The sequence below is a fragment of the Stegodyphus dumicola genome, chromosome X2 (genome assembly GCF_044657685.1).
Source record: "Stegodyphus dumicola isolate Sdum_Otavi_A_Nest chromosome X2, ASM4465768v1".
Classification (NCBI taxonomy): Eukaryota; Metazoa; Arthropoda; class Arachnida; order Araneae; family Eresidae; genus Stegodyphus; species Stegodyphus dumicola.
In genome coordinates, this window is record NC_140781.1 from 187,126,281 (window position 1) to 187,198,369 (window position 72,089).

The following is a 72,089-nucleotide window of genomic DNA, read 5'->3' on the forward strand; positions in this document are numbered from 1 at the left end:
CAGCGACGCAAACCACTGTCCCGGTTCTTTGAGTCTCACATGCCTGTTCGTCAAAGTCATGGTTTCTCGGAGGCTTAATTTTTATATCTAGCTTTTTAAGGCCTGTGTTGTCCGTATTTTAGAGAGAGAGAGAGATCTTCTGGCACTCGCACAGATTCCTAGCCAGCTCTATCCTAAAGTGATTATTTCCACTTTCGCATTCCCTTTCTAACCGATGTTTAAGACATACGCCCGGTAAAATACTGAGCCAGCTTATAGCTTATATTGTTGAATTTGTAGTCAGACTACGTTACTCACATCTGAATTTATGTAACTGTTATTGCTTAATTTACATCGCCACAAGTGAAGGTTTGTCTGTAGCACATGTCATGTCCTTTATGCTCAAAGTTAAGACTAAATACTAAGTTTTTTTTTAAACCTCTATCTGTATTTGTGAGTTTATAGACATAGCTATATCTCGCTAACTTGTCCAGTAGGGTCTGCAAGATTTAAACTTAGTTTGCAAATCAGTATCAAAAGTACTGTCTAAAAATATATGATGAAGTTTTATTACTTTAGACTCGTAATCTGGTAATCGTACACAAAATACATTAATTTATTTTTCATTTTTAACTAATGCAAATAATGTTATGAGTTGGCTATGAGCCAATACTGAAGCCCGTTAGTGTTTTCTAGAACACAAATTCTATAAGATTCTGCAAATGAAATCTCCATTTGAAAAAAAATTTACAATGTGCAATATTTTATTCATTAATCTGCATAAAAATGCTCTTGACGTAATCTTTTAATATCAGAAACCTTTTTCAAAGCGATATTTTATTTTGAGTTACATATTAATGTAAACATTTCGCTCTTCAACTCGTGTGCAACTCCTAAATGTAATTCAATTTTTTATACAAAATATCAATTTTTATCGTACAGGAGTCAAACGTTTTGAGTTTTATATTTTATAACTAGTTCACAGTTTTCCTAACTATAAGTATAGGGATCGGAAGAACAGGCAAAAAGCTAGATTTCATATTTTATTAGCCCAAACGACTATTAATTTCGTTTTGGCATTTTGCGTCGATTCACTTTCTACCTTGATTCACTTTTCAAACTGTTGCCACCAATTATTACAGCCGTGTATTACATTTAAAGAAATTAAATAATGAAGAATCTACATAAATGTGTATATGTTTCTCGCATTGTGATAAAATAACTGTACCTAGAGCCATCAAATTTTGAATAACGTAATCCTCCAGCGAATATGGGCATCTGGAAGCCCTAATTTGAAATCTGGAATTGGTTTTATTATCTATTTTATATTTTATCACACATTAAAGAATTTTTTATTAAGAAACTCAACGATTTCAAAGCGAGAAATGGCAATATTGCACGGGAAAAAAAAATTATCTCCAACGCGCGAGACTCTGTATCGGAAATGTTAAAGATATGCTCATTTTAAAATTATTTTGCGATATTGCGGTTGAATTGAATTTTATGATTTAAGTGCGAAGAACATGATATTTAATAAATAAAGGTAACACATAAAACGTTAAAAAAGCCCTTTTGGACATAATGTAAAATCTGAAAGCTTTCAGATTTTTTATATTATTATTTTTTATTTTATGTTATTTTCTTATTTAAAAATATCAGAAGTATATGTCTACGACCAACGGCTGCAAATATAAAGGCCAGAAAAGGAGGTTTGTGGACACGTTGGTATATCAACATCAGTGCAGTACTAAAAGACTTTTATTCCCTTCCAATCGAAGAATCCATCACAGCTAACATGTAACAAATGCAAAAGGAGACTAGAAAACAAATCAAATTTAAATATGTTGTGTTCAGTACGAAGAAAAACTATGATTGTGGCTTCATAGAAACTGGAGTACAGTTTCTTTATTCTACCAACCGAACAGATTACAACTCGTATGGAACTTTATTAAAATAAAGTACTCGGATATACAAAATAATTTTATTTCTGCTTTTCTTTGACAAAAGCTGTTTACGAACACAATCCTACGTTAAAATCCAAAAACACAACTGAGAGAATTCAAGTAAATGTTCCATTGATTGAAATGAAAAAGAAAATGGAATAAAAAGATTGAGAAAACGTTTTATATTCAAATCTTCGTTTCTGCAATTGGATTAAAGGCATTTTCAATTTTGAAAGACAATTTTCTTTGCGGATTAGTTGGTTCAAGTCTCGCGGACTAAATGGAAAATACTCTCAAATAACTTATTTCCCGCTCCCCGCATTTAATTTGCATTTCAGTTTTTCTGCTACAGGAAATAGGTAAAAGTGCTTTAAACGACCCATGTACAGAGAATAAATTATGTCGGAACACACCCCATTTGAAAACTTTCACTGCTGCTGCTGAAATATTAATTCCATCATGCCCAGAAATCCTTTTCTCCACCCTCAGTGTAGAGGATTTCACTTATTGAGTTTGGGCAAAAAAATTTAAGAACAATTTGAAAATTTTGATGTATTTGCAAGATATGAAGAGAAATTGTTTTAAATCTTTACTTAAATTTTAAGAGTGATATACTATTCTATTGAAATGACTAAGATTTGTACAGTAAACTCTTTAAAATAAATATGTACGTAATTTTAGAAATATGAATCGCAATACCTCCATTTTTCAGACAAAAGCAGTTCGCATACAGGAGAGCTTCAGGAGCTAACGCTTAGGCAATGCAATTTCTTTTTATGGAAATAAATAATTAGAATTCCACGTGATTGTGAACTGAATTTTGTGCGATAACCATTCTTCTGCAATTGCAGATATGAGTCCAAGAGGCTGTGGATAGAATACTTATCCTTAGATACGCTACGAATATTAAACAAAATTGAGATCCAGAGAGCTGGTTTTCTTTTCGAGCGATACTCTCATTTCTTAGATATTCTTCCACCTTACAGGCTTGGTTGAAGACAGATATTATCATCTACTACAAGAGCATGTAAGACATTGTCTATGTACTAGGAGTTAATTAGAAAATTTCGACTCCAGATATGCAGATCAATGTGGCCATTTGCAATGATTTATCCCAGATAGTCAAATTGTCTTCGCGAAGTCTGGATCTTTCACAATCATTCAGGGGAAAACTTTTGTTCTATATTCTCTCTAGATAAAACAGTTTTGAAATTCAGTATTTAACGATGTAGGTCTACATCGAATTCTTAGAAAATAGAAAGCCGTGATTTTTCAGATCTCCATTTCCTTTGCGGTCATTCGGATTTTTCCAACTTTTGGAACACTTGGCGACTGTAAATTATTTTGTTGAATATTGCACTTACTTAACTAGTGCTGCCCCATTTATAACAGGTGCCCATGTGCAAAATTCTCTTTTGTTCTCCTCCCCTATGAAACCGAATTTTCAAATCAAACTTGAAAATAATTTTCGGAAAATTTTATATATACAGTACATACCGCTTATGAAAATTACTTTCGGTACAAACGTATTTGAATTTATTAAGCAGTTGTTTTTACCAAGCGACGATTTGTGCTTTGCAAATTGCGATATCAAAACGATACATTTGTTATTTACAAAACTTTTCAGTTCCTACTGTTGAAGCTGTTTACATGAACATTCTCTTTTTATTATAAGAAATTTTCAAATGAAAAATAAATACCTAAATAATATAAAAAATAAATATATTCTAAGATAAATACTTAATGGAAATAAACACAGTAATAGTCTTTTTCGAGCAACCTTTGTATAAAATTAGTTGATTGTTGCGCTTTCGCATCTTCATGCTGATTCCATCAGAAAATCTAAATTTAAAACTATTTTTCCATATCAGAAAATCACTCAACATTTAAGAGAAAAACATTATTGAAAAAGACTTTTGAGCAGTTCAGTCAAAAAATATTAGTTCCCAATTCACTTTTTCCGCAAAGGATTAAAAGATATTTAGGCAAATAATGATTGCTACTTTTCGTTACATACAAAATACTGTTATCAGGAACGTTTTTGTTTAAAACCGTTTTTTTTTTTTCCCAAGAAGAGTCTGTCTATAATGGGATCCAAATGACGGATGAATTCCCGAACTAGTGCTGCTTTCTGTGCACATTATTCATCATTTTGCAGGACATGATCTAGTTGTGATATTCTTTCGTAACTTTCCTGTCGCAAAATGCAATAGTAATCAATTCCCATAGAAAACGTTTCATAACAAGCATTTCTAAAGCGAAAAGCCTCATATGTTGTGCTGTAATTGCAATTAATTACAGCAATAAATTAATCAATTACTTAACTAACCAGCAGACTTCACTGAACTCCATATTGCAGTGATATAAGTAAACTGCAAATGCAGTTTCTTATAACTCCAAAATTCAATATTCAATTCGATGAGCCCCGCTATTATTTACATAACAGTAAAAAGCTTGGAAAGAAAAGTAAACGTAATGGCTTATAGTTAGGAAATGCCATCAGTTTAGGAATGATGCTGGTAAATGACATAACACATTTAACAGTGTATGCTTTTGATTCGGTACCCCAGTAAAGTGGATAAAAATATCGCCTTGGACACCATACTTGGAGTCGAAGACCCAGTCTCGTTAACTTCACTTATTCTTTACAATTGCGATATTTGATGATTCGGAAAAGTAAAATTGCTCACTTAATCATAAATCTCTTCTCCCCATTCTAACTATCTTTTATAAGTTTACTAAAATGTATTGCGGTACTTCAGGGTAAAACATTACATTCCGAGACTGTCGCAGGGCGGTAAAATGCGAATTATCTTGAATTCTTCGGTGATGAGCAATACTGATAAGATATTTCTGCTGTTGAAGTTCCATGCGCTCTTCCTGTCATTTTCATCACGCCAGAGCAATCTTCAATTAACTTCATTGACTGCGTCTTGGTATCACCCGCCTTATTGATAGCTCTAGACTCTGGAATAAAATTAATTTCCATACAAGATCTGAATGAACCATTAAATCCGCTATTGTGGCCTGTATCGTTTCAAATATGCAAAGATCTTCAAGCTCACTTGTCGATATTTAATGCATGGTTACATAAATTTTGGCTTAGTGCATGAATACTACAAGGAATTTTATAATAACCTGAAAATAAAATTTAACTGTAACACAGCTACTCTAATTACGAAATTCAATAATAGGTTAAAATATTGAACATACAAGTATTTTTCAGAAACTCTATAGAAATGTTATATGCAGGTAAGTATAAATGAAATATTAGATACAAGAGGAGCTCATAACGTGAACTGTAAAATCTGTCAAAACTCAACCTTAAACGGTCTATAATTTTAGAAAATTGCCATCTTTGCATGTATCAAAAGACTTTTCCTTGATAAAAATTCTGAAAATACTTTTGCTGTTTGAAGAAGATACATCTATAAGAAAATACCTCGAAATGCATACAGCATTTCTATAAAATTAAAATCGAGCTAAGATTGAAATGTTTATAATTTCAATGAAGTAGGTTTTGCCTTAAAAGAATTTCTTATTTAACTGAATACGGTTAACTCCTAATTTTGATTGGATTTCAAATCGCTTAATTAATTAACGTAACTTGCCACTGATAATATTCTCCAACAAAAACCATTCAAATGCATTGCAAGAAGCAGCGAAATAACAAAGTAAAATATTAGGTTTAAACATATTACTTGTAATAGAAGTTAGTTTCTGATCATTAAAATTAAACTTTACAACATTCATAAAATTACGGTTTAAAACTCTTTACAAGGAATAGTACCTTCAGGCCATAAAACATGTATTTTACTGTATGATCTTGGTTAGCTCAAAGCTCGTTGTCTGAATATACCAGAAAAGAAAATACTGTTTGTTATTTCTGAAAATAACTCGCACTTATTTGTAATTCGTAAATATTCAGCCCGTTGGACTCAGTTTTGTTCGTATATTTACATCTGATAGAATTAAAATTTACATATGTAACTCCTGTTAGCTGAGAATGCCTTCTGTGTTGTATTAACAGATTACTTATTACACCTAGAACAGCTGATGCAAATTATTTTCGAAAATAGATGTCTCGAACCGACCTATGAAAATGCAATATTAAATTTTATGAATGTTGTAAAGTTTAATTTTAATGATCAGAAACTAACTTCCATTACAAGTAATAGGTTTAAACCTAATATTTTAAACATATGTTTTAAGTTTTTCCGCGCTTCCTTATATAATATGTTTTGAGTTTTTCCGCGCTTCATTCATATGAAGATTCAATATAAACCACATACTGAATACACTAGAAAGGAAATAATAACTATTACTGATAAATCTCTTCTCACGAAAAAAAAAAAAAAAAAAAAAAAAAAATTCTAATGTACAATAACCACAAGCATTTATACTGAAGCTTTCATCATGCACTAAGAATTTCCAGGTTATGTCATGCAAGAGTAAAAGCGTTTTTCAATTAGCTAAAAGGCATTCGATTACACATTCGACATTAGATTAATATTTTCAAATTATACTCACCCTAAGTTATTGCAGGATGTTTGAAAAAGCAATGAAGAGCAATAATATCAATATAACCAACAAAGCTGAAAATATAACCATAAAAATAATCTAAGAAAAGCTGTGCATTTATGTTATTCGGTAGTGGAACAATAGTCTCCCTCCTGAGAGTTGTCTGATATACTTACTACGTAAGAAAAAACACAGCTCCTTTTACGTCAACAACCCTCGTTGTTCTCAGCAATCTTCCTCTCGGGTAAGTGCAAAATGTCAACTCTTAGGTTCGCCCAATGTTTTCCCTACTTAATGCTCGTTAATCGTGTTGGTGCACAAAAGGATATTTCCCCACTGGGAGTCCACGAATTCTGGGATAAAAAAAGGCTCATAACAAAACATTAAGTATCCGATACAAATTGTTCAACTATTTCCCTTTCGGTACTGTCTAGAAATTATCCATAACAATTTCATTTCTCTTACAATTATATATTATCCATTTAACACAAAACTATAAAGTGATTCTTGTAAATTTAGCACTCAAGTCATCACACGTAACACCAGATTGATTGTACTACCTGATTGGTTGTAAAACAAGAGCTAAGGAATGGAAGATTTTCATAGTAAAAAGTCTATGAAAGAGTTTCAAGCTGTAATGAAATCTCCAAATGCAGACAAATTCGCTTGCTATAGGCCTTGTGATTGATAAACGTATTCGATAACAGATTCCAGTTAATTTTGATACATACAAAACGTAATGCAACTTTATCACAATAAACGTTTTTGTCTCGATACCAAAATACATCTCAGAAGCTGTAATTTGCTTAGAAAGACAGATTACTAAATTCGCAATATCACATGGATTAGCTCACATATGCACATAATGAAAACATAATGCTTTTTAGTCTACTTTTAAAGAAAATATTAAATTTGAATATTCACCAGTGGCTGAGTGACTAAGAATTGTAAACCTTGGTAGTAGAGCCCGGATTTAAATTCTCGTAAAACGCGCTGCCAATAAGAGTATTTTCGTAGTTTTTTCATGAGTAACATAAATGCAAGCCAGTTTTGCAGGAAGTTTTCAGGGAAATACTTCAGGAAAAATCTATTCCCTTACAAAATTTCAAGAAAACATCTGTTCTCTTTGACAGATAGATTTGAATCTTACGTATTTGCTGTGTTAAAATGAAAATCAACAAGCCAGGTAAATGTTCATTCTGTAACTCAATATTCATCGCGACAAAAATTTTGAACTTCTTCCCCTCCCTTCTCTCTCTAATGGCCGAATACTTACTCCAAATAAACTCTTCAGGAATGGCCGAACTAATCGATCTTATATCCCTCTCAGCATGGAGAACGTTGTCAAGGGGTAGGCCGATATTATACCTGGGAGGAGGAGAGGAAGGACATACATATACAGTCAAGGCCCTAAAGCGGCAGTCGAACCTGCACCTTAGTCGAACCTTCAATTCGAACGAGCAATCAGTCTCCACTAACCACTATACTGCACATGTGCACTTAGTACTTCAAAACACAAAGAATTAAATGCATTTTAAAACTCAGAATAAGAAGTAATAAAGGCAAATAACAAAGAAAATTTTATAAACATATCCTTCCTAAGAGAGAAATCCCACTATATTCCATATTCAGTCAAACTTACAATTATAGGGCGTAATTACATTTTCCGCAAGTAAACCTTATCATTTTTATTATTTTATACCATTTCTTATCAACTAATTCAATAATTTAGCAACATTTCAAGACATATCTGTTTTGAAACTCTTCATTCATTTAACTGATTTTGAAAAAAAATTTTAAGAAAGGCGAAGCCCTTTCCCACGAATACCCATTGAGGTTGCATAGATTTCTAATTAAAACTGCTATACTACGAAGAAAAACAATTAATTATATTCATTTTACAAACACATTGGAATGGTGGTAGGGTTTCTTTGTACGTACTGGTTAGAAAAAATAAAATTACACCACGCTGAAATCAACTGTAATCCTTTTATTTCTGTTAGAAGACTCTAGGCTACACAGAGTTTCTTCCTCCAACTTTACATTCTTCGTAACAGCTACTTACCACAGAGGCAATTTCAAGTCACTCAGAGTTCCAAAACAGGAAGTATATTAGGCCTCTCGCTTCCTCTCCTTCACTACAAGCTTTGCCTGCCACACATACCTCAGCATTTCTTTGTAACCGTATATAATAGGAACTCTCCTGACGTCACTGCTTATGAGACACGACAGGTAAAATGAAGCGATTGAAAATTCAGATCATTTTGAGTTGCAGAAATCAATACCTCCAGCCTCTGCGTCTGGCAGCAGTCGCAGTTGTTATATGATTAGGCTTTTAGTGGAACGTACTTTAGATGACAGCTTCGTGTACTGCAGTCCCTACGGCTTCAATTCTATGCCTCAGTTCATCAATTATTGACCAGATTTTTTTAATTGGTCAGAGATCAGAAGAACTCGCTGGCTAAGGTTTTTATTTATTTTTTATGGCGGGCACTAGCTATTTTAGGCTTTGGTCATTATTAAGGTCAAAAGCGGTGGTCATTTTATTTATGGAGGCACCTAATAGACGGGCACCGTTACCTCCTGTAAAGGGACAGACAATTCACATTCATGCTTTCTCCGAGATTCGAACCCTGGTCTTTGGTATAACTGGCAAAGGTAGAAGTCAGAGCTTGTGCGTTAAAAATCCCACAGTCTTGAGCAACCTGCGTAATCGTATTATCCTGATGAAAGAAGAGGTGAACAGAGGCACGAATATAAGGCCCAGTTACGAGAAGTGAAACCTTGGTAATAGTGGCTGATCAAGGTACTGGATATGCGGATTAGAGTTGAAAGGAACGTGTACACAATAATACCCCATAAAATCCATCCAAATGTTGACCCGGCATGACGATGAAGAAAGGACGCTTCCAGTGTTAGTTGCCTGCGCTCATAGATACGGCCTAATGAATAAATGACGTTGCATGGAAAATTGGAATTCGTCAGAAGAAAAGATATCGCACCCTTTATGCAACTATATGAATCGATGAACGCACCACTGAAGGCGCTCATTCCTGTATTATAGTGTTAAAGGAAGTCGAAGCAATGATCGCCTAGCGCGGAATCCGTGATCTTGCAGAAGTCGTCTCAACGTACATTCTAATATTTGACATTGTGCAACACATCCACTTTTCTGACCCAGGGTACCGAATGTAACCAAGATGTTCAGGTACTGATGAATGAAGTTCCGGTTTAGAGCTTTCACGTCGCTCTGTGTAACCTTCCTGGACCCATCGACTGCAGATTTTCATAAAAGTCATCTGATCTCGAGCAGTGCTAAGAGCAGATGAGCGCTACTATAGATCGGGTAAGTCACAATCATCTCGCGATCGAATTATGAGAGGTGCTGGTATTAGTTCCTTCTTCATACACAAGACATCCCCCGGGAGGGTTGACGTAGAGAATTCTGCAAAGCTACTGGCTAGGATCTGTACCTAAGCAGTCTTGACCACGACGGGGGCATAAAATTTATGAACTTGGTGGTTCTGAAGGCCCTGAGAAAGGTCACTTATTAGCCGGCCTTGGGGTCTGACATGTCCTGAGCGGTACGACACTAGTAGCCGGGGGTAGTGCCTCCTGGTTCGCTGGGTAATGTCCCACTGCGACGGGTATGTATCAAATCAAACGACCAGTGCTGCCTGGGAAATCCCAGGTGGTGCGCCGCTCTCCTGGAATAGCAATAGCGGAGGTTGAACTTCTGCGACTTCTCCTAAGGGGGAGTGGACCTGAATGTGGTTAAGTCTCACGAGGCAGGGAAGCCAATATTATTGTTATTACACAAGACATAACTCCTCTCGGGCGTGTATACTGCCTCAGTACTATACTCTTGACAGTCTGGGCCCTGGGAGCATAAAATACGCACCCCAATTCTTACTATCCACAAGGGCATTCTGTTGTGCCGGAAGTTAGCGGCTTCGGCCATCTGATTGAGTAGCGTGACGACCAGTCTCTTCATCGGTTTCATAAGTTTCACATCTTTCGTGGTGTGTCAGAGAGACAAATACTAGACCCCCAGGGACTTAGTCGAGTAGGCTCTATAGTACCTGGAAATTTTAATCCGTACCCCTGAAAATGGGGCACCCGGGACGTGCCGTGTAGCTGAGTTTGTATAAATTATTCCTCTGAGAGGTTGCAAGCACGTTCTCCTGCCTAATGCGGAGAGCAAAATAAGGGTGAACTCTCGTACTTGCTTAAGCAGGTATAAAACTTTGTATATAAGGCATTGAATATTTATAAGCGGGTATAAAAACTTGATTGGTTATAGAAGTCATAACATGACCTGCAGCAAGTAAAATAGATTTTCGATTAAAAAATCAGCATTTCAATCTTTCTTTTTATACTTCTTCGAGATGTCATTAATCTTTCCCGTTTGTCCTCATGGCATGCAAGCTCACTGGCGAATAATTAGCATTTCATGACATAAGAGCATGCCATCACCATTTGCATATCCGAGCATGCTCTACCTTTCATATAAACTGTGGTTTATTCTGCACCTCCTCCATAGTGGTTCAGTTTAACAGCCAGGAATATATTATATAATATTTCATCATTTATCAATTTTCGTATTTGAACCTTTCTCAAGAACAGGAAATTTAACGGCATTTGCTTGTTTCATCCCTGCTTTATTTACACCGTTAAAAAATTATGATGAGAAGCCAATTTTCCACTTAAAAACTGGAAACACACAGTTTGAATATCTCGTATTACACAAAATATAGAGCTGCCGATACAGCTCGACTAAGATATAATGTTTCCTAAATGCAATTATAACACTTACACTGTATGTTTACAACTGTTTTTCATGAAAAATGATAGATCTTAGATGATTTTTCTCCTATCATGCTTGGCACTGTTGAATATTTTGAAGACAGATGGAGGTAGCAAATGAAATATTCATATGCCATCATAAACACTTACAAATGATTATTATGCATGCTAACTCCATTTTATTTCCAAAATATATGGCACTTCAAAGCTAATTCCTAACAAGGGAAAAAAATCACTTAAGTCTTTGTGAACGAAGAATTAAGATATAATCCATTCGTTTTCAAAACTTTATACTATATTCAAAAGTATTATACGCACAAATATACAAGTGTTGTTTGAAAATGATCGCAAATTCGTTTTTTCTGTGAGAAAACTGACAGGTGTAGGTTACCTGGATATGCTGCAGTTGTGGTTGTTTCTGCAACAGGCTGTTGATTCAGGGATTTTGTCCTCCAACAGGACTGCCACTCCCTCATTGGAACGTTGAAGTTCGTAGATGCCTGAAACATTGAAGTTCCACGTCGCTGGATTGGCAGTGTTGGTGAGGATGGCTTCGCTTTTCTCTTGGTCTCCTCCAGGTCACTTGATTTAACGCCTTGTGAATCCTTTCTTAAGGGAAATATTAAGGATTTTGTTTTATGTACCCCCCACACTACCCCAAAAAAACATTAGACCTGGGAAATGCCGCAGTGATGACCATTGATAGGATGATGCTACAAAATGTGTGGAAAGAGTTCAGCTACTGCCTGGGCATGTGATCCGGGGGGGGGTGCATTTTAGAGTGAATAGAAATAGAACACTCGCAGAGTGTACAGAAAACTTAGTGAGGTTTCGATTATTCTCACATCTCACTACTACTTGCAAGTTTCATACTTTTGAATACACAGCGTTTTGAAAATGAATGAATCTTTCAGCAGCCTGTAACAGCTTTTTCCTCTCTTTTGTCGAAGTCAATAAATGAATATGAAGCTAACTTATTATTTTAGTTAACTTCCATTTACTGCTTGCAAAAATCAGCATGAAATTAATACTGAATACTAATTTCTTTCTTGCTTAAATTATCTAACCCCCCCTTCCAATAGAGACGGTAAAAACTCGTTCAATTAAATGTGTTTCTAGCTTCAATTCCACGATTTTACGAACAGTTGTTATTACAGATTATTTAGTTATTGTTATGGATTAGTTTCAAATACAACCTGTTAATGTTTTGGATTAGTTTCAAATGGAAATACAATTCAAATTTTTATCGTGAATGAAATTTAATAATTTTAAATATTCTAGACTTCAAGTTTATAAAACTGCAGGAAAATTTGTTTCCCATCTAACATGATATGACAGACAAATAATTTTTTTCATTCATGACTTTTGATCTTCGAGTTCTTTTCGCGACTCCAGATCACTGTTATCAGAAATTTTTGAGCTAAAGTGGCAGAAGAATGAAAAAGTAGCACGTAACGTCAGAGATCACATGGTTTTTATAAAGTCATAAGTATATCAACTTACATAACCTCTGATGTCATCACAAACTCAGTCTCTGTTAGGTCGGTAACTTACCTGTAATTTGGTTCCTAGTGGTGTTATTATAATATTAGTTTTGACGAAAATATTAATACCATGCTGCTAATTTTCCATTGCTTAAATCTCTACTTCTGCTTTTAATTAATTCTCAGTTAAATTTAAGCTGTTATATTTATAGTTAATTTGATCACATTGTTAGGTTCTTCCTCACATTTGGATTGTTAATGCTGTTATACTAATGAATATACGGTTTATTTTTATTTATTAATTTATTTTAATTGTTAATAATTTTGAGTTCATTTTCTGTTCTGAATGTTAAACTTATTTCCTTTCATCAGATTCTCATTACTTTTAATATTTTAAATATTATTTAATCTGGTTTTATAATTAATTCTTCACTTTTGGGAGCTGTCATAATGCTAATGCGTTTTTTTTTTTTTTTTTTTTTTCTGATTAGAAATTTTACCTGTTCACTTTGCTATGAGATAATCCATTTTTCTTATAAAATCATATACAGCAAACCAAACTTTCAGTCCCTTGAAATTAGTTATGACAGTTTGACTATGGTAAAAATCTTATCCTAAAAAAAAGGTTCATTACTGCTTTTCTAAAAATTTACTACTGAATACTTTAATCAGTTTTATTACTTTCTAAGATATATAAACTATATATGATAATTCTTAAAAATTAATAAGAATTTTTATCATGATGGAAGACATATACTTCAATTTTTTTCTCAGGCCAAATGCATCATGATATTGTTTTGGATTCCTAAAGCACAATTCTGTCTAACAGTCTGAACAGAAAACTGTGCCCGACTTTTTCAAAGTGTATAGTAACTTCAAAACTGACATTCAGATTTTGCCTAAATTTAAACATATCACTTTTTAGTTTGGAGGAATTCTAACATTATAAATCCTCAAATTTTTATGACTTCTATCACCAGCAGATGTAACTACTATTGATAATTAATTATACAGTAAAGAGTACAAAATTAGTTTTTCACCATTTATTACAAAATTAATGAAAAACATGTTTATCACATGAAATATGTATACAGTACATGCTGAAGACTAGGTATGATTGGCAGACTTGATGCACAACAGTTGTCAGGACTCCTCTAAAACATGAAAAAGTACATTTAGTTCAAGAAAGCAAAACAAACAAAATTAATATTTTAATTCTTCCGTCAGCAGCTATATAAACTTAATATGGATAACAAACTCATTAACAAACAAAAAAATATAAATTATTTTTATACAGAAATAAAGAAACTTGGAGCAAAATACTGAATAAGTTTACTGCAATAATATTGTAACTGAAAATACTTAATTTTTCACATTTACTTTTCTCATACTTGGAATCACCTATTAAGGGAAGGCAAATGAGTAGGAAAAAATATTTGAGTCTATTTGTGTACAATATGCATATGTTAAGCACTCAATAATTTAGGAATAATGATCAAACTGAAGATTTCCATTTCGGCTGTATTGATATATCATGCTTGATTGAACAATAGATTTTTGTGGTGAAATCAGGCAAGTCACCTGAATATGAACCATTTCCTTATATGGCAGAATATGCAATGAATATCTTCTAAGAAAATGGACACATTTGTGATAGACTTTGTTTAGTGAAACTGGTTTGCAATTATGTTACATATGGGAAAAAAAAAATCACACAAATATCAATGCAACCAGCCCATTCAACAAGACTTAATAAGAGGTCAAACTTCCAGCCTTCTTCTCCATCATTCAATACTAGGTCTCAAACTGATCTGAGTTTTATTTTGACAATTTTTTTAAATACATACATTAATAATATAAATCTTGAGAATAAAATAAACAGTATTCCATCAAAAAAAACTAGTGGTGTGCTCTAGTTTACAATACATAACAATACAATACAATAAAAGCCGTGTAACAAAATTCAAAGATATGATTCACATACAAAATAATAAAGCAGCTACAAAGTATTTTACTTAACCAATCAACACACATACATTTATCATAACTTCAAGTCATATATTAACCCTCAGCGTACGGCACCCGTGATTTCCACGGCATACGAAATCCGTCTCAATACGGGTCGCATGAAAATAGCATGTGTAAATATGTATTTTAAAATTAAAAACTATTAAAATTTCTGCATTATACTATTGTTTTTATAAAGATGTAAATAGTAATATATGAAGATACAGAATATAAAAAAAAAAGGCACCCCATATTTAAGAATCAAAATCACACCATATGCGTAGGGTTAAAATAAGAACAATTTCAGCTGACAAAAGATATTCCCTGAAGTTTTCAGCAACATGGATATATTTCCACATGCTCAAACTCATTTCCATATTTCTGCAATCTAACTCTGTAGTATGCTAGATACTTTTGATTATTGAAAATTAATTATTGAGTAATAATGCTTTTCAGATTTGCTCAAGAAGTGTTGCATCTATGCAATATTTATTATTTAAATTTCTACAATTTTATTATTATTGTTGTTATTGTTTTTATAAATCCTCAGCCTTTAGATTATTAGAATTAGATGCAGATAATCATGTTAAACACTGACCTCAGACTGAAAAAAAAAAAAAACAAATTTGGTGGTTTACATGTTAAAGAATATAAAACAGTAAAATGTTTTTTACGTATACAGTTAATAATGACAGATCTCATAGCTAGATAATACCATTCAGAAGCTTAATTTATGAAAGTGAGAATTTTCTTGCATAAGCACAGTAATGAAATGATCTCTATATATATTCAAAGAAAATTAATCTGGTGATTTCTTTAATAACCAGCTTTCCCAATATATGAAATAAAATACACAGCAGTATAAAATTACACAAAATTTTATAATTATTACGCAAAATTAAAATGCAGTCTACAAAAGAAAGTAAAAAAAAAAAAAACAGGTGTATGCTAACAGCTATGCAGAAAACATACCTAGTTTATTTTTACATTTTATAAACAAATTTTTTAACTGATATAACACTTGAATTTTTATAAGAAACAATTCATCTTAGGAAAGTATTCTTAAAAATTTCTAGATAACTGATGTGTAGGCCAGGATCCTTATGTTTAAGACACCAACCATAAACACGATTTACTTTAACTGAAATCATATAATGCAACACTTTTGGAGGAAAATTTTGAGAAAAATACAGTAGAGTCCACGATCTCAAATCATCACTTCATAGGTGATTTCTGATATTTTCAGATTTCAAATCATTAATTTCAACTGAGCAAGATGACATGTAGAAATTATAGAATTAAAAATATAACATGGTTAACTGTGAAATAGATTTAAGACTTTTAACAAAAAAACAAAGAATAAGCTCAATTCTGACATCTGTCTTATGAAATGTTTCTTTTAACATAGGTTCTTTAACCCCTTCGAGCCGGGTAGCGAAAACGCGCGCTTATCGTGAAGGCCGGCAGTGTCTTCCGCAAGCGTCTCTCCAGGGCCGGCGGCTTTTTTGCTACTAAGCCTAAATCCATGAAATTTCCGAAGTATCAACGCTTTGTTTAATAATGCTCTATAGAGTATTTAAACGGCTTATGCTTTATAAATATTTATATACATATACTTTAATTACCTTATTTCTTGTTTAAATGCATATTTTACACATTTTATTTTAATTACTCACCATTTTATGACTTTTAACATTATACATCTGAAAACTAAATATATTACTTAAAATTCTCTTTTCGTATGAAAAATTTTAAAACAGGGATCTACACACAGTCCTATGTTACATTCCTTGAACTCGTAATAACTCATTTGCCGTTTTGGAGGATTTTTCTGGGAATGTGAACAAACAAACATTTATCATAACTTCAAGTCATATATTAACCCTCAGCGTACGGCACCCGTGATTTCCACGGCATACGAAATCCGTCTCAATACGGGTCGCATGAAAATAGCATGTGTAAATATGTATTTTAAAATTAAAAACTATTAAAATTTCTGCATTATACTATTGTTTTTATAAAGATGTAAATAGTAATATATGAAGATACAGAATATAAAAAAAAAAGGCACCCCATATTTAAGAATCAAAATCACACCATATGCGTAGGGTTAAAATAAGAACAATTTCAGCTGACAAAAGATATTCCCTGAAGTTTTCAGCAACATGGATATATTTCCACATGCTCAAACTCATTTCCATATTTCTGCAATCTAACTCTGTAGTATGCTAGATACTTTTGATTATTGAAAATTAATTATTGAGTAATAATGCTTTTCAGATTTGCTCAAGAAGTGTTGCATCTATGCAATATTTATTATTTAAATTTCTACAATTTTATTATTATTGTTGTTATTGTTTTTATAAATCCTCAGCCTTTAGATTATTAGAATTAGATGCAGATAATCATGTTAAACACTGACCTCAGACTGAAAAAAAAAAAAAAAACAAATTTGGTGGTTTACATGTTAAAGAATATAAAACAGTAAAATGTTTTTTACGTATACAGTTAATAATGACAGATCTCATAGCTAGATAATACCATTCAGAAGCTTAATTTATGAAAGTGAGAATTTTCTTGCATAAGCACAGTAATGAAATGATCTCTATATATATTCAAAGAAAATTAATCTGGTGATTTCTTTAATAACCAGCTTTCCCAATATATGAAATAAAATACACAGCAGTATAAAATTACACAAAATTTTATAATTATTACGCAAAATTAAAATGCAGTCTACAAAAGAAAGTAAAAAAAAAAAACAAAAAAAAAAAAACAGGTGTATGCTAACAGCTATGCAGAAAACATACCTAGTTTATTTTTACATTTTATAAACAAATTTTTTAACTGATATAACACTTGAATTTTTATAAGAAACAATTCATCTTAGGAAAGTATTCTTAAAAATTTCTAGATAACTGATGTGTAGGCCAGGATCCTTATGTTTAAGACACCAACCATAAACACGATTTACTTTAACTGAAATCATATAATGCAACACTTTTGGAGGAAAATTTTGAGAAAAATACAGTAGAGTCCACGATCTCAAATCATCACTTCATAGGTGATTTCTGATATTTTCAGATTTCAAATCATTAATTTCAACTGAGCAAGATGACATGTAGAAATTATAGAATTAAAAATATAACATGGTTAACTGTGAAATAGATTTAAGACTTTTAACAAAAAAACAAAGAATAAGCTCAATTCTGACATCTGTCTTATGAAATGTTTCTTTTAACATAGGTTCTTTAACCCCTTCGAGCCGGGTAGCGAAAACGCGCGCTTATCGTGAAGGCCGGCAGTGTCTTCCGCAAGCGTCTCTCCAGGGCCGGCGGCTTTTTTGCTACTAAGCCTAAATCCATGAAATTTCCGAAGTATCAACGCTTTGTTTAATAATGCTCTATAGAGTATTTAAACGGCTTATGCTTTATAAATATTTATATACATATACTTTAATTACCTTATTTCTTGTTTAAATGCATATTTTACACATTTTATTTTAATTACTCACCATTTTATGACTTTTAACATTATACATCTGAAAACTAAATATATTACTTAAAATTCTCTTTTCGTATGAAAAATTTTAAAACAGGGATCTACACACAGTCCTATGTTACATTCCTTGAACTCGTAATAACTCATTTGCCGTTTTGGAGGATTTTTCTGGGAATGTGAACAAACAAAGCATCGTCATCTCATTTTCTTATCAGTCTCTTCTGAACAAAGTTTTGGAAAATGTCTTTCAGTTAATCTTTCAGAATCAATATCAGAATTTCAGAATCAATATCTGAAATATTTTGCATCATTTCTGCTATTTTATGCTTTGTTAAACATGTTCGACACTTCGACATTGAAACGGTAAAAACAGAAAGAATTCACGTCTAACAAGATCTAATTATTTTCTAAAAACTGAACTGTAAACCGAAATACTCAACGCTTTAGCGCATATAAAACTTCTACTTACAATAAACAACTACCACGTGCGAATAATGTGCGATTTAAAGAGACGTCATAAATCACGCCATTCGGAAACATTTAGTTCCCCGTTTGTTTATATAATCAAAAACACTTGTATGTGAGTCATGCTTCTCTCATTTCGAGTAGAAGGTCTAATGTACATGTATCTGAAACTAAATGGGCATACAGTGCCATCTTGTGGCAGAAATTATAGTTTGAAAAACGTTCCAAGGTACTGGCACAAATACGTGACAGTCGGTAGAAAATGCAACAATGCTCTGGCATTGCGTGTCGGCCGGTAGATAAGTGTGTTCGTTTCTGGCACGTATACGTGACAGTCGACGCGAAGGGGTTAAGAAATTTCATTCATTCTGTCTCCTAGGTTTTTATAGAGCTATAATATCTTGTTCAATTACAAAGTTCAGTTGTTCAAGTCCTGCTACTCATACGCCGAGAATTCTCATTAAATAGTCAACTAAAATCTTTTTATTCTCAACAGCTTTATAACTTTCTTCACTATTTGTGCTAATATTTTCTAGATTTATAAACATACCACAGATTTCATAACTCATTCAATGACTGATGATTAAGAAACTGTCATCACAGTGGAAAACTTGAGTTATATGATCCTCAAATTGGATATTCTTTGCATTATTCCACAAATCAGAAAATTTTTAACTTGTAATATAAGATTTAAAATGTGTGGCTATCACTACGGTTTTAATTCAACTGCAGCCAAGCTCTAGCACATCTCAGGTTTTCAGTGAAAATGCAATTACAGCCAGTGCCCCAAATAAGAGGAGACTCAGTTTTTTAATTTATTACTTTACTATTTGTCAACCATTTAACTTGTACATATATTGTGAGATTTCTTTAATTTGAATAATCACTTATTTTATGTTTGGAATCTCTACTATCACTTTTCTCTTTCTAGTTTTCCGTCAGAATGCAAAGGAGTTCATGACTATTTATAGCGACATTTTGTGAAGATTGTTAGAGCGTTATTCTAGACATGAGTTACTGTCTTTACCCTTGTATTACAATTGCTGATAGTCTAATTCATGATGGTGAAGTTCTGAGCCACCTTAGCATTAAAATCTGTGTAGCCTTTGGCTATTATTTATTTCAGTTTAGCTTTAATATTTAACTTACTACTTTTAGTTTCTAACCATAAGTGCTGGCACACTTGTAAGCACCAGGAGTGCCTTCTGTTCATCCTATTTAATTTAAAATATAGGGTCTTTTACGGAATTTGCAAGTTTCTGTTTTTACTTCTATACTTAGTGATAAGTTGTTTAATGTCTACAAACACTTTGATGTTAGCAAAAAAAGTCAAATTCTAAAATATATTTCATCTTTACATTAAATTTTAATTATTAATTTATTTTTACACATTTCCTGTTGCCCTTCTTTAAGACTCTCATACTTTAATTTTACATTATGTTCTGGCTATGATCATCATGAAATATAAAAGCTGGCTATGCATTATGCTAAGCATTTTAAAAAATGTCTGCTGACATGTCCTCTCATGACTCTTTAATGTTTCACACTACACATTTTATATGAATGAAAATATTTGAATTCTATGATGGTCTTAATGTTGCACTGATTTTAATATAGTTACTTACATTTCAACATGTGAAAAGTTTATGTCTATTGGTTTAATGACAGATGGTCAGTCTCAAGGAAAGAGTGAAATGGAGATATTAAAACAATGATTTTGATATAACACCAGTAATAATGATAATATACTGAACAAAATAATAACCAGGATTAAGTCAGAAAGGTAAGGAAAACAGCTGATAATGCTAGCAGAGTTTACAGTCACTAGATATTGAAGTTTTGACTATAAGACGTAAATAGGATTTTCTATAATTACTTCTATTACAATCTCAGCGATTCCCATTATTCAAACTTACTCTAAATTTACATAAGTGACAGAAGGCACAAACAACATCACAATAGATTTCATATTTTATTTACAATAAAATATGAAATTTTGGTACTTTTCCGTTTCGCCGGCGCAAATCTCGCCAAGCAGACTTTATTGGCGACAACATACAGTATACACATAAAAAATATTTAAAAAAATTTAGTTCTAAGAATTCTTTTAATTTCTTCATAAACATTTTAATATCGCTTAAATCTTTATAAAAAGCCAATAAATAAAGACAATAAATTTGTAAAAAGACATTAATTTAAGAATTTACTATGCTTTCAAGGTTCAACATCCTAATTCGCCGGTTTATATCACGTGACCCCAAGCAGTCTCATCTCACGTAAACTACTCTACAAAAATCTAATGCTCTCAGTAATTATCTACATTAATTTCAAGTTAAATCTTAATTTGGAACACAAGTTTAAATGCAAGAAATATTTCAATGCGTACGAATAGCTTACTCAGAAATTATGTAAAACTGCAGTGCTTTACTTCGCTAATGTATCCTTATTAGAATTGATGAATTTAACCCTTGACTTTACCTTTTCTATATTTTCGGCTTCGGGTAAGAGCTGTGATTGCATCCTAATTGACTTAATTACCGAAAATGGCCTTAGACATAAAACTGAACTATCTGATCAAAATTCTATGTAATTATAGTATGCCAGTATTGACAGAAACAATCAATCTGATAAGAAAAAGCTGCAACTTGTTTTGAAAATGTGGCATAAAAGGTTACCAGCGAGAATATTCCGTTTGCATTGGTTGTACTATTATTGGCGACTTTATCGCTTGCGCCGGCAAAATGGAAAAGTACCGAAATTTTAACACAAATTCTAGACTTACAGAATTAAAAGAATTTACCTCACTAAAATGGAAAAAGACTTGAAAAACTTTGTACTGATCTATATGCTTCCATCAATGCAAATTCAACATGAGGACCATATAGATGAATAAACGGTTCTAAAAATAGTTTGTACAAGTAGTAAGCTCCATTTTTTCCAATAGGAGCAGAACACCAACCCAGGAACAAGAGCTAAAATAAGAAGTTGAAATAAACATAACAGAATAATAATTTACTAATAAATGTAGAAAGTTTAAGTATTAGCACATACCACCTTACTGCAATTTGGCAATGTTTTAAAGAAAGAACAAAGATGAAGACTTAAAACTGTGAACATTTATTACATTGCACATATATTATTACATGTTTCACAAGAATAAATTGAATAAATACAAATTTAATTAATTCTTTGCACCATTGCTGCAAGGAATGAAATTTAAATTTTAACAAAAATGGATATACGTAAAAAAGCAAATTTAAAGTTAAAATAATGTGCAAACATATAAAAGAATTAATTTTTGAACTAATTTACAATATCATTTAAATTCAGATTGCATAAGTAAATCAAGTGCAAAACCAAAACATGAAAATAAATTCACCAATTTAGCAAATTAAAATTAATCTAAAAAATTTTTTAAAATGCATAAGTGAATAAAAAAAAATTTTTTTTTAAGTTTAATTTAATACTAAACTTACTTCTCAAAATACTTCATTATTAATATTTTCCTTTATACATTTAATTTTAATTGCTAATTACTCAAGGTACCACTTAATTGGTATTTCTTTTTGGACTTTCTTCACTACTTTTGGTTTTGACTTTTACCCTTGCTTGCATGAATGACGAAACATGAATTGAATGATTGAAGAGTTAGTTAGGAAGCAACTTCCCCTTGATAAGTCTGTCTCTTGCCTGCTCAACAGTCATTCACTTATGAATTTTTAAAAATTTTTTAGATTAATTTTAAGTTACTAAATTGGTGAATTTATTTTCATGTTTTGGTTTTGCACTTGATTTACTTATGCAATCTGAATTTAAATGATATTGTAAATTAGTTCGAAAATTAATTCTTTTATATGTTTGCACATTATTTTAACTTTAAATTTGCTTTTTTATGTATATACATTTTTGTTAAAATCTATATTATTACATGTTTATTTTACATTTTACTAACATTTACATTAAACATAATCAGTAAGATTTCTTTTCAAGTAATGTTTTGTTGGACACTTTGGGATTATTGCTTTAAAATTAGGGATTTCACAGCAACTGTTTTCATGCAGAAATGTTACCACAATTTCTTTCACTGCATGGGAATCCTACAAATGAACATTTCAAAACTCAAATTTGAGATAATAAAATATAACAATTTCCCAGTCTGCCTTTAAAAACTATTGGGACTTGGAATTCAGCAAATATAACAATACAAAAATGATGACAGTTTTTGTAAAAACTAATAAATTGTTATGTGCATGGTTGCCAAAGTTTGAAGTATTCTGAAAATTTTAGCAAGGTGCCAGCACTAATATATAAGTACCATTTAAATCAGCTATATACACTTGACTAAATGGAATGCGCATAATTAACAGAATAAATTACTGATATACATGCAGCTTATTGTAACTAATATGAAAGATTTACACAATTTAGAGATGAATATATGCTTTAAAAGAATCAAATATGGAATATCTTTACCCAAAAAATTCTGAACAAGTATAGCTGCTGAGTTAATAATTTACTTAAGTAATTATTAATAATATGTACAAATAACTTTTTTTCACTAACAACTTCTGCACATAATATATTATCAAATGCTAGTTCACTGGAATTTGATGCATTTTTCAAGCAAAGTTTAATTAAAATTATGTAACTTGCCCAAGTTCTACCCAAATTTTTAACAAGGATATATCTTACAACAGAATTCAGAGCTCTTGTATCTTTTTCCTTAAAAGAGCTTTTAGAGTTCTTGTGTAGGCTTTTAAGCTGTCAGATCCATCCTTCAAGGTCATTGTATGTACAGTAGGGGATTTGAACCTGGTCCCAATATCATGAGTAGTCAGTTGCCTCCAGTAATGAACATAATTTCTGTGGCAATTTGTTACTCATTTTGAACACTTGCAAACCATAACATTAAGCATCAATCATGATCACTACATACTGCTATAAAAAAAACCCCATCTAGAAAAATTCAGGGCTTTATAATTTTCAATATTGTACTTTTAAGATGAACTGCAACTCTAAAAAAGTTACTCTTTTTAAAAGTCTTCATGCCATAAACTAGCACATGGAGCATAAATATCAAACAGAATAATGGCAGAACTTGAAGTTTTATTAGTTTGTAAAAGTACTTTCCAATTAACTGTGTGCGCAGGCACACCTCTCACTAGAAAGTCATGATCTTATTGGTGACCAATTTTTTAACAAGCTAACTTTTAAAACGAAACAGCAATTTTCAAAATGCTGCCATGCTAAGAATTCCATACAAGAGTTATAAATCAATAAAATTCAAAAACCAAGGAACATTAGCAATAACATTCCTAAGCTGTTATTCTCTCCATATACATAGTATTCTGTTTTCACTTAAAAAACATCAGGATTGCACAAAATCGGTTTTATGCTGCTTAAGCATCGTACACCAGTCAAAACAGAGGCATGCTATGCACATACCTGGGTTGACATAGAAATACTTTTTGACGACATCATAGGTTATCACAGAATCACTATTGCAACATAGAGAACAAACATGCATGTGCCATTTGGACCGATTTATTCTTAAAATGAGGTGGGTGGAATCATGTCGTAGGGATTTTTTCTGTTTTACGTTTTCCCTGTAATTTCCACAGCATTCAAAGGGCACAGACATAAGAAGACAAAATTACTTTTAAGTAATCCAAGCTGATATGCTGATCATCATTTATTATTAGCTATTTTATTAAATTGGGTTTAATATTAAGCATTTATATTTTTATATTCTTAAAGCATTTATTTATATATTCTTAAAAATACAAGTGTTTTCTAAAATTTGTTTTGCAGTATAACATTATTTTATAAAAAAAAAATAAGTAAATCTTAATTATAATTATTCAATTATTATTTTTTATTTATGATTTTCATTATTATATTATTATTACAATTAATTCTAATAATTTCATTATTAAAATTAATTATAATAATTATATGGCAATAATAATTATTATGTTGTAATTGATAATTAGTTTATCTTTTTTATCTTCGAGCTACGATCTATTTGCCTTATTACACACTGAAAAAAATTTCCTAATAATTAATTATAATGATTATACAGTGATAAATAATTATTATATTTATTGAGTGATTATAGTAATTATAATAACTATATTATAATAAATAAATATTACATCACTTCGATTTTTGCGCTGAAAGCTATATGCAGTATTACATGTACTGGGGAGCTAAAAAACGAAATTTCTTACCTCAGTACTTATTATTCTGTATCACAATCACTACACATATCCAAGTTGTCTTCCTCTTCATCGGAGGGAATAATCAAAGATTCGCATAAATCTTCAATCAAACCATCTTTTTCCCTGTAGTTATTTTATACACGAGTGCAGCACTTCTATTTTTCTATCGTTACGCTTTCAAGAGCTTCTTTTGCAATTTTTAATAATTTATTCATTTCAATGTCTCCAGTTGTGTTGCAGTTCTGAACAAATTGCTTTATTTCACCCCATACGAATTCAATTACACTAATGTCGCAGTGGTATGGGGGCACACGTAGAGCCATAAAACCATGTTTTTCGAGCATTGAATCAAATTTATGAGACTTTTCTTTAGGAGCATTTTATTTCACAAGCTCCATTAACTACACTTTCCTTCAAACTGGAGAGAATTGCACATTTTTGTTAAGTAACCAATGGATCATTTCTTCTTCTCAGCTTGCCATAGTTGGACATTTATTTACTTGAACAGTGTGGTAAGAGGCATTGTCTAGAATCAATACAGCATTTGGTGGAAGATTCAGAATGAGTTTTTCGGAAGTCCACTTTTCAAAAACAGTAGAATTCATTTATCCGAGATAGTGCCTAGTGCCCCAGATGTGGTATTTGCTTCATATACTAGAGACGTATCAGGTAAAAATCCCATATCTCCTTCAGCACATAAAACAATAATTCTTTTCAATGCATTGCCGCTCAGCACAACGTCAAAAACTGCTTCCGATTGCCAACACTTTGAAAATGTTATGTTACTATCCACCCAGGTTTCATCCAAGTAAATGAGAGGTCTTCTTTCACGACGAAATTACCTCACTTTTCTAAGATACTGCGTTTGTTTTAATACAATGTCACTTTATTCAATTAAAACTTTTCTCTTGCTTTGGCTTTTTCTCCATACAGATCCCATACTATGCAGTACATTTTTTAATGTTTCTCTTTTCCATTTAAAATCAATCTTTTCTTACAGCACAGAAGCAGCAACTTTGAAAGGGATGGAAATTTTTTTTCCCTTAATATAAAATTCATGAACAGTTCTTCGAGCACAGAAACTATTCAGCTCCCAGTTTCTTGTGTGCTTTTCCTTTACAGCTAATGAATTTAAAGATAATTGCTTTGGCAATAGGAAACACTGGCTGCTATTTTCACAGACATGCAATTCAGGATTACAGATGTTTAGCTTGAATTATGATTACATCCTTAAAAGGGATTCACACTCACTTTGTTTCACATAGCACAAATTTTTTACTTTTAATGCAGTCATAATTCGCTTTCTAAAACTAGATGAAAATTTTATTAAGTTTACAATAAAATCTTAAATATATATCAAAAACATATCACAGGACATACTTGCATATAAGTAGAAAACTGAAGACAGAAGATTAATTATTGAGAATGCACCTGAAGGGTAGCTACTAACATAAAAATGCCTTCAGTTTAGTTTATTAGATTACGGCGAAGCACTCGAGGGCTATCTGCCTTAAGGGAGAGATGCCTTCGTGGAGGACTTTTTAGGGGAAACTGGCTCGTATACATGTTACACATGGGGAAAACCACGATAACACCCATGCAGCCAGCCCGTTTGCGGGATTCGAACCTCGGACCAAACTACCAGTGTTCAGCGACATTACCGCTCAGCCGCTGATGGGCCAAAAAAAAATGCCTTCAGATGGAATTTATAGGAAACACAGACTCGTATTTAAACAGCACATGAAAAATGACACCAAAACTCCTTTGCAGTTGGCCTCAACAACTACATACTTTTGAATCAATGTTCATTATGAATTTGATTCCAACCAGTATTTCAAACAAGGCTTAATTCTAAAATTTAAGAGAATCAGATCTCAAATAAATTATGTCAGCAATAATGAAAAAATAAAATAATAAATTATTAATAATAATTAAATCAATGATAAACATTTAAAATAAAAACAATAATTAATGTATTGGTAAAATCTCAGTATCTCAAATCTCCAGTATGTCCAAAAAAAATTATTACGTATTAAATATATTTTCCCAGAGCTATCCTGAAGTAATTTCTTTGAAACCACTAATATCTTGAATTTCCATTTCAGATTTTCTAATTCAGCAGTTCAACCACTTCATTCCTGTAAAAAGAAATATTTGCAAGTGGTTCCTTCTATAATCTTCAGGTTTTAATACAATCTTAATTGTTCTTAACTTCTTTTTACATGTTCTAAGAGGTATAACACAGTACATGGAGAATTTTTAGCAACCTTTAGCCTCCAATAAAATACTGATCAATCAGAAAATTACTAATTTTTCACCAATTAATTCTCTATGAATCCTTAATTTTTTTGGGTGGAGATATACACTATGGTTACAATACATGAGAATTAACAAATATAGTCTAAGTCACCAGTTACAGGAAAACTATAAAAATGTGCTGGTTAAAGAAGCAGAGGAAACTGTTAACACACTGTATATCTTTCCATTTTATGACATTACTTTTTCTTACTTCTCAGCCTTTAAAACCCTTTTAACGAAATGAAAATTTTACCCTAAAACCAATCCAGGATCAGGTGAAGAGTCCAATCCGATACACAGCTAAGAAAAAATACTTTTCTTTTCAAAAGTCAGCAAGGTTTAAATTTTTTATTCTATATTTGACACAGAAAATAAGCCATACATTCCATTACTAATTAATACCTGTCTTACTAAAAGTAATGCTATACAAATAAGAACTTCTTACTGATAGAATGCAGTTTCATTAAAATGAAATGTCAAAGCTCAGTTCATTTACTGCCCGAGTATGGCAAGCTGAAAACCATTTCCGAAAGCCTATATTTTAGGGTGCCCCTTGGATTATTGCTAAGTTGTTGTTTCATTTATGGTAACCTGAGTAGTTGAATGTTATGGAAACCCTATTTTGACGTGATTAGTTGTGCGATTGCGATGAATTTGACTGATGGGAAAATATTTGTAAAGGTTTATTTTCTAAGTTAGATGTCAGTTAGGAAGTACATTGCTTTATTTTGTGCTGTACACCATAAAATGGCCGGTGCTGTACAGCGTATATGTGATGTGATTAATTTGAAGTTTCTATACAGTTTGGAATGAAAGGAGAAAAAAGCATTAATTGACTGGTGTGTAAGTGAAAGTTTACTTAGTAGTCATTATAAGCGTTCTGTTTGTATGAAGGAAATATGCATGGTCGAACATAAAGATAATTCAGATGGCTTTGAACGAGTTTGTCATAAGAAAGGTTCATGCAAGAAGTGCCATCAACAGTCTGGCACTATGGAGGATATTTTTGACTCTTATTTTTGTGAATTTATGTGGTGACCGCAGTATGCATATCCTAGTTCAGATAATTTTTGAAAGTTTTTGGATGCTGTTATGGAATTTTGTGTGCCACAGACTGAAGACGTACAAATTTCTAAATATGGCAAGTCGATATTTCCTTTTTGTAGTGTGTATATGTGATAATATGCATCTCCTTTTTTATGTTACTTCATTGTGCAATTTAAAATGCAGTTTATTGAGCTTCAATTAGCTATACATATTTTGTTCAATTTTGGTGATGATTAACTTTGTTTTAACATTATATGACATCATCATTCTCCTGATTCTTTCTTAAGTGAAAATAGATTGATGTGTACATGGACAAAGTCAAGGGAGAGAGAGCAATGCCGAATTTGTGCAATTCTCCGATTTCTTTTGAGTGAAAATAGATCGATGTGTACATGGACACAGAGTTTGCGCAATTCTTTAACTTGTTATTTTGGTTATTTTGGCTCTGCGCAGTGGCCATCCTTAAATTGTGCCTTGCTGGCCAATCGCCAAAAATGGACAATTTTCACCAAGGGGCACCCTGAAATATATTTTTACCCCATTTCAACAGCTGAGATGTAACAGGACGAGATCTGACTGAATTTAGGAACTAGTTTATTTAACAGATTACACAACCCACAGAAGGGCAATCTGCTTAATAGAAGGAAATTTTTAAGTACTGGATCTACAGCTTTAGCCACTCAGCCATAATGGAGCTTAACATTAATCATAACTAAGCTTAACACTGTAGTTTAATATTCCCTCCATAACAAATTCTGAAAATTAAAAAAATAAATAAAAATAAAAAATTAGAAATTACCTTACACACTGGATACAATGGAATCCAAAAAAACAGAAAATCTGTAATGATTTCTAAGACATTGAAAACAGCAAATACAATCCAATAAATTAACCAGACAGTATCATCATTTTGATTAGGTGTTGTAATTGCCAAGAACCTACAAGAATCAAAAATGCAAAGTCAAGAGTTACGATTACATTGTTTTAATAACAGTGCTTCCATTAATCATCCAAAAATATAACTTAATAACATTTAAAATTTTGCACACAAAATGAAAGCACCAATATAGACTCACTAAGCATTCTAAAGTATCATCGAATTTCCTTCATTAAGCAAGTACCTAAATAAGTTCTTCACAAAATACATTTAAAAACTTAATTATAAAATAATTATAAAGCACTTACGAGCAATATGCGGGATATATAATTCCTATGCTAAGATAAAGGACGTAGTAGAGCAGGGAACTACCTACAAAAACAAGGAGCATGCATGCACACTTTTAAATCATCATATACAGATAAAAAATATTCTTAAGCTGGACAGGGCATCAGAAGAATCTAAAGTTTCATTTCCCAATATCAGGAAATTTTAACACTTTACTGCTGGAAAGTATAATAATGCAATAAGAAGAATACTTCAAAAGCATAAAATTTAACAAGCTATTAAAAAAGCGCATGCGATTAATTAAATACTATCAAAACAAAAATAATTCCCACTAAAACAATATTACACAGTAATGACGCCAGCGAAGTACAACAAAATAATGCAAAAAAATAATAAATAAATACAACTTAAGACGTGCAGACGACGCAATATTACAGCGACTTATTTTAGACTGCAGAAAGCAATAAAACCGCGTTCCAAAAAAATAGAACACCTACAAATTTTAATTTTTCGATTATAACATCTAATCAATGGTATCTTACTTCGAGGCATGTTGACACGAGCGTACGTTAATGCGATCAAGACATTACAACGAAAGCCATCTCCAATAGGAAGGTTTTTCAACAATGGATATCGCAGTTCCTCCCTTTCAAAGTTGTCTCTTTAGAAGTCAGCGAATAGAAAGTTCAGATTTCCGCGAACTTGCCAGTCACGTGATCCACGGGACGCACGCAGGAGCTATTACGTAATGTACTTTCGATGCCTGGTGACTTTTTTAGTTGTATCGTTTCGTCAAATTCTTAACACCCTTCTTATAAACGCCAACGTAAAATCTTAGGATTAGTATCTGTTTATAATTCAAATAGGGGTAGGGAATATAACATTTTACGTCTCTTTTGCTTTGCTGATGATTATCTACAAATTCTTATGCTTCGAGATAGCCTAGAATAAAGGTTCTCAAACTTTTTTTTTCTCATGCACCCCTTTCTGCCCTCGTTTCTAAAAGTTGAAAAATATATCATACATTTATTTAGATTATTTTTAACGTGTTTTATCAATTATAGAACAAAAATGACTGAAAATATTCATAAATACCAAAACTTTTACAAACACAAATAAGTGGTTTTTTTTTTTAATTCATAAACAAAAACTAAATATTGAACAACAAGGGTCGATCGTATCCCCTCCTGAAACTATGAAATTCTCCCTTGGGGGACTTACTCCCTGGCTGAGAAACCCTGATCAAAAACTACACAGTTTCGACACTTTTCAGCTTTTGAGTACAATCGTAATTCAAGCCGAAGCTTCAGTTAAGATCAAATTTTGCAATTAAAGTGCGGCCGCCTGGAGTTAGTGTACAGCCGATGATGAAATTCTGGTGTCCTATCCATTTATACTTATACCTGTATTTTGATTTAATGATTAACTTTTTTTACCAATACCATAATTTATTGTTTGTTCTATCAATTTACTCTTTATTTATTTTCAAATAGTCATATTCTATTATTTTATTTCTTTGTTTTTATTTAACTTTCTTAATCATCTTTCATAGGGCTCTGACACTACTAACTTTCGAAATCTAAGAATAAAAATTCGTTTCTAGCATCGAGATAAACCGTAAACAAATATCAGTACACTAGCATGTGAAAAGTAAACTCTTTTATAAAAATGCATATAATTTGCGAAAATAAACATTACCCTTTTCTGCCTATTTCATAAAAATATGACAGCTAATATGCATACTTTAAAACAGCTTACAGTTTGGATTTTGTTTTAATCTAAATACAGCAAACGTGACCTCAAAATAATCACACTTCACCTTCAAAGAGGGGGGAAGGCGTTTTATTGCAGCCACAAAATGCACACAGTTTGAATATAACACTTTGACTTGACAGTTGTCTCTAAGATGAGGAACGAAATATTTTTAATTCCCCTGGGGCGCCGCACCTCCTGCATGCTTGCCACTGATGAATTTCTGCTTAACCTGCTGTAAAATAATATAAAGTTACATTATGAGAATAGCATAATATTTTCTGGCATCTTACTTCATTACTCCAAATAATGCGTCGGCCCCGCCAGTTGCCGAGATGGTTAGATTATTGAATGCTGGTAGTTCGGCCGGAGCTTGAGTCAGACAACTGGCTGCTTGTTTGGCTTTCGTGGTTTATCATGCTCTGTTTATAGGATTATAACATAAATAAGAAAGATTTTCCCTTAGAAAGTACGTGACGATTATCTTCCTTTCACTTAATCAGACAGTACTCGTGCACTTCTCGTCAGTTTTTATTTGATGGATGAATGTGATTATTACACACAAAACAAAACAGAAAACTGTATATAGCTGATTTTAGAGTGAAAAGGATGCTTGAGCTGTAGAGGTTTTCACTATAATTTCTTTACAAGATCACCCTCTATACTAATGTACTTATATATTCTGTGCTACGATTTGTTTACAACCATACAGTCATCTTGTGGAATGATTTGTCCTGAGTCTCTCGCTACTTACACTCATCTCTCCTTTTTCCATGGCTTCCCTTTTATAACATTTCTAAGGCCTTCAATTTTCAGTTTGGTCTGATATCTCCCTTTAATAGTGGAGCAGCTCCATACAAAATCAATCAAAATTAACTTATCTTCATCCCAAAACAATGTTGCCCTCAATTTTAATTTTTTTTTTTTTTTTTTTTCTGGATATTGGATATTTTAGAAAAAGTAGAAGCAAATGTTTCTTAAAAAAACGGTCCACAAAATTAGTCACTTTCGAAAGAAATTCCACCCTGAATCTTCTGCCATCAAATAAATTTCTAAAACACAAGTGATTTTGGGCATAAGCAACAGTCTTGATTTTCCGAATGAAAAACTGAGCATTTGAACCATCAGGAATGAGATTTAGATTTTGTGGATCAGAAAGGGTGATTTTAAAGTTTTTCGGTCCACCAAAAAAGAGTCCTAGCGCTTAGAAAAAAATTAGAACGAATAAAGCAACAACCTTTCCTAAATTTACAAAAAACAAAACAAACAAAACAAAGCACAAAAACCTATAGCATAAACTGATTTTTGCAAACATTTAGTTTTGCGGATGATAACTCGCTAACTGAATGCATGAACTGAGTGTAAATTCTCGTAACTTACTTATATGTAATTGTTCTAGGGAAGGCAAAAAACAGGGAGAGAAAGGAAAGTCTTGGAAGAAATATTAGAATTATGAAATAATAGTAAATAGGCATTATTATTAACAACGAGCTAATAGTTTAATTAAATTCATTTATAAGGTTATTATTTAAATTAACCAGTTATTTATAATTTCAGCATTTACTATAACTTCTCCTTTCTGTTTCCTCACTAAAATGTAAGTGAGTTAACAATCATTTAAACTGAGGTGTTTGGATTTTAAAACAGAGTGTTTCTGGCCTGCTCTATTCCTAACAGCTCTGATAAGTTGTAATTATTCGGCTTTGCGTTATATCGCTGCCGACACTTGATACGCCAGTAGAGTTACTCAGTTTAGAGTATATTTTAACTGTATAGTCTTTGGCTACTATTATACGTTTTAGCTTGACTGATTACTCTTTTTAGTTACTTCACCACGAACTGCGGTTGATACTGTTAGCACAAGAACGCGCATTTATGTTCTAAGTTCTTTTTAAATAAAAAGGTTTATTTAAAACTTTCCCTGACTTTATAATTACTTTCAGGCACAGCGATAAGTCTCTTCACGTCTGTTAGAGGTTCTGGACTAATGAAATTTTATCAGATCAAATAAAACCTCACAAATTAATTAATTACAAATTTAAATTAAAGGGGAAAAAAACGGCAAAATTCATAAGACTTGAACCTTGGGCTGTACTGTTGTAGATGTTGATTATGCTCATGCAGTTGTAGTTCTTATATCACACTACTGAGTAAAAAAGGAAATAAATGCTAATGTGATATCATTTGATCTTAAATAAATTTCATATTCGTTTTTAATTTGAATTCATCACATAATTACATTATGAAATAAAACATGTCATTAGGTTTATTTCAGAGCAAGAAACATGAAAAATTGGCAATACTTTTTTCAGGATTCGAACTGCGGCTTCCCGATTGCTAGATGGACGTGCTTCCATGTACGCCATGAAATCGTATGGTAAGGAACGAGAAAAATTCCTTTCATTCCTCCTCACATAAAAGGCGACTGGGTAGGAGACTCAGTGGTCAAATGCAAGTGGCGACAAACTGCAGTCCATCATATTTTACTTCGGGGGCCCCTTTACTGTCCTTCCAGGATTCGAACTCCGAATAGTTGCGTGTGCTTCAGATTACACCACAAAAGCAAGCGGTAAGCAAGCTGGTTTGGTTTATTAGATTACGGCAAAGCATTCGAGGGCTATCTGCCTTAAGGTAGGGATGCCTTCGTGGAGGACTTTTTAAGGGAAACTATCTCGTATACAAGTTACACATGGCGCGGTAAGCAAGCAGAAAATTCCTTACAGGTTTTATTCATTTATTACATTCATTTTTAACATTAATCTTTCAAAGATTTCTTTGTGCTGCACAGCGGCGCTGAAGAAGACAATAATGCTACTTTATCTTCATAGTAAACTCAAACTTTGCTTGTAAACTTTAATGTTCATCATTCAGTAGCGATGCTTTCAGCATTATTCTCCTCTCAGAGTCATGTACTAATATCGTTTCATGACAGCTGAATGTGCACAGTTTTTGTCAATGTAGAATTAGCCAAAGAAAAAGGGGGGAAAGGCTGTGGAGGAAGAGAATGAATTGTAAACGCTTATTTTTATTTCTTTGATATTTACTGATGCAGAAATATTGGACTTTTCTGGAAACTTTCAAAATAAGAAGATTATTTTATATCACAGTTTGCTTTGCGAACTTCTTTTAAGATTTTTTCCCTCCCGCCTTTAAATAATTTTTTTGGTTTGTCTATGCTACTTTTCTTTGCAAGTGAGTTTTTTTTCTTTCTTTCTTTCGTATTCCTCACCTCCTTGCTATCTTCTATTTGACGCAGGTGCTTTATAATGAATGTTGCTTCTCTTTCTGCTGTTAGAGCATATAAGACTAACTTAGCTAAATTTTCCTTCTTAAAAATGTTTCCCAAGGACTATTTCTATTCTATCGAACTGATGGAAACGGTTTACATCACTGTTTATGTACATTTTCTTATACTATTTACCTGATTTGTACTGTTAGATTGCAGGCTTAATGCCAGCATTTACAGCGTCATTTTATTAGGCCTCAATTAACTGATGAACTGAACTTTGCTGCCATTATCTAAATGGGTTTCGCATTAGAGCTTCGATTTACTTTATATACTTTTATTATTATTGTTCTTTATGTATTTTTATTATTATTTTTCTTTATGTATTTTTATTATTATTTTTCTTTATGTATTTTTATTATTATTTTTCTTTATGTACTTTTATGTTTAGAATTTTTACTTTATATACTTTTATTATTATTTTTCTTTATATACTTTTAAAATTTTTACTTTATATACTTTTATTATTATTTTTCTTTATATACTTTAGATTTTTTACTTTATATACTTTTATTATTATTACTTAATGTACTTTTATTACTTTACATACTTTTTATTATTTATTATTACTTTGTATACTTTTATTATTATTTTATTATTATTTATCGAGATATTACTTTATAAATGCATTCCTCATAACTTTAACCCTTTTGCTCCGACGTTCTTATGTATTTACGTTACGAGCGCCCATTTTTTATGGATCCAGTTACATTAGGTTACATCTGACGGGCATATTCACAAAGCTTACAGACCATTTCTCTACGGGCTGCTCTCATTGGAGGAAACATGTGCTTGGCGGTCATATTTGAAATGGCGAGTTATCGCCCTGTAGGTGTGGTAATTAACGCAAAACAAACGTTATTTCATTCGATATTTTTTTAGTTTATGAATGAAAGCTTAGAGGAATTGTGTGGAATATATTTTAAATAACCTACTGATCTTATTAATAGTTTACTTGTATTTGAATTTAAACTTTTAAAAGTACGTAATTGTTTTACTAGAAAAAGATGTTTACACGGAGATAGCATATGCACTTTTTCGTCATTTCTATTGTGTAAATTTTCGTAGCGCATTAATTTATACAAATAAAGGAATATTAAAAAATTAACCAAAGGAAAACATTCAGTAAACATTTAAGGGCGTCGGATACCTATTCTCTTTACCTAAATTATGAGTAAGTATAACTAAAATTATATTTCATTCCATTATGCGCTATTTCTATTGAAATGCTTTTCGGGATTTTAGATAGTAATCTTGCTACTAGTACCTACTACAAAGAGTACAATAATAATAAAATTAATAAAAATAAAAATAAGAAAAATTAAAATTAACAAAAATAGAAAAATAAAGGAGTTTAATTTTTAACACCACACGCGAAGGCGAAAAAGACAAAGTCATTCAATAAAGTTAAAATAAAAATAAATCTGTGCAAAGCAGAGTTTATGAAAGTTACGAGCGGCGGCAGAACCGGCGATCTAGAAGCCTGAGGTTTTTTTCCCGCTCTCGTTACCGCTGAACTGCGGTTTCTCCGCTGGATTATGCCCACTTTTTGGTACACGACGCTCAAATACAAATTGTGAAGGCGATGAACCAAAAGTCGCCAGCCAAGCACTAGATTCTGTAACCCTACGTTTCCTGTTTTAACCAATCGGAGGAAACAGCAGCAGAAACGGTCTGTAGGCTATGTGAATAAGCATCTGACGGCAGTAATCATCTATGCGGCCTGACTGGTGTTGCCATTCCGTGCGACACAAGATCTTTAACATCTACCCGACCTAAGCAGACTGTTATACGTCATAACTCTCATAAGTGTTGCTATTCTTCCCTTCACAGCTTCTTCACTTCATCTTTCAATTTTAAACAGTATTTACTTTGATTAAGACAACAAAAATCAGCGTTATATTTTCAAATTTTCACAGGACTAGTTCACAGGTTCTACCGAACCCTCATCCTGAGCTGCGATGATGCTTAGCCGTGATGGCAACTGAGCATGATGGCTCGCTAAAACCACGAAGTATAATGAGTCTTTATATTCCGTGGGTAAAACCATCGAAACCAGTCCTTACAAGACAGCCTGTAAAGTATTAAAAAGTATGCATAATGGCCAATGATTATGGAAATAAGTCAAAAGATGTTGTGTCGAAGTACATTTTGTAACTTCTCTGAATGTAATTTACATGCAGCAGAAATTTGCCTTTTGTAATCTAGTTCACATATTTAAAATATAGTTAGTCGCTTAGTAGCTACTTTGCTATATGTTTTTCTTTTTCTTATGTGTTAATCTCTGCCTCTCGAATAGAAGATAATATCAAATTCCTTTAATTTTTAAGTAAATTTTGGCCCAATATGTGAGTAAAAATAAAAAAAATGTTTCACTCTTAATGCAGCCCATAGATACGCGTAAAATGCTTGATGCTGAATAAAACATTTCCGTCCGCTGACCTTCGGTGTTCGTATTTAATTAACGAAGTAATTACGCTTTTTATTGATTAGAGAAAACTGCAGATCCGGAAGTCAGTGTCTAAGCGGAATAAATATTAAAACGTGCAATTTAAATAGACAAGGGGGAATAGCACTAAATTCCAATACACGAATAAAACCATTGACTCGGACAGAATGTTAGGAAAAAAATGCAAGAAATACTAAGTATATATAGTATAGTCATTTCTTGATTAGATAGAATTGACTATTTGATCGGATTGGTATTCGGCACATACATTTCACGTATTAGGGTATTATATAACTTTGGGCCTGATATTAATTCACGTATTTTATTTTTGGGCGTAATCCAGATGCTCAATTTACGGAAATCTCAGGATTAGTGTAAACAGCACATTAACATCTCCCAAACATGCCCGATTAGTTGATCGAACTTAAAGTAGGAGGATATCGATATTACTGAGCTAATCCTAAGAAAGGTGAGCCATACCTGACCAAACATAATATTGCTCAAAAATGGCCTGATTTTGTTGTAAAGTCCATTTGAGAGTTTTTTTTTTTTTTTTTTTCTTTCCATAGTAAAGATAGGTTCTGTGCGTTTGTGAATCGGCTCCAAACACCTGCTCGCTGGTTATCGGCAGGAAGTTCGAAGTATAACTCATGACTAGAGAATACAAAACTCTATTGGACGTTATCCCACGTTGATCGGGTGATACATCATTTCAGCTATGGAGCTAGGAATAGTTCTACCTCGATGACTAAATGGTACCTGCGATATCACTGTTAAGTGGTTAAGATAGATTGGCTTCCTGAAGTACAGTTATTTCGTAAGTCATCTAAAAATTATCGAATGTATCTTGTGGCATATAACCACGGGGGGCGTACATCCACATGAAAAGTGCTGTTCGTGAGTACAAGTGCTCCATTTTCTTATTCTGTGCTTTCCGAGGTGGTTCAGTTCCTTGAAAATCCTAATGTTCTGTGGCTGCCTTCGCAGATTAAAGCGAACATTCTGCTAAATTTTGCTGCACACTGCCATTAAGCTGCCAAGTTTTGCAAGACACATTTGCATCAGCGTCTTTGTACTGCTGATTCGCTTCGGGGCTAAGCCTAGATACTGTTAACTGGACCATCCATCCTATATTATCTCAGACTTACAGCCTCCTTTAATATCGTGCATAAAACAAAGATCCGACGCCGTAATCATCCATAAACCCAGCACCTTCATTACAATCCATAAAGAGTTTAATAGTTTGCTGTCGCAATCACCCTTTCATTTGAGTTTTGCTTTTAAAGAATTCTTATTGTTGTGCCTTTTTCATATGTGATGGGGCCAACCAGCGGCTGAGCAGTAAAGTCGCTGAACACTGGTAGTTCGGTCCGAGGTACGAATCCCGCGAACGGGCGGGCTGCATGGGCGTTTTCGTGGTTTTTCCCATGTGTAACGTGTATACGAGCCAGTTTCCCGTAGAAGGTCCTCCACGAAGGCATCCCTCCCTTTAGGCAGACAGCCCTCGAGGCTTTGCCATAATCAGATACAGACACACACAAGACAGTATTATCATATGCGATGGTCGACTCCTTTGTTAGTGGCGGGAATTTTTAACTGTTTTAAAATTCGTTTCTGGGGAGTTTGTATGTAGATTCTGCCAGTCCAAACAAATGCCAGTGCCTTGATATTTTTATTAAATAGTGTATATGAAATAAGATTAATGCCACATGTATAAGTATTAAATAAAATAAATGAGAGAATTTAAAGATATTAAATTTGGGACTTTTATGGTTATGTGAGATATTTTGGAGAGTGGAACAAACGTGAAATAAATTACTGCAGTAGCAAAGAAATAGCTGAAGTTTAGTAAAGACATTTTAGTGCTTGCTAGAAGTATGCATTTTTTTATTTCGCAATGTTTAACAAATTTAGGAAACTGCACTCCTGTTATCAATCATAAAAATGCCACGTAAAAGATTAACTGTTTATAAATAAGGTGCGAATAGAAGGAAAAAAAAATAGGAATTCGGCTTTATTTTTTACTTTATATCCCAATATACATATATACTTATAAATAGATTTGAACAAAGCTGTGTAGATACGGGAAGGGAAAGAGAAAAAACGAAAAATTTCTTTATCGAAGGTTAATATGAGATATTTTTACGATATGTAAATTTCGTTGCCTTCTTTCTTACACGCTTCACTTTTGAAACTTATCCATTTTATCTAGCAAATATTTGTCTCTCTTGTAAAATACAAAAACGATAAGAAATATGTCAATTGTTATGAACTGTCTCCTTTATTTTATCTGAGTATTGCGCGTCACATTGTGCGTCAATTTCTTATCATATACAGAAATAACCGTTTCAAGAGCCTGATGAATAGGGCACATATTATTTGCGTTTATTCAACTCGCAAATATTGGAAGCAATATGTGGAAAGATAGATGCTGAATAAAGTACAAAGCATAAGTTTTTAAAAGGAAATTATAAGAGTATAGTGTACTGTTTGGAAGATCTGAATTCACTGAAAGCTGCATCATAATAACAAATGCCTATCAAATATCATTCAGGAGAACTGAACAATGGAAAACTGAGAAATATGCAGCAGATTTCTATACTTAGACAGCGTGGGATGAGAACTTAATATATTATCCAAAGTTGGTATGACATATGTCTAATTTAAGGATATGGCAACTTTAATTAGCAACATTTAGATGCTGAAATCAAAATCAAAATTTAAAAACTTCTCAGAGGAAAGAATTGCTTCTGGAATCATCGCTTCATCATCCTGGATTTTAACTCCACAGAATAAACACCAAATTCGAAAACTGAATGCGTTACCGAACATCATTAAATATTTAAATATTCATTAAGGTTATGAAACTTGATATCATCTAAGAATTTAAAGGTTTTAAAGATCTAAGAATTTAAAGATTCTGTGTGACAAATTGTTAACGTCAAACATTCGTATATTTTTAATATAAGTGTACTATATTTAAATGCGTTTTTAATGCTTTACGAATCGAAAACATTCACCGGTAACCGGGCACTAAAGGTATTTTGCGCAAAAATTAATTATTTTTTCCCAGTAAATTGGCGGTGAATTTCCTCTTACTTTTAGAAAACATAAGTGAAGAATATGAGAGAAAAATAATCGAAATTATTTCAAAAAAATACCTATTTGTTAATATTTAAAAGATTTTTAATAAAGACTTCAAGTTAATTTTTCATTTGAGCAATAAGGCAATTAAAGAATCGCTTTCTGTGTTTGATTCGTCGATGCGATCCAGTAAGTCTTTTCACTTATAAAATCTTAACTTGTTTCTCATCTTCCTAGAATTTCCCTTATCTTTCCACAAAATCTAATTATTAAACAAAAAATACCCATATATTCTTAAGTTATAACACTTCCATTTAAGACGTATTCCTTTATCTTCTTTCTGATACTAAACAAGCAGTGGGTACCTGGAAAGCTAATTTCATACGAAAGTGATGTGAAATCTCAAATCACGAACAATTCGGTTCACAAATTATAAGAATAAAAAAGAGGTCTTGAGTGGCAAACGGTGTCTAGAGTTATGAATACTAAAGTAAGCAAAACATTATTTTCAGAAGGGTTTTCAGAAGCCCGACTGCAGCAGTTTAAGAACCTAATAATATACTGCGCGGCGTTCGCCAAAGAAAGTTCTTGCAGTCTTAAAAACGTCAAAGTCTACAATGGTACATGAAATGAATGTCTCCCCATGGAGGTAGGAAAGGGAGGAGGGGCCATTCCGCGCTAGAAGTGAAGCACTGCTTTGAAGCTTGGGTCACCAGACGGGGTGTTTCTTTGTTTACATTCAGAAGCTCGCTTGACAAGATTCTGATAGTATTTCGACACACGACAGTTCCATAGAAATCGAAAAAGGGACACTCTCGCATGAAAGAAACATTCATAGTGTGATGGATAATAGCAATTTGTATAGTTTACTGACATTTACGCAAAAATCACATCTTGGTCATTTTTCGATAACTAATAACAGCGATTTTGATTATGAATTTGTTTTATAAAATTCTAAGCTGTTGCACTACAAAAATATAGATTTTAAGAAAAATGTTATGCTTAAAGAATGAAAAATACCTTACGGTACATTTAAAATTGTATACGTCTTTCGATACCCTTGATAGAGTATTCGCTACTTTTATTTTATTTTCCAAACGTCAAAATGTTTTAAATAAAACAAATTTTTTTCACATCCATATATTATTGTAACATTTACCTTTTAAAATTTTTTAGAGAAGAGGCTTTACTGTTGCTCATTTTAAACCCATCGTTTTAATTTTATATATCTGAAAAATAATCACTTTGGGCTTACACGTTTTACTTATTTGGGTTAATTAAAAATAAAATTACCATCAAATGTTGCAATCCTCGTCAAAATTATATGTATGGGTATTCATGCATGTGCTTGCAAAAAGCATGTATCTGCCTTTGACAAAATACTTAAATATTCATTAAATTATTTATAAATGTATTTGAAATGAAGAATTTATTCACTTATAAACAACTGTGAAAGTACTGTGAAGAAATCTAATGATTAAATGTATCTAATTTATAATGATTATAAATGTTATCTAAATATATAATAACCTTAATATTGAGTTGTAAACATAAATTGAAATCCTGTTGACAAATACGTTATAAAACTATTTAAGCAAGAATTGTTCGTATTAGAAAGCAATCTGTTAAAAGGTATTGTAAAGCAAATGCCATGAGATGCGCACTTAAGAACGTAATAAAGAGTTTTGGAATATGTATTGTTGAAATGAAGGGTAAAAAAAAATCTGATAAGTATAATTAAAAGAATTATTCCCCTTACATTTTATAATAACTCAGTTACAAGTTTTAAATAATACTTAAAAAAAAAAAATTATTTTATTCCCTTTCAGAAATGTTCAGAGAAAGTCAAATACTATTTAATACCTATTTAATTATTAGGAATTAGCGAAATACTTATTTAAAGTATTTCGTTAATTCCTAATAATTCTCTAATTTAAAATGAACCGAATAGAGCATTAATTATAAATTGACTTACATTTTTCGATTTAAAAGATGCCTCAGAAGCCAAAAAATCATGTCATATTTAAGAAAGTATTTTAGGAAGAAGCTCTATAAATAGAAAAGAAATAATGCATAATTTTAATATTAATAATGCAATAAACTTTGATCTTAATTTTTGTACCTTAACCGAATAAAATCGAATTACCTTAATTTTTTTTCTAATGTAATTAACGAAAACTTATGAAAATATTTCATTGAAATTAAACCATTCTGAGAAAACTGTCCTGTGAAAAGTATAGCATTTAATTCCGTTCAGAATGAAATGTTGTTTAAAAATATGTTGTTTTCACATACTTAGGACTCTGAAGTGTTGTAGAAAAAGAAAATATATACATTTATATGTATATTTGCGACGTAATTACAAAATATTTACACCCGAACGCGTCAAATCCCATAGAACCCAATGGTAAATGACCCAATGTTTTGGTCACCACGTAGGGATCGCCGGTGCTTCAGAGCAGGGTACGGAGAAACTTGTTTAGGGCGACTCCTTCTTACTTCCTACCTCCATGTGTCTCCCAGACGTTGTATGTCATGGGGTTAATTGATGGATTATGGAGTAAGCATTTGTAAGAGGCTTCACAGGAATTCTGTTAATACTAATTATTATTATTATAAAATGTTACAAAATTAGCTTTATAATAAATTTTATCAAAATGTGCAATACCTATCTCTCTCTTTCTCTTTTTTTTTGGTTAACATTTTGTTGAGCTATAGAGCAAGTTAATAGTTCATAATAATGACAAAAAATAGAGTCAGGGAATTCATTTACTTGTAATGTTATCACATTGTGACGTGTGAGTTATAAAATAACTTTCTGATTTTTTCATTGCTACAACGTCAATAAAAGAAAGTAAGTAGCTTCCCAAGAAGGTCTGGTTTGTTTTTATTGGATTACGGCAAAGCACTCGAGTGCTATCTGCCTAAGGGAAGGCCTTCGTGGAGGACTTTCTAAGGGAAACCGGGTCGTATACACATTACACATGGGTAAAACCACGAAAACCCCCATGCAGTCAGCACATTCGCCAGTATTCGAGCCGCAGATCGAACTGTCACTGTTCAGTGACTTTACCTCTTAGCCGCTGGTGGGCCTGATTTGCCAACAAGAACCAATTATTTACGTAAATTTCAGAAAAAAACCTATTTTTATTATTCAAATTTCAGATTGCTCCAAACCGCTTTGTAGTGCATTGCTGGTGATTCAACTTTGTAGATCCTAAAATTTGTTCTTAGATATTAGAAGAGGTTTGCTGTACGATTTTTTTATTACTGCTTTTTGATAGGATTCCAGACTTTTCCTGCGTCAGGAGGCTCTCACCTTGACAGTTTTAAAACCGGTTCCTTTAGAAGAAGTCTTATGCAGAAGAAGTAATTCAATGAGTGGCTTTCTAATTAAAGACGCATACTGTATTTCTAATTAAAGACTGTCTCGGCATAGTACATAAATGGGGCCTGATTTCAACCATCAAATTAAGAAAGATCACTATTGATGAACAGAACGCTCTCTCTTAACACCTGGCGCAAACTGAAAAAGGTCAGTATAACTGAAGTATAACAGTCTCTGTAACTGAAGTATAACAGTCAATGTACGCGAGAGGGGGCTACAAAGGAATGCATCAGAGACACAGCTGCTATTTGTTAGCGAGGTACTATGTATCGCGAACGACGCACGCTCCGCTCTTGGGGAAGGATTGAGCCTCCAGACCGACGAGAATTGAAAAAGAAAGTTTGTTTTTTGAGAACTGGCAACGCTTTTAGATCAGTGACGCAGTAGAATAATGACGCTTTTAGATTATATATGAATAAGCATGATGCTAAGTAATTAGAAGTGTTTTTTGATGTTGTAATGATTTCGAAATTGTTTCTTTTTTGTGTGAAATGTCAAATAAAGTGATTCATACAAAATTAGTGCCAATTTTAGATGAGTTTCGAAATTGTTTCTCTTTTTTCTGAAATGTCAAATAAAGTGATTCATACAAATTAGTGCCAATTTTAGATGAGTTTGAAACCAAATCGGAGTCTACAAAAGCGGCGGACCAGAATCGAAGAACGCAGATCATAAAGGTAAGCAACCTTTCTTCATTTGCTTATCTAGAATTTTGAATGATCTGTTTTTTACTGAATTGAAATGGTACTATGCTCAAATTAATTGCCAGTGGTGCTTGTCGCGAAGAAGACGATTTTACAGTATTGGGGAACTGTCATAAATCAAAATATCATTTTTCGAAATGCACCAGTTTTTCAGCCCATGAGCAATATCTAGGCTGCTCGATAAAAGGAGCGACGAGCTTTATTTTTTTAATAGAGGACTGGTGAGCTGAATGGAAGGCCCGCGTTTATCCAGAGAAGTCGCAAGTTTTACTTATCAGAAAATTTAGCACCAAAGACAACATCACCCTCTTCGGACTTCAAGTTCCAAAGGTCATCCAAGCAGTATACCTTGGAGTCACATTAAATCGTTCATTCACATGGTCTTCTCACATCAAACGAATGCGCAGCAAGGCGTGGGGAGTAGCCTTGAGATTATATCTGTTACATAAAATAAATTGAATTATAATTTCATTGCAGGGATAACAGCTTTTATTAAGAGAATGGAAATGTAAGCAATCAGAATACAGCAGCGATCAACATTAATACAACTCTGTAACTGAAGTTCAGAACTTAAAGTTGGCAGATTGCCCAAAAACATAGATTACGTCATTTAACGCTCTGAGAGGCGAACACAAGCTAATAAAGGAAAAGGGAAATCATATTAATCATTGCATCTCTTAACATTCGGAGGTGTAAAATATACAACAATATCCACTTCTAAAGGATCAGCTCCTGTCACTTTATCGTAAAAGGCAAATTTACACCTCTCTCATCCGGCCTATTCTTACATACGCCTCGCATACCTTGGCAAGTGCGAGTAAAATTAACATCTATTTCCCTACAAAAAATTAAAAACAAGATTCTCAAGATAATCACCGGAGCTCCATACTACGTTAGAAACAAAAGTCTGCATGCTGACCTGAAAGTGGAACTTATTTCTGATTTTCTGCACAGAATAAATGCTAAATTTTATGATGAAGCTACGCAGAACACGTTCGCCGGCTTTGCTGATATTTTCGCCATTTGCAGCTTTTTCTTTTATATAGCGCAAAAACGCAGAAACAAGATCAACTTGTGTAACCTTCGTATTAATTTTATTGCAATTATTGGACTTAAAAACTTTCAGTAGCTCAGGAGTCATAGGACTGCCGCCACACCCCTGATAGGACAATGCTAGTCTTCTGTCATCGCATCCTCACCAGCCAGTGAGATTTCGGAGACAATGCGTCTCATAGTTTTCTTATTTTGACTATATTTTATCTTAAGGCACACACCTTTATGGTGGACCAATTTGATGAACTCTTACGTGTGAGGCCCCTCGTGGGATTCTCTGATAAGCTCTGGTAAGAGCGGAATTGATTCCCGCTGTAAACCAAAGCATTTTTTTAATATGCCCACCAGCGGTCAAGTGGTAAAAGCCACTGAGCACTTGTATTTCAGCCCGGGTTCGAGCCCCGAGGAACGGGCTGGGTGCAAGGGCAATTTCGTGGTTTTTCCCATGTGTAACGTGAATACGAGTTAGTTTCCCTTAAACGCCCTCCACGAGTCATCCCTCCCTCTCCTTGTAGTTTCAAATGGTTACTTTATTCAGGATTCAACCCGGACCCTTCCTTACCGCAGTAGGCTTCCATAACCGCTGTACCGTCTGGACAGCTTTTAAATTTCCTTATATAAAAGCAGAGAATTTTATGAAAATTGTTCCAGACCCGTGTGGTGGAAGAAATTCGGAAAAATAAAATTCAGTTTCTTTCAGTCTTCACAGAGTTAAAATTTGCTGTACTTTAATGAGTTAAAGAACAAAAATTTGCATGAAAAATTTGTGGAGATTACGTTTTATCTTGTCGTTAGTGAAGGTGTCGCCAAGCAGCATGATTTAGCGCCAGTTATGGATAAACGTAACGTAATAACACACTCATAATATCTGCGGTTTCGTTTGATGCAACCCTGACTGATTCTCGGTAAGCCGTAGGATATAAATTAACTGCTATTGCTGCATATTTTCTTGCATTTTGAAAAAAAAGAGATATTAAAATTTGAGATCTGCCTTTTACAGAGCAACAAGATGTGGATTATTTTCAAGGTTATGGGATCCTACCGTCAGAAAAGTGTGTGTAATGGTCACGATATGGCTAACTAAATATGGCCGACAGAACAGTCATAGATTGGAGAAATTTGCGGAGAGTTGCACATAGCTTTCTAAACAGAGCTTCCGGTAAAATCGAAGGACTTAAGAAAATAGCAGAAATAGACGAAAGTCTTTTTACAAAGCGCAAAAACGAAGTGGTTCGAAAATTGATTATTTACTATATAAAGAGGAGTTAATTCCTTCAGAATTCCACTGGAATAATTAGCGTAACTTAGGCAGGATCTCCGCCAAATTTCCTGGTTCGATGACAGCTAACTTTCACTGTCGACAGGATAATACATAGGTACCCAACTTTCTTTATATTAACATATCGCCAACCATTAACACGTAAGATTAAGTTTTCCTCATATTAATGCTATTGGACCAAATAGGCGAAATGTTTTATCAGAATTTGTTACTAATAGACATCAGAAAAAAATGTTTTCAAGAGGTGATATCTACAAATAACTGTGAAAGGTAAAGGGATAAAGGGTACAAAAATAAAAGAAAGAAATCCTCCGAGACAGTATGGTGTTTATAGTTTTCAATAAACTTGGGGTTTTAAAGAAAAGGCAAAAATGTAACTGTTTTTGCATTAATATTTACAAGCTACGTACTTGTCTATTACTGGAAGTCGATGCAACATTTGTACGAGTTTCTGTAAATTAGTTTAATAAATTCTTAAAAATATGTTCTGCGCTATTTTATGTTTTTTACGTTAGTTAAAATCGATGAAAAGAGTAAAAACAAATAAATTAAAAGTTAGCTTAACTTTATTTGACCTAGAGACAACAAACGACTGGATCATTGGAGTTCCGAATATCTAAAATCTGAATAATTTGAAGCTGTATTGTATTTAATATCGAGACAATGAGATCACGGTTTAAATCAGAAAGTCTTGAGTTTCGAATTTCTCGAGTGCAGTTTCTGCGAATAGAAAAAGCTTTCAAAATACTCGAAATCGCCGCACAATAAGGGAAGTTAAAATGCGAAATTTTCGTAGCAAGCGCTCACAAAACGAAGTCTTTTAAATGGATTTCGTTCAAATTACAATCACAAAAACAGGGAAACAGAAGTAAAACGTGCAAGAAAAGGATAAATTTCAATAGGAATTCAGATTCTCTTTTGAAGGTTTTCACCTGATAGTCAAGGATATTTTCGGAAACGCGTTAGTATTGGTTTTCTTATGAACTTGGTTCCAGTTATAAAAGTTCTTTATATCTAATGAAATTGATGCACGAATTTTCACAAGAGAGAAATGTTTTAGGAGCGTTTTTAAGAAATGAAAAGATTCGAGGAATAAAATACCAGAGATTTCGAGAAATGAAAATATCACATCACTTCGCGTATTTTTTGTAGCAATCTCTTGCTAAAACAAAGTATATACTTAGCTATTCGTAAATACAGTAAGCTTTAATATTTCTCTCTTTTTAAAATTGGTGTAACTAGTTATAGATGTGGAAATGAAAGTTTTGTCTCAATAACATTCTCAACTTTATATTGTGTCATCGGGCTGATAAGACCTGTTAACAGAAAAAATGTAGGCGTTGTTAACTGAAAGCACGTAGGTTTGTGTATGTTGTTCAGTAATGGGTGTAAATCGAAAGCTGGTAAATTTTAATTATAATTAAACGATTAAAAATGGTTTAAGTTAAATATATATATATTGGAATTGAAAGGGACAAAATATTTGTCGACAGGAATAAACACTAAGTCTAGGAACTCGAACAAGTCAAATTCTCATTTAAACGTATTAATTAAAATTTTAACGAAAAAAATTGTTTAAAATATATAAAAAAAACTATGGTCGCTTTATTAGGAGGAATAATGATTAAGAATAATAGATATGTTCTAAAATTCAAATGAAAATTAAAGGGACCAAAAGTATCCCCAAATGTGTTAAACTATCGTAAAACTTTATCAATTCAAACATACAAATTTGTGGAAAATTAAAAACGAGTTTAAAATAATTTGAATTGGTCACGGTCTTATAAATATCAAGCTGCAGGCGGCTTTTACATTTCAATAAAAAGAAGTTGGATACAGTCGAGGAACTATCGACCGATGTTCGATGACTTTAGCAATTCTTAAAAATTATATTATATTGTAAGCCTGCTTTTCAAGAGTGTAGTATCCTTACTTGCCAAAGCTTTCCTGTCTTTTCTAAAGATATGCTTTTCGCTTTCAATTGCAGCGTTCTTTACAAAGCCTACTGGAATCTTCATTCCAGCCTTTTTTGCATATAAATCGTATATTGAAAAGAAAATTTCTCAATGCTTCAGGGCGTCCTTTCACACAGTTAAATGAATGTCTTCTCTCTGTTATTTTCTCATATTCATTTTTGGTTTCTATACGGTTGGTAGACTTTTTTTTGTAAAACTTTTTTACATTGTCAAATTTTAAATTATTCTGTCGTCTGTAAAATTCAGCGTAGAGAGTTCTTTAATTTTTTGAAGGTAGCTATTCCAAATGAATTACTTCTAATCATGAGACGATAGAAATTAGATAAAAGAGCTCGATCTTTGCATTTTAGAAAGGTCAATAAATGTAGATAGTTACTTATTTCTAATTAAAAAGGTATTGCAGAAACTTAAAGCACTCTTTCGATCGTACAAAAACATAAAAAACGGTCATCTTTAATTTTTGCTTTAATATTCTGAAATGTACAAAACAATAAAACCTAACTTCTTTTAATTAAAATAAGCGAAAGATGTTACTGATATTTGTTTATCCAATTTACGTAAAATGAGGACATTCTTAAACTATGAGGTTTGACAAATTGTAGCAAAATAAAATTTTACATTGAAAAGAAAAAAAAAGTTGGGGAATGAATTTTCTGAATGTAACGATGCACTGAAATCCATACCTCAGTGGTCCAGTGAATAAGACCGGTGAATGTTGGTAGTTAGATCCGATATCCTTTTCCAGCTAACAAACACATTGCTTTGTTTTGGTTTTATGAAATTACGACAAAGCCTCGAGGGCTAAGGGGAGGGATGCCTTCATAGAGGAATTTCTAAGGGAAACTGGCTCGTATACACGTTACACATGGAGAAACTACGAAAACTATCACTCAACCAGCCTGTTCGCGAGATTTGAACCTCAGACAGAACTACCAGTGTTCAGCGAGTTTATCGCTTGGCCGCTGGTGGGCCAACAGGTGGATTCTAAAAGTTTCTCGGGGTTTTTGTATGCATAACATTAACTTAAGTCAGTTTTCTTCAGAAAGTCTTAGGTTAGATGAATATGGAAAAGCTTACGAAAGCTTTCTGCCAAAGGGGAATGAGGGCTTTCCTGAAGGACTCTCTAAGAGAAACTGGTTAGTATTCATGTTACATATCGGGGAAAACTCGAAAATTAACCATGCAGCCATCTCCATTCTCTTGGACTTATTTGGTTTATCAGACTATTTGCCTAAGAAGAGAAATGCTTTCGTGGAGGACTTTCTAAGGGAAACTGGCACACGTTACACATGGGTAAAACACGAAAACGCTTGTCAGAAGTTCGCCAGCCCGTTCACCTGGATTAGAACCCATGTCGGAACTACTAGAGTTCATCGATTTTACCGCTCTGCCGCTGGTCTTCGTGGAAGATTTTCTGAGGGAAACTCCCTCATACTCACATTACACACGAAAACGTCCGTGCAGCCAGCCCATTTGCCATGAGTCGAACTCTACCATTGTTCAGCGACTTTACCATTAGGCAGTTGGTGGGCCGCTTGAGCTTATACCCAGGACGACCTGCCAGCATTCAACAGTTTTTAACCACTCGACCGCTAGTGGGCCGCAAACGCAAAGGATCATATAGTCTACCTGTCTAGGGTTGTTATACCAAATAGCGTTCCAAGTAGAATCAGCGTCAAGTGTTTGTTGGAAATAAAATGAAAATATTGCACAGAATTCGTCAAGGATTAAAAAGAGAACTATTATATGACTGAAACAGCAGTATTATAGTTAGGTATTAGTCCTAACTGGTGGGCTACAGCTTATTTTAAGATAACTCAGAAAAAAGAGTTATGGTTAGAGTGATAAGTAGCATAAGAGTTGTGCACCAAAAAGCAGAAATGTTGAATAAATGATAACGAACTAGTAAATGTGTTTACTATGTTTGATCAAGAGTACTGAGCGGTAAAAACGTAGTTAGAAAAATATAAATTAAATATTTCTTTCAGTATCGTCCTCTTCATCAGTTACACAATGCTGCCAAAGGCCTTTTACAGTTGGAAATACTCCTAGCACTACATACACTTAGAATTCATAGACAGACCTCTAAATCTTTACATTTCTTTGTTTAAAAAAGTGTAAAAGTTCTTTGCCGCGGGTGCTGGGGGTAGATCTATTTACATTATTATTATTATTATCTGCTTGTTCCGCCATAAGGTACTACGCGGAAGGGAGGAAAGTCTTTCTGGAGGACTTCTACTTTGATACTTTTGTAACATGCTGGTTCACAGCAGGAGATTTCTTTTCCTGCTCTTGCCAGTTCCTTACGGAGTACCAAACGGGCCTGGCGGAGGGGGAAAACATCAGCGGCATTTTCTCCAGGGAAAGCAGAAATAGACGAAGAAAAGAGTGTGAAGCATCTTGCTTCCTTTAGAGAAGATGCCTATCTGGAGTGTCAAGGAAGGAGCGGTCCAGAAAGCAATCTGCTATTCACGCGAGGAGGAGTGACAAATCCGGAACATTTGATCATAAAATTAGAGTATGTGTGTTGAAGTACTGAATGAATTACTAGAATGAGTAGAAAATGAGATCTACGACTGAGGGAAGTCATTTCGTGAGGTTCCGCTTTCTGATTGGTTGGCCTGGTCACGGAGGTCATAGCGAACGGTCTGATTTTCTTATCCTCTTGTAAAATTTCGTAGGCTAGAACATTCGCAAAATTTGCAGGGTTACTACCCATGATCCTAATGTAACACTTTTCATTCAGTCTATTGATGAAATCTTGTATTGTTTCCATTTTAAGGTCCGAGTGAAGACTTCTATTCCTGACAAAGTAGAGAGCATTGGTGATGAAAAGTAAAATCTTGTTTTGAAGAGTCTGAAGTCGTTTTAATTTCGTTTACACTGGCGTTTACCCATTCGGGGGAACGCGTAATTAATAATCGGCCGGGAGATGGAAGTATACAGTCTCCTTTTTCAAACTGAGAGAAAGATCTTCACTTTTTAGTAGTGAGAATGTACATATGGTCAGACGAGGTGAAATTTCTGTTGAAGGTGATACCCAGATAGTTAGCAGACTTGTGCTCCGAAAAGCTTAACTTCTGGCGTGATAGTGCCCCTTTTTCTTATACTTCCTGTATTTCCTTATTAGCATTATTTTTCTGGTTGAATGCACGTCTTCCATCTGCTGCACCCTTTTTCGATTTCTGGAATTTCCTCCTGCATTTTTTTCAAAGCATGGTTTGGTCTTCTCGATTTAGCATCTCCACTAAAATCAGGAAAGTCACTTGAGGAAATAATATAGAAAAACTGTTCTAAATTTGAACTGTCCTTACCCTGGTGAATTCCCGCATGAATGCGCTTGACACTAGAGATTTCTTTCCCGTATTTAACCGTAAAAGTCATGATTTCTAGAAATGATTTGATCCCCTAGGGAATTTGAGATGAATCAGTTTGTAAGTAAGTCCTGGATGCCAGACGTGGTAGAAAGCTTTCGCCACGTCTAGGATCAGGATTGCAGCACTCATTTTGTTGTGCAGAGCGGAACCGATGAATTCCGTGAAGAGAACCAACTGAGTGGAAGTGGAGAGACCTTTTTTAAAACCGTGTTGATGATCAGCTAGAATGTCCGGATTTTCTTGCATTAGCCGCTCGAAAATTTTGCTTAATGAAGATAGCAAACTAGCTGGCCTGTAGTTAGCTGGTATATTTTGCGATTTTCCTGGTTTAGGAATGATAAAGATGTTAGATTGCTTCCAGGCTGACGGAAAATAATGATTGTGGAGACAAACATTGAAAATGCCCTCAAGTTTGCAAATGAGCTTGAACGGCATAGGTTTTAGCATTTTATTAGTGATTTCATAATTTCCTGGGGCCTTATTGGGTTTCAAAGATTTAATTGTAGTATTAACTTCATGCGGAGTGGGGAAATTACTGCTGTTATGTGCACTGAACGAGCTGAACCAGCTTTGGACGAAATCCAGGAGTTCTGTGTCCGACTCGTTATCCGTGGGAAAAGAGTTCGGAATAAATTGTCCTGAGAGGTGATCGGCGAAGGGTTCAGCCTTTTCTCTGTCGAAATAAACGAGGCCCGTGACGCCTTTGAGCGGGTTTATGCATGCGCTTGGCTGTTTTAGTGACTTTTCCAGCCGCCAAATGGCGCCAGCGTCATAGTTCAACGTCTCAATTTTATTTTGCCACATACTGCTTCTGTGAGCTTGAAGTTGCTATTTAATCTTGCGATTAAGCCAGTTGATCTCCGTCTTGATATTGAGGTCCCAAGTGCGACTAAAGTTTTCACGGAGACGGTTACGAAAAGAGATAGTTTCCCTGATGTTAGGCAGGAGTTTGTGCTCGTGCTGCGGTTGATCAACTTCTTTTGTGGCTTGAGATTTAACATTATGGATGAATTTAGAAAACATAACGGTATTATCAGTGTCTATATTGGTTTTTAGGGAGCCAATATCCAATGGAGTAGTCATCAGGATATTATAAAATAAAGTCCAGTCCGTGATTTTTATTGACGGTAAATCCTTGGGCTTAGTGACGCCGAGGAAAGCGACCATTGATACGTGATCTGACGTCATGTCACATATTACTGGGAGAGACATAAAATGTTTATATTCGCGATGAACAAGTCCAGAATATCTTGCGTCGGTTAATAACATTAGGTCTGACCCCCGAATGAACTACCAGTGTTTAGCGACTTTACCGCTCTGCCGCTGGTGAGCCCCTGTCCTATATGGGAAAAAAATCCGAAATAGTTCATTTAAGAGAAGCATTTATTATGTTTATAAAACATTTTAAATGAGCTAATGAACGAAAGTATATTTTTCTGTAGGAAATACTTATTTTCTGGAAAAACATTTTGGCACGTGTTGTCCTGCAATGGTAAAGTTTTGTTTTGTTGAGGTAGCATTTATGATCAATTCTTAATCCTTCAGGCTTGTATAATTGCTTCAGTACCTCAGTCGAAAAGGTGTCTGATTATTTTCTGTTCAGCCAGCTCTTATCCACACTGCACAATAATTAGGTAATCGAAAAATGTAATAATAATAACTCTTTTACTCGGGTTTTAAGTTTTTAATTTCAAAATTTCTGTAGTTTAAAATACTCATGACTACCCGTCGATGCAATGTCTTGAATTATTTTCTTCACAATAACACTAAGTTCAAATTACATCACACGCTTATTTAAGAATAGAGGAAGTCTTGAAAGAAGAGTAAATCTTTTTCTCCATTTTTTCCACAACTTTTCTATGATTTAACTCTGTTCTTCGTAAATGAATTTCATCGGCTTAGAGAATTCAATGTACTATTTTTCCTAATTCTTTTTACTGAAGTTTTCACTCTTTATTTGAGCCTGAATCTTTTAGAATTCGTAGACGGAATCGAATTTCTCTCCCAGAGATCTTTTATAAAGATAAAATGATTATTTTACCAGCTTTCACTATTTAAAACGAGTTCTCTTCTTACTGTACAGATTTTCGATCAAGCCCATCATTAATGGAGTTATTATAAAAACATCGAATTAAAAAACTAATTCAAAATTCGAAGGAAATAATCTATTCATACATATTTAACGACAGCCAGGACATAAAAAAACCACATCGTGTCTCTAATTTCGTCGTGTCCATCCACTGTCTAGATACGAAGCTATGAGAGCAGTTCAGATATTTTTCTATCAAATATTTTATTTATACAACCGAAAACCAATTTAGCAAACACGAATTAAAAAAAAAAGTAATAAATTTTATCTCCGCTTTCAACGTAATTTATATTAAAAAATCTCGAGTTAATGACTATTTTATTTAATTTAACGAGCTGAAAAAATGTTAATTTTTTTTTCGCTTTTGAATATATCATATACTAGTGTGCAAAACTTAAGCACCTTTTCCGATTTTGGCCGTAATTTCGCAGACAGATCAAACCAGAGACATGAAATTCATATTACAGAGGCAAAATAGTACTTAAAGGAAGAGGATAGTAGACGAAAAACGAATGAGGGCCCATACAGTACGGAACGAATAAAAAAATACTATTGACAGGTGACATGTGACAGCAGGACAGGGCAACCGAACGGATTTGTATGACTACTCGGGTATTACCCTGGCCCTGCAACCATCTAGAGACTTCACAGTTGTAAGACGCTTAACAGATGTGTGCTCAATACATGCCACGTTACATCTACAGTATTATATGTGCACTGTCCATTACTGTGCTAATAGCCTTTAACGATACGTCGGCTCGTGGATAACTAAAAACAGTTACATTTCCATACTATGGATACACATACCATTGCTGTCCTAGCTACTTTAACTATTGACAGGTGACAGCAGGGCCGGACACCCGGACGGCTTACAATGACTACTCGGGTGCTGTCCGGACCCTGCAACTATCTGTAGCTGAAACTTTAAATAGACATAAATATAGTAGTTTACAAATAGACCTGATCGTGTAATCGCACAATGCGTCAATGGACATAATGCAACACACTAAGATACTGTAAACTCAAAGATAGACACAATACACCAATACACATAATTGTGACACACTAATACGCTATACACCAGTATTCTATACACTAATATACTATACACCAGTATACTATACAATAATTCACTAATATACTATACACTAAAAGATAGACACAATACACCATGCGTAAATTCTATATATTTTAAAATACACTTTTGTGTAAATATTAATAATACACAGTACTACTACAGGTGTTACTCTGTATGTTCTTAGATCTTGAAACATGACAACATGATGCTAGAATATATTTATAGACACAATAAACCAATGACACGATGCGTCAATATACATAAATGTTTCACACTAATATACTATACACTAAAAGATAGATACAATACACCAATGCGCATAGATGCGACACACTAATATACTATACACGTATATACTAAACACTAATACACGATACACTAAAATATAGGCACAATACACCAATGCACATTAATGCGACACACTAATATACTTTACACTGATATACATTGACACTGATACGTAAGTACCATGTACGCAAAAATACACGTGAATTAGATTATAAAACTATTCAATTATACTATTGTAACATACACGTGGATACAATACACTGATAATATGTGAATACAGTACACGTAAATAATATTAAACAATTATACTATACTACTGTTACACACAGGTGAATGCAATACACTGAAATATGCAGGCATATACGCATATGAGAACACTAAATACTACGTGGATTCGACATATTATGAAGTGCACATTAATTTGAATATTTAATACATGCCTACTACAGGGGCTGAGCCTCTTAAAAACTTGACAACATGATATTAGAAATTTACACTTTGGCTGGTAGAGATGTACATAAGAAACAGGCGGACATAAACTGTAAGAGAATTCTAGACTGCACTATACACTTGTCTATGCATTATTCTCTTGGTGCCTGTACGATGGGTACAGTGCATGCTGAGGTACGTTGTTAATGCGTCTGTGGCACGCTGAGCATATATGCTAGCGAGGTACTCACTTTGCCACGTATGTTACAGAAACTGGCATGTGCGGCACCTATGCAGGGCTGCAGAGCTCCTGCCCCAGTACTTCTAAGTGATCCATGATCTTTTTGATTTTGTCCATAAGTCGTGGTTGTTTCAGCACGAATCTTTTAAAGGCGGCCACATTATTCGACGGGAGTTTAACGTGCCATTGTGTGGTGAGTTGACACTCCGTCAGGTAGTGGTCGGGGGACCCGATTTTTCCGCAGACACATAGGTCTGTGGAGGATATATTTCTCTCTGCGAAGTAGGTCGGAAACGGCCCATGTCCTGTGATGAATCTTGTTAAGAAGGGCGCAGATATGAGTCGTTCCGTGTCCACTTTTCGTATGAATTCGAAAGTTCGCCGACTCTGTGGCGACGTGTTCCATTCCTGCTGCCACTGCGACAGAGCTGACTGCCAAGTCTTCCGCTTGAGAAGTGACTTTGGTAAAGGTGGGTCTATTTGCACCGCATCCCGGTCCTGTGCTGCCTCTTTTGCCAGGGTATCTGCGCGTTCGTTGCCCTGGGCACCAACGTGCGCTTTTACCCAAGAGATTTCAATTTTTTGGACCGGACTCGTATTTCTTAGTGTCTCCTGAATTTGGGACACGAGTGGGGAGGTGTGGCGTGGGTCGTTGATGGCGTACAGTACCGATAGGCTATCAGTATAGATTGTAAAATCTTCCGCTGTGGTAGTTTGTGCCCATTCTATTGCTTTCAGCAAAGCAAGGGCTTCCGCCTGGAAGACCGAATTGTTCGGAGACATATGGCACTTCCAGGTTTGCACTTCAGTGCCATTATGGAAAACTGTATATGCGCTGCCGACTGCATTGTCCATCTTCGACCCATCCGTGTAAATCATGAAGCCCGGGCCCTCTATGGATGGTGGTAATTCAGGGGCGAAGTGAGTCACAACACCTTTCCCGTAATCTGAAGGGTGCGTTTTAAGTTTTGAACTTTTAAACTCGAAGTCTGCAGGGTCATAGCTGAGCTCCCCAAATCGTGCTTTTCTATGCAGTTGGGAAAACATTGTAATTGCGGCCTCCTGCTGTGCTTTTATTGGTAACGGGATTAGTCCCGCCAGAACTGCTGCGGCTGCTGTCGACGTTGTTTGATATGCCTTTGTAAAAACACTCTCTGTAACTAAGATGGAGAACAAAAAACTGAAGAGCCAGAGTAAGGGATGCCCACTAGCGGCGGAGCGGTAAAGTCGCTGGATATTGGTAGCTCGGTTCCGATGTTCATATCCCGCGAATGGGCTGGCTGCATGGGCGTTTTCGTAGTTTCCCCCATGTGTAACGTGTATAAGTTTCCCTCATAAAGTCTTCCACGATGACATCCCTCCCGTTAGGCAGATAGCCCTTGTGGCTTTGCCGTAATCATATAATCCAAAGCAAAACTTAGTAACGGATATAACCTGAACTAACTACAATGGTTGCTTTGCACCATCTGTGGATACTCATCACCGGATTATCTAAGAGTTACTGGGTTAAGAGTTCACATTTTTTAAGGAGTATCTGTTTTACTTGTGTGGTGTTCTGCGGATGGTAAGATCATGCAACTGGGCATCTACTTAAAGTATTCCACACATGTCCAATGCGATTTAAAATGAAAGGAAAACGCTGGCCACTCCATTCTGTGGATATCTTCACTTTCCAAGAGCTTCTCAAAAGCATAAATCCTGTGTGACGGTACGCGTAAAAGCGTCCTGATGTTTTCTTGCAGCCCTACTTTTTGAACATACAATTTCACTTTCACTTGTAGAAGAATGCCCGGATGCTTTGATACTTTGGTTGCATATTCTGATTTACAGCTGGAATTAATTCCGCTCTTACCAGAGCTTATCACGGAATCCCACGAGGGGCCTCACACATAAGGGCTCATCAAATTGGTCCACCATAAAGGTGTGTACCTTAAGATTAAATACAGTAAAACTAAGAAAACATTGAGACGCATTATCTCTAAACTCTCACTGTTGGGCGAGGATGCGATGACAGAAGTCTAGCATTGTCCTATCAGAGTTGTGGCGGTAATCCTGTGACTAGAATGCCTGAAAATGCGCCTTTCTTTTTTATAAGTTGCCTTGCCCTGTGCGCGCTGACTCCTCGCGTTTTGCTTGCCCTGACATACCCTCTGACATCATGTTACTGATCTTTGCATATGCATCACCTTCCTACTGAGCTGGCTTTTCATTTTACTCGTAATCCCACAAAGTCCCGAGTTTCCAAAAGTCCAAGTTTTTCATCATGCATCTAAAACGTCCTTTTCAACAATTTCATGGCTGTATGTTGAAAAATGAATTTGTTGCTAAAGTTTCTCGCACTGGTATAGCTTATTTCCTGAAACACTAATAATTTAGTAATCATCTTCAAACTATACGTAGTAAATATGGGCTCTATTCGAATGAAAGTAAAGTTATTTTAGTGTTTAAACTATGAGAGAAGAATTCCCCCCCCCTACCAAACTGTACAAATGATTTACTGCTTCTAGATATGGGAGTAATTCTGCCGTTGAAAATATGGCCAATTATACGGAATAAAATATAATCCAAAATCCTGCATTACAGTAAAGCACAGAATTGGTGAGAAGTCATGTGCTGGCCACGACAGATTTTTTATTTATTTTTTAATGCAATCTACATTCGATCTACTGGTTAGAAAAATAATTGTTAAGAAGGTTTCTTCTCTTTTAAGACCTACGGTTTCACTTGGTGTCCCTCAAACTACTGGTTGCTACTATGTGGAGATTTTTCTAGATATATGTACAAGCCTGGTTCCCCTTACAAAGTAACAGGGAACGCATAAAAGTATTATTCCTCTCAAGCAAATAGTTCTTGAGTGCGTTGCCGAATTTAAACATCTCTAGATTATTTACGTGAGAGTGAAAATGTAAGTTGTTGTGACTAATATCGTTTATCTGATATCAGAGCAAGCTCACGAAATTCATCGTGGCAAGGAGGCAAGATTGCACCTGTCGTTACCAAAGAGCCTTTGGTGACAAGTGACAGTACAACAAAACCATTTGGGCCTTCCCTGTTCCGTGAAACGTAATCACACTACAGGTCCACTCCGCCCTTTGGGACACGTCGTAGAGGTTCAACCTCCACTATTACCCCACTGGTCGTCGATTGCTACCTGCCAGTCGCATGAACGAGCTCGTCGCAGAAGGCCGTTACCCAGGAAACCGGGCTGGGTAACGGCCTTCTGCGACGTGATGAATTTCGGATCCGACCGCTCAGAACATGCCAGACCACGAGGCCAGCCAATGAGTGACCTCTCTCAGGGCCTTCAGAACCACTAAGTTCATAAATTTTATACCTCCGTGGCCGAGACTGCCTAGGTACAGATCCTAGCAAGTAGCTTAGCAGAGTTCTCTACGTCGACCCCGGGGGGGGAAGTGACAGTACGACATACAAGTGACAAGTTCGACTTTACTTAGTTCCACCCCCCATTTTGAAGAAGGGCATCCCGAGGGGACGGGTCCAGGTATCTTATCTTGTACCCCTCTTATCCTGCGACCAACCTCTTGAGAGGACTTTTGGTTAGCCGCATATTTAGAGTGTCTTCATGCCGCACAAACACTATACATTTACAAACGTCCATGTCTTTCCGGGGATTCTAACCCGGGCTCTTTGGTGCAGTATTCAGAGTCACTAACCACTAACCTGGTTGGGCAGCGAAAATGTAAGTAAATGTGGTTTCTTTTATTTGTACATAGCAAAAAACATGAAGTTTACCTCTCTGGGGAAAGGGGCACTTTTGCAGAGGGTTTTTCTGAAGAGCTATCAGAATCTACTTCGTTTTTATGTTACACACTGGAGAAATCCCGAAAACAACCATGCAGATAGCCCGTCGTTGGAGTTTGAACCTAGATTAAACTAACAGTATTTAGTAACTTATCGCTCTACCATTGGTAAGCTAAACCTATTATGGATGCTTAATAGCTCGGTTGCATCTTAGATGGCCAGCAGTGTAGCAAAGCTCATGAGGGTTTATCTACATAAGAAAAGAGGTACTTTTTTAAGGGCGTAAGGTATTTCTACCACCCTCTTAGCATGCCTTCGTGGTGTAGTGGTCAGCACGCTTGACGCGTATTTGAGAGGTTCGTAGTTCGAGCCCCGGCGAGGCACTCCTGCTTCCAAATAACCTAATGTCTCTACAAGGGTTTTTCAAGTCTCCTGCTTCCAAATAACTTAATTTATGTACAAGGGAACCTGACTGTTTTCACTTTACACATCAGAAAACCTGTTAATTGGAATTTAAACGCCTACTGAATTCCATTATTGTATGGTTTTCTGTCTCGTAACAGGTGGCCCAATACAGATAAAGTGCACAGACTGAAACTGGACTAAGTTGAAGTTATCGAAAAGGTGTTCTCATAGAATTTTATCATTGAAGAGCAAATTTAATTGAATAAGAAACATATTACAAAGAGGAATTTTCTTAATTTGTCAAAAGATGCACACAGTATGAGAAACTTATTTTTAACATTAAGAAATTTATTTTTGTGAATAACACTCAAACATCAATAAATTGGAATGTCCGTCCGTATTTTATTTCATTTTTGTATAACTATCGCAATGCAAAGCGTATTTAAAAGTTATTTTGTAATGAAATACACTGTTTTAATCCTTGTTACGAAGCCTTGAAGACAGGTAAAATCTAGCATGATACTGAAAATTAATTTTTGTAATTAAAATTTACTTGTTTCTCAAAAATAATATATGTCTTAAAGCTGGGGTTTAAGATTATGGTTAAATTTAAAATTTTATTTCTTTGAAATAAAAAACATTTCAGAAGGAAATTTTGTATCTGATAGCGTTATATTTAAATAGTTATTTATGTAAATTTTTATCAAAATATAGTTTGATTTCGTACATTTGTTTACCTCTAAAATAATTCCCTATTGTGAATTTTTCTGCTTCTCTCTGCTTGCATTTCCAAGACAAAAACATTTGCCATCGTATTTCACATTCAGGTTCATAAAAAGTTTTGTAATATGTATTTCTAAACATTCTAACAAGTAAATAAATAAATAAAAATAATAAGAAAAGCATGTTTTGGCAATGTTTCTACAATTTTTATTCTTTTGTAGAATTTTAAGAAGAAACTTGTAAGAGAAAACTTATGAAAATGTAATGCTTGTAAATATTCATTTTCAATTACTAAACACGCTATTATCTTACATATCTAACTAAGAAGAAACAAGAAATTTCCTGACTAACGATTTTAACCTGAAATACAATATTTAAATGTCAGGGAATCGAGCAAAAGAAAACTTGTACAAAACGATTCTAAGCATTTCATCTTAAAATATTAAGATTTGATATAATGTTATAATGTGAAGCAACTGCAGATTTATCATATCCTTCTTGCAAGGCACTTTGTTCTAAATCAACTTATACTGAATGTCATTACCAAGTACATCTAAACAAATAACGTATTGGCTTCTCCATGCGCTCGAGTAATTGCAGCTACTTACTCATCATGATATTGAGTCAATAAAGAATCGAAGTCGTTGCGATAGTGCATCAAGGAAGGTGCCCTCTAAGGCTGTCAATAATGCATCCCTCTATGTTGGACTTCTCTGTAAGGTATTCAATGACGTCGTCTGTGTAATGACTCGTAAGAATCCAACAAAGTTTTGATTTTAGTGATTTGAGGATCTAATGCAGTGCTAGGAAGCCAGCAGAGTGTTGATTGATCGAATGCTGTGTCGCCTATACATCATGCATTTCTGTGTCATTCTCCATACACTCCAATGATATGTTGCATTTCTTTTTACTACTCCTAGAAATCACCATCTGCAAACACGGCATTGATACTTAATAATAAATAATGCACAATGAAATCGGTTACGTCATTTGACTAAAGCTGCGTTAATAGCCCTTGCCTCTTCTAAAGGAATACACAAATCAAGACATCACTTTGCAAACGCTTTTCTATTAGAATTCATTCTAGCTTCATGGGATTTTTTTTAACATACGAATGTGTCATAAGTCTGAAACGCTGGAACATTCTGCGATTCTTTGGATCAAGCCATATGGAGCCAATAATTTTCAGTGAGCCAATTGCACGACTAAATACCTTTTGAAGGCAACTGATCGTAGACCTGCGGTAAAGTAGGCTTCCAGACAACAACAGGTTTGGTCTTTCAGACTTCTCAGTCAAATGTAGTATACAAATGTAAACTTTCATACCATCTTTTGCAAAGAAAGTCGCACTTAGGAAGCACTTTCTTATTCAAACGGAGATCTAAAAAAATTCTGCTCTTTATATGAAATTGGGCCTGGGGCTTAGATGATTGTCAAAACTGTATGGTTTAAACCACTTTGTAAAAAAGAATGTGCAGAACTTTGAGCTGATTACAAATACGTAATCAGCTGAAAGTTGACAAATGAGACTTTGAGTTGACAAATGAGCAGTGCCTCTAAAAGAAGTAAATTATTGCGTAAAACATGTGAAAGAGTAAACAAAATGTGTAAGGAAATGATGTTTTTAGTAGGCCTTCCTAGGGAATTAAATGAATAACACTTGTTGCGTTGTTATATAAAACAAATTTAGATAATCCCAGGACAAAATACCATTTCTCACAGCCTAAATGATCAATGGTGATGGAAACTAGCCTAAAATAATGATGGATTAAAACTCAGTTTGATTTTTAAGACTTATATTCTAGTACATCTCGACTTTGCGAAAACTGACAAGAAAATCAATGTGTTTCTATTATTTAAGACTAATGTTTCTTCACACCATTTTAGTATTTACACATGTTAAACAAAACTGGCTCAATTAAGAAAATTGTATGGACTAAGCAATTCAGAAAAAGAGTGAACCGACAGAAAACATCAGAAGAATGTTTTGTTTTAGAATATTTAATGCATAGGATTCTTGAGATGAATTTTTTCTTCTTTAGAACCAATGCGGTTTTTAATGGCAAACCATTTTCCGTACATAGTGACTGCTTTTGACAACAGTGATGTCATAAGCTGCCAAACCCGTATCATTTCTTTTGCAGCAAATGAATTATTCATTTTTAATCTTCGTTTAATGAGCGAATGAAAGAAAATGATATCCTTGTTTATAGATGTCTGCATAGCAAAGAAAAATGTATTTTAACATACGCCAGAAGAATTGTGGGGAAGGTTAGCGCACATTTCACTTCCCAATGTAGTTTAGTTCGTTACCGAACGGTACTCGCATGGCAAGAAATAGTAGCTTACTTTTGTTGATTATCTTACGTAGGAGAAATTTCTTTTCCAAGAACTGCTTAAATTTTTTTTGTTCTGTTTATATTATATCCTCAGGGATTACTAGAGCGCAGCATTTGTCCCAATAACAGGGGAAAAAATATTCGTAATACAGACAGTATTTTTTGTTTCATTAGGACACATTTTTTTTACAATGATGCGGTTATTTGGTTAATGTATTTGCGTTACAAATATATATTTTACAAATGAAGGGATTCTTGTATAAATTATTGCTATTTGATTGATTTTAAGTACATTTAAGTAAGGCTTGGTTTAGAAAAGGTAGTACACATAAAACTGAACACGTTAGATCATAGATTTAATTTTGGTGCTTAACAAATTCAAAATTCTAATTATAAAGGCTTGTTAATTGTAAGATGAACTACTTCCGTCTGATAACTTTGTTTGACCTTACACAATATAACAAATTATATTTGAAACATGGCCGTCCAGACGGTATAGTGGTTAGAGGAGCCTACTGTAGTACCGAAGGGCACAGATTCCAATCCCGGAAAAGGCATGGTTGTAACTGTCCGTCCTTTCTTAGGAGGCAACGGCGGCCTCCTATTAGGTACCTACAAAATAAAACGGCTACCACCTATTAGGTACCTACAAAATAAAACGGCTACCACCTATTAGGTACCTACAAAATAAAACGGCTATCACTTCTGGCCACACTTAAGAGTGGCCAATGTTCAATAGGTCGGTGCCCGCCATTTGAAAAAAAAATATACATACATATATATATATATATATATATTTGAAACATAACTTTTAAAGAAAATTGCAGAACCGGAGAAAAATTAGGAATACTAATTTTTTTTGTCGTTTTAAAAGAATACAGATGAAAACGCTACCATTTATAACATTGGCAAGGGTTTTCTATGTATATTAAGATGATAACAAGAATTAGCTCTTATCTAAAAACAGTTGTCATCGTATTTAATAAAATGTTAAGAAGTCTCGAGTTCAGTTATTGGTTGAGGCAATGCCTTTGATCTTTTAGGAGATTGAATTTTTAAATAATTCTTTCATTTGCATAGCGTATTCTAAAAATTTCTGAACAGAAATTAATATCCACCCGCACACAGAAGTGAAATGAACAATTACATGGAGGCATTAGATATACAAAGCTTGTAAATATGCTATTTTTATGTATGAAAAAAATGACACATTTTTGTGCGTATTAATGAATGAATAAACTACGGATATTGAAAAATTATGCTCATCTGTACAGCAGTCTAATGCTCGCAATAAAACTAATTCTTAACGCTCAGAAAGCATATATTTCCAACCTTTCTTACTCGCATGCGATTCTTTTGGAAGATAAAACGATTTCATACTTTCTTTATGAATAAATTAAAAAAGAACTCTTAACTAAAAATAACATTTTTAATTTATGGCGTTAAATTTTATGCATGTATTCAGCACGGATTTATATATTAATTTAAGAAATTTATTATCAGGAAAAATAGCTCGAGTACTAATATTCGGTATTCATATTTCGTGCTAGACATTTGTAAAGAGATTCCAGACGAAAGGAAAAAATTAAAGCCGTTTTCCCAATTAAAAAAAAAAGGTGGAAGATCGAATTTAAATTGTTATACGGGTACAATTCAGGGATGAGACGAAATAAGATTTTAAGCCATTTTACCTTGAAGTTCTGATGAAATTATTTCATCAGAATTGCTTTCAAAATATTTCATTAGAATATTCCATATACCTGCAGATAACATCTAAGACTATTTATTGCGAAAGCGCATTTCTTGGAACCTAGTTCTTTTTCTGTTATTAGTGATGATTTAATAAATATATCAAAATGTTGTTTCCTATAGTATATATTTCTTCTACTTGTCGATTGCTTCATTGGTATGTAATGTACACTGCTCAAAAAAAAAAAAAAAAATGGGACAGTGCTATATCTCCCGTTCTATTGGGCCGATTGACAAATTTCAAACTGCGTTTTTCATGTCTCGAAAGCGCGATTTAGGATATATATTAGATTTATATATAGCACTATTCTAACATAGGTATTTTGACACAAAATCGGACTTTTTCTGAAATAACATACCAATGTTTTTACATATTTCGATTCTACGACTCAAATTATGCCAGAATACCAAGTTTTGTAAAAATCGTACGAATAGTTTTTAAAATATTAGCTCTCAAAATTTTAGCTCCTCAATGTTAATTGAATTTGGCAAATATTTATTAATCTCTTTTTTTATTAAACTTTTTTGATTTTTTTCTCTCACATTTCGAAATTTTGATTCATTCCAAATAAAATTTACCCATTTTTCGCGTTTTATTTTTTAAATTTCTATTTTTAAATAATTTCTATAGATTTTTCGAAAAAAATTTTGAATTATAACCTATAAAATTTTTACCATCATCTTAAAGTAGGTGTATTTTTAAGCATATCTGCAAAAAATTAGACTTTTTTATTCAAAATTTTCTAAGATATACACGAATTTACATAATTTCGCGTTTTGAAATTTGGCACTTTTTTTTTTTGAGCGATAATAACGCCAAATCTGGTCTATGGATTTTTGTTACACTGAATTGCCACAGCTATTTTTAACCTTAAACTTCAAGTAAAATTTTACGAAGAATTAATTATATGACATTTTTTCCCTCAATGATGTGTAATAAATATTTATTAATACTATATGAAAGGCTATTTTTTAAATTATAGATGATAGTATTCAAATTTTTAATTATTTTTTTTTAATTTCTCTCGTATCTTTTCTTTTTTTAAAAAATTTAAGAGTAAGTTTTTGTAAGAGTAAACTTTTACCTTCGGCGTTTTATCGTCTGCTACTTTACTTCGTTTAAATCGAATTGTCTAAAACTGAGAATTTTCGTTTGATATTTATTTGAATTTTATGACATTAACTGCATAATTTATTTCTAAACAAACTGTTGCTTTTGAAGTGGCTGAAAGAGCGGCTGATATTATCATCCATATTTTTAAAGCACAATATATTTTTATAGAAACATAATATTTAGAATAATCATTTTTTATAAAAGTCAAACTATGATATAAACATACAACCCTATAGAGAATGAATTAATGAAAGTTCAATGGTTATGTAGAAATGATCTGCAGTTACTTAATGGCTGGATAAGTCAGCAGATTCTGTGGACAAGTAAGAATAATTATATAAACGACACCCAACATTCTGGATTCAATAAACAACGAAGATACGATGTTTACTAAATGAATTTAAGAAGTTTTAAAATATAAAAAATCAACTCATTTTTTTTCCTAAAATGTATATTTGTGCGTAGCGTATTTTCATTATACCCTTAAAATTCTAATTTAGAATGTAATTGTCAAGAACTGAATCCTAATCATCAGTAATATAATAAGTAATTATTACGGTTATTAAAAAATCCTTCTTATAAAGTAATTGCAATTATTTCAAAAAACTTTCTGTCTGAATGCAAACATTTTTCTATGCAAATATTTTAAATTTTATATTAATCAAGATTGCACGCCATATTACTTATTTCCACTTCAATTCTTACCGTCAGTTCTAGTAGAATTTACAAATCAATTATATTTAATTAAGGATTGGATTGGATTATTTAATTATGGCAAAGCACATGAGGGCTATCTGCCTAAAGGGAGGGATGCATTCGTGGAGGACTTTCTAAGGGAAACTGGCTCGTATACACGTTACACATGGGGAAAACCACGAAACCGCCCATGCGGCCAGCCCGTTCGCGGGATTCGAACCTCGGACTGAACTACCAGTGTTCAGCGTCTTTACCGCTCGGCCGTTGGTGGCTTATTTAGTTAAGGAATGACCATCTAAGTTAAGAAGTTAAGAAACAGCGTACCGTAACAACATTTCAATTATTGGCGCCGTATCTTTCATGTTACTCCCGATTGGCTAGCTACATGATTTTTAATGAGTATTCGGATTTTACTAGTAACTTCACTTGGAAATCGCGCTTAAACTAGGTTAGTTGGTTATTGGAACATAGAAAGAACATGGGAGCTATTTGATTAAGATGCTTTCATAGAGAATCTTTGTAAAGAGAACCTATAAAACTACGAAAACCAATCATGCAGCCTGGGTTAGACTGAGCAGCAAACAATTAGTATTTAACGATCTTTTTCTTTTTTTTTTTTTTTTTTCCAATGCTAGGCAACTGATGAGGCTCCACTTTAATATTTTTATTAATTATTTATTTAATATTTAATATTAATTTTTATTTTATTTTTAATTTAATTTTTTTTTTAAATATTGTTGTATTCTTAGACACAAAAAGCAGAATTTAAGTTTTGTTAACTCGTTAGTAAACTACCAAGCCGCAGTGCAAATGAATATTCAATTTCTTTGGCAATAATTGCATTCACTTAATATTCTTGGAATATGAGCTAAAGAAGGAACGTTCTCGGAAGATTAAAGAAGTGTTTAAATCCAGTGATATTAGGTTTGTCTTACAAGCTCAGGATCAAAACGATTCTGCAATTGCCCGAGTAGTTGACTTGTAAATGGATGTGAATTAAGCAGATGACTTTTAATCTTACGTTATTCAGCCAGAAAACGTATTCCAAATGTTTTGTATTGCATGACAATGCATCTTTTCATTATTCAATAACCAGTCGGAGAACCGCTTGTGTTCCGTAAATAAGTATGTGTACTCAATCGTCCTGCATGTTCTTCAAATTTGTCTTCTTGTGATTTTTTTTCTTTCCCAAAAACTAAAGTTGCCTCTCAAAGGAAAGTTTTTTGACATTGAAGAGACAAAATTAATATGACATCTACTTTTAGAGGCATGTCAAAAACAGATCTCTACAAACCTTCTCTTCTATTACATGTTGTGCAGTCAGACAAAAAGTTACATCAGCGTAAATTCTATAATCTTTTTTTTATTACACTTTGATTACTTTATTAACATACAGTGAATATATACTAAATCTTTTACTTTAGCTTAAGTAATTCGGAATTTTTGACGGAATTGTTGTCGGAACTAGGACTTAGAAGATAAGTCAAATTAAATATTTCGATAACCCAATAAATTCAAGTTCGAAATTTCAATATTTTATTTTCGGAGGGAGGGGAAATGTTTTCAGTTTTGGTCCATTATACTAAGTATATTTGCTTCAATTTTTTACTTTTCCATAAAAGCGAAAATTTTGCGCATGGTATACATATAACGCATAGTTTCTAATTAAAATTTAATAATATACAGAGTGGTTATAATTAAAGTTCCACATTGAAACGGTCATAAAAGGAAAACTACTGGATCAAATGTTATCAAACTTGGAAATCATGTAAAGGAGGTCATGGAAATTTATTTCCCGCGAAAAAAAGGAAGTCGAAACCTCACCACCAGGGGGGAAATGGAGCTGTATGCAATATTGTTAAACGAAATATGGGTCGGAATCTAACTTAACCTTTTGTTAAACGGGTTTAATATGTTATATACCCTTAAGAAACTTTGAAGTAGGCAAATTACCATTTAAAGACGTTAAATTCGATAAATGTCGAGTGCGCCATCCCTGTAAGTGAGAATTTCGTCCGTGAAAAACACGAATTAGCGATTAGAAAATGTGAGATGGCAAATCACTCTCACAAGCGTGTACAATCTGGAAATCGTTTTCTTACAGATCGCTAATTTTTAATTTTTTAAGCCTGAATTCGGCACTAAAACATGAAGATACTGATTCAAAACGCTTTTAACCGATTTGGGCCAAAGAAATCTCTCATGTTATCTATCTAGTTCCATTGCATTCTCCTACTGCATTCGATTACATAACAGTCATTTTACACCGTTTACTGTTGAATGACAGCTAGTTTTATAACTGAACCATTTTTTTCTGAAGAGCAGTCGACAGCTGGACCAGAGCGATTGCAGCTCACTTAGAGCCAATATTAAAATGTTTCGTGATACATGAACTGCAGTAACGTGGCATTTTAGATACTACGATTTTTATGCAGGGCTGGGCACCACCTCAAGAGTGTCGCATAGTTACTTAGGCAACATTTCACGAATGAACGTCTTATAGGCCAACACTTCCCCTCTTCAAACCAGACCTCAACCTCTGTGACTTTTGTCTATGAGGTTATCTCCAAAGCACTGTTTATGGTGATAATCTAAACAATTTGGCAGAAATGAAAAATGTGATACACTGATAACATTCCTCCTGATATGCTATGTGTAACGTGTATACGAGCCAGTTTCCCTTAAAAAGTCCTCCACGAATGCATCCCTCCCTTAAGGCAGATAGCCCTCGAGTGCTTTGCCGTAATCTAATAAACCAAACCAAAACCATTAAAAATATTAAACACATTTTAAACAGATGTTTTCGTGTCTTATTTCATTTAATAATATTGTATACAGCGCCATTTTTCCCCTGATGGTGAGTTTTTGAACTCTTTTTTTTCCGACGAAAATAAATTCTCATAACCTCCTTTACACGATTCCCAAGTTTGATAACATTTGGTCCGGTAGTTTTCCTTTTATGACCATTTCAAAGTGGAACTTTAATAATAACCACCATGTAAAATAAGCTTTAAAAGTCTGACACTTTGGTTCAAGTCCCAACTTTAAAAAATATATACATAAATATAAATTTTTATATTAATTCTCTTAGAAAGCATGTTTTAAGAAGCTAATTTTTCTCTCGCGTTATAGATTGTATAAAAAAACATGATCTTTAATATGATTTAGATGATTTCAGCCGATATAAGAATCGGGTTACTCTGTGGTACAGAATAAACCCTGCTGGACTGTTTTATTTGTTTGTCATTTAGCAAAAATCTTTTAATTAAAATATTTATCCTTTGGACTTCGCTTTAAACTTTATTTATAGCTAAAATGACTAGAAAATGAAAAGCTGTCTTTAGCTGAAACGCAATTCATATAATTGATATTTTAAAAAATTGACAAGAATGCAAAATGTATGGAAGTCTAGCAGTCGAAAAATCTTAATTTTCTTGTGTGAGCACTGAAAATAACTGTAGAAGGAAAGAAGAAAATTAGAGAGAAAAGTAAGCAAAAATTTGCAGGGAAATTTGGCTGTCAGACGTACCAAGATGTTCAAAAAGTTGGACGCTTTCGAATATACTTTCAGGATACTTCAAAGAATTTAGGTGTTCAAAGAGAAAACACTTGGACGAGTACACCAGCAAATACCATCAATTGAGCTTGTGTTAACAGAAAAGACAAAACGATATCATTGCAGATTAAAGTGAAGAGCGACTGGTTTTAAACTATATGATTGTGTAAATTACGTTATAGAACATCATATCGTATCATAAATGGTGAATCCCATTATTTCCTCAGTCGAATTATTTGAAGATTCAGGAGTTTATCCAGTGATGTATGTGGATGTCACTTAAAGATGTTTTTTTCCCTTCCTGATGAAACAGCGGCCGAGCGGTAAAGTCGCTGAACACTGGTAGTTCGGTCCGAGGTTCGAATCCCGCGAACGGGCTGGCTGCATGGGCGTTTTCGTGGTTTTCCCCATGTGTAATGTGTATGCGAGCCAGTTTCCCTTAGAAAGTCCTCCAGGAAGGCATCCCTCCCCTTAGGCAGATAGCCGTAGTGTACTTTGTCATAATAAAATAAACCAAAACCTTTTGATGAAACCAGTCTTTCCTTTCATCTCATAGCTTCAAAATGTTTAGCCTCTAAAGACTGATAAAGGCTCTGACGAAATACTTCGTGAAGAACTTTCTAAGGGAAACCAGCTGTCATACGCGGTACACATGAGAAAATCCACGAAAACGCCCATGCAACCAGCCCGTTTACCGGGGTTTGAACCCCGGAGTGAACTACCAGTGTTCAGCAACTTTACCGCTCGGCCGTTTGTGGGCCTTTATGAAATGGAAGGCGATAACTTTATTTAAAATGATTGTCAGAAATACCAAAATGTTTCGAAAAGTTAGATACTTTTCAATATACTTTCAGAATGCTTAAAGAAACAGAGAAGAAAAATAAATTTTTTCGTAAAATTTAGTATTCGTATTTTTTTAAATTTAAAACTTTTCAATATTATGATATTTGATTCTTGCGATTTCAAAAATAAAATATTTGACTAAAATATGAATAACATTTTAAGAAACCAAATGTAGAATAAAATTGTGTAAAGCAATGGGCACAATGATAAAACTGTTTAAAGCAGTGTATGCAAGTCATCCTAAGTTAAAATATCGGTTATACATCTCTCTTATTTATATATATTTTTTCTGAACGGAACATTAAAAGGCGTGTAAAACTGTGTTTTACTGTATTTTCTCTTTTAATATAGTATGCAGTTTTCAAACGCATCGTAGTCTGGGTTACAAACTATTCTTCCGAAAAAAACGCAGTTCAAATAAATAAAATCAAATTCTGGAAAATTGATATTAATAAATATATTTAAAATGCTCATTTCGAAGGAATAAATAGAAAATTTTAAAACAATTATCTGAAGAGACAATGCAACACAAACAATTAAAATAAAAGTATATAAATTTAAAAATGACCTAAAATAATAGCTATGACGAAAAAAATATATAAAGAAAACTATTTGAAAAAAAAAAAATAAATAAACGCTGCACCTTTATTTACGCAGTTCGAATAGGTAAATAGAAATTTTTAAAACAGTTATTCGAAAAAAAAAAAAAAAAAAAAAAAGTGCAACTTAAACAATTAAAATGAAATTCGAAAAAGAAAAAATTACTTAAAATAATAAGTTATAATTAAAAATATAATATAAAGAATATTATTTGGAAAAAAGGAACGATGGTGACTTTTTTTCCTAAGGAAACTAGGTTGCCATATATTAAGAAGTTCGCCAAGTGAAGTATTCTTGGCGCAAACTGACAAAAAAGTGCCAACATAAATTTGTGAATTTCTCCTTAAATTTCGCTCCAAATTTTACAAAATTTCATATTTAGGCGTAATTTG

At 33.6% G+C, this 72,089-nt stretch overlaps 1 protein-coding gene across 1 annotated transcript; it reads right to left on the reverse strand.

The window, feature by feature from the left end:
• Positions 1-13,761: 13,761 nt before the first annotated feature.
• On the reverse strand, positions 13,762-30,123 carry LOC118184158 (receptor expression-enhancing protein 6-like). Its single transcript, XM_035353806.2, has 5 exons — positions 29,980-30,123; positions 29,458-29,521; positions 29,072-29,210; positions 21,507-21,678; positions 13,762-13,887 (listed from the first exon to the last, which is right to left on the reverse strand). Exons 1-4 carry the CDS (start codon positions 29,987-29,989, stop codon positions 21,511-21,513), a joined length of 381 nt encoding a protein of 126 aa, XP_035209697.1. The 5' UTR covers positions 29,990-30,123; the 3' UTR covers positions 13,762-13,887; positions 21,507-21,510.
• Between the last annotated feature and the right edge of the window lie 41,966 nt (positions 30,124-72,089).

What these genes read in the sequence shown, in the direction of transcription:
- LOC118184158 (XM_035353806.2), bottom strand. An exon ending in ATATATCCCGCATATTGCTC is followed by an intron (nt 29,211 to 29,457) that starts GTAAGTGCTTTA and finishes TGATTCTTGTAG; the next exon opens with GTTCTTGGCAATTACAACAC. An exon ending in CATTGTATCCAGTGTGTAAG is followed by an intron (nt 21,679 to 29,071) that starts GTAATTTCTAAT and finishes TTCTTATTTTAG; the next exon opens with CTCTTGTTCCTGGGTTGGTG.